Source organism: Populus trichocarpa, chromosome 6 (genome assembly GCF_000002775.5).
Source record: "Populus trichocarpa isolate Nisqually-1 chromosome 6, P.trichocarpa_v4.1, whole genome shotgun sequence".
Lineage (NCBI taxonomy): Eukaryota > Viridiplantae > Streptophyta > Magnoliopsida > Malpighiales > Salicaceae > Populus > Populus trichocarpa.
Genome location: NC_037290.2, coordinates 25,770,683 through 25,827,466, shown reverse-complemented (window position 1 = coordinate 25,827,466; position 56,784 = coordinate 25,770,683). Strand labels below are relative to the sequence as shown.

Here is a 56,784-nt window from a genome sequence, read left to right as displayed (position 1 = left end):
TTATATAAGCATGGTTTAACCTATGAATACTAGCACAGGTGGTAAATAAGAACCAAAGACATGATAAGTGTAAGATCATATTTTGGGTCAATCAAACCCAAGCCTAAAGTTCATCTCAAATCCAACCCAACTAACCTAGGCATTTAAAGAAAAGAGTTGCCGGAAAATTGTTTCTCTCTCTTTTTTTCTCCCTTACCATAACTTTCTCTCAAAATACTAAGGATTTCAATTTTAGCTTAAGTTTTTTGTTTAAGAAGGTTTGAAGAAACAAATAAGTGATTCCTTCAACTGTTATTTTCGATTAAGACATTGTTTGTGAAAGGATGAAGAAGAGTTTAGGGTTTTTATTTTGATTTGATGATGAAATGATTTAAGAGATTTAATTAATGTTTTAGAGTGTTAGTCTTGTTCAAAATCGTTGTTTGGATTATGGGTTTTTGAATAACATAATGCTTATTTTTGGGGATTTGTGGATTTGAGGACTAGCATATCAAGATTCTAGAAATCTCGATCAACTAGTCGACTGATTGGCTGAACCGGCTGACTGGTTGACAAGTTGCTGTAGATTGGCTTGTTATGAAGGTCGATTGGTTGGACATTTCAGTCGACCATTTGACCCAACAATAGATTTTTATCGGGTTTATTAGGTTCGATCAGTTCGAGTTATTTTCGGGATCAATCGGGTGATTCAATTTGGCTTTATAATTATCTTTGGCCTCTAAACTTAGAGTTTTAAATCGTTTATGTTACTTTGCTTGGAGTTGTTTTTTAGTGTTTTCCGTATATGTTATAGGTTCTGCTGACGTTTCTCCTAACTATCTTCAATAGTCTCCAGTTCTGCATTTTTTATCTTTTTTTTTTGTTTTTCGAGTGAGTGAGATAATCTTTAATATGCGAGTATCTACTAAAATTCATTATAATATGATTACATCTTGATATCGATATACTTACCAGTAACACAATGCTAACAAAGAGTAGTTAATCTATGTGTACATAATATTTTGTATACCTAGCCGGTAAGAGAGACATCAGCCTATGACGATTAATCCTCCCACAGTGGTCACATTTGAGTGTCATCTGGTCACCTTTGGGTTTCATTTTTAATATTATTTTAGGATCTTAGTTTTTGTTAGCAAGTGAACTTTGTTAAGTGTTCCTACTTCTTCAGTTTTAGTTGGTATGTCTTGTTTGTTCCGCGAAACTTTCCTTTTAGTTTTTGATTTGATGTCTTAGACGCTCCATCACTATATTATTTTAATTAAGTTTGGATTTTGATGATGTCTTATGGGTTTTTTTTCTGCTTTATCTGATGATGAGAATTTTTAAAGTGTTATTTGATTTTATTGGTTTTGAAGAATATAATATTTTGAAAGATATTGAAATGCTGCAAAATCTTTATATAATTTTTTTATGATATGTATGTTCTGAGACTTAGTGTAGGTAGGGTGTCTTTACGACACCACTCTTGCATTGCTGGTCATGGACTTGGGATTTGGGTCGTGACAAGAGTGGTATCAGAGCCAAATTTTGTTAAAACCCCTGTAATATATGGAGCTTAGGAACCATCTTGTCTTGTTGTCATTCCTCTTTAAATTCTTCAATCTTGTGTATAATATGTCTTATTTGAACTCTTTTTATCATTGTGTTGTCATACATGCATTCTTTTAAGAAAATACTGAGGGTAAGATGTGTAGTTAATATTGACCGTGTCAGTAATGATCAAGAGGACATTCTTATTGTTCAACTTAGGAATGAGAGGTGAAGAGGGGGGGTAAAACCTCTTCACCTTAGCCTATGGAGACGAAAGTTCAGGAGGATGATAAGTCTAAGGGAGCTAATAGTTTGGAAGTTGGTCAAGACTACGAGGAGAAATCCAACAAAAGGGTGTCTCATGCTGAGAGTGCTTTACATATGATTGGACATACCATGCAAACCCTAGCTAATCTTTTAGCTGAGAGAATGAAAAAGAAGGATAAGAATGCCTCTTCGACTTCCTATACTATGCATGGAGTGAAAGTGCATTTGTTAGAGTCTTTTAAGCTGGCACCTCTTCCAATAATTTCTGGATGCAGTGTGGCATATGTGTGATGCCACGAGATGCACGAATTATCATACAGTGACTTTAGCATCCTTCAGGTTAAAAGGTGGGGTGACTGTGAACTGGTATAAGTTTAAGAGAAGTGAAAAGGCAACTAATTCTCCATCGATGGAGTGGAAGGGGTTTTCTTAGAGGTTTTTGGAGCGTTTTTTGTCTGAAAATATGAGAGATACCGGAGCATATGAGTTTGAGAGATTGGTTCAAGGTGACTTGATTGTCAATAAAAAGGTTGAAATCAAGCATACAACTATTTGTACTTATTAAAATCTAGGTTGTAAATACTAGATATAAATAGGAAATTTACCTTATAAATAGGAAATCTAGGCTGTAAATGTTACATTAATAGCTCTCTAGATTTAGCTTATCATATATAGCTCCTTAGAATTGCTCTTTGTAATTACTGTGTACAAGATAACTTTTCCTATATAATGAAAGACTAGTCTCAGATGGGAGGCAAGTTAAACCATTTTGTTATGGTATCAGAGCTTTTCTCATAGAATTCTTAAGTCTTAGTTTTCTCAGTCATAGCTTTATGAAGAAGTCAGATAATATGTGTCAGATTTACTGGCAAAAATTATGCTGCTTGGGCATTTCAATTGGAGATCAATTTCGTCCTCCTCCACGCTCCAACAAAGCTTATTACACTGTTGTTACTACTGTTGGTTCCCTTGTTTCACATACTCTTGTTGGCTCACCTATCTCACAACCTCCATCAAATCTACTAACCCGAGAGATGATGCAAGAAATGATTGTGAGTGCTTTCTCCACACTTGGTCTTCAAGGTACTGATTCTTCAGCTTTTTCTTGGATCTTTGATTCAAGTGCTTCCAATCATATAACAAACTCTATGTGTGGCTTAAGTAATATTCGAGAATATTGTGGATCCTCACATATTCAAATAGCTAATGGTAGTGCTCTTCTCATTGTGGCTGTTGGTGATGTACCTTCTTTTTAAAGGATGTTTTTGTCTCACCTTAGCTCGCTATAAATTTAGCTTCTGTAGGTCAGTTTGTGGACAATAACTGTGATGTACACTTTTTTAATAGTGGTTGTATTGTACATGACCAGATGTCGGGACAACTAATAATGAAAGGGCCTAAGCACGAATATTGTTCGCATGGATCAAGTCATGCAATAATTATAGTTTTCTTTTTAATTTGTTTGTGTCAGTTATTTGTCGCTTCAATTAGCTTTTATATATATATGTATAGTAAGTCTTCTTCTTAATGTTTCTTTCATTAAGCATTAGGTTAGTTGTTGCTTAATGTAATTACAAGCTATATATTTCTTTATATTTTTTCTCCCCAAATCATCAGCAAGACTTTCAGCTAGATGACCAGCTAGGAAAACTAGAAAAATTTATCATAAATAGTTGGCCTTAGGATAGCTGATATAGTTTCCTTTGGGGAGATGGACTCATGCAAAGAGAGGGGGGTCCTTGGGTTACTTTGAAATTTGAAAATTACATGTTTCTGATCATAAGCTATACAGCAAATGCTGGGCCTGTATTTGGTGTTTTCTAAGTTGTTTTGTGAACCTTGTGCTGGGTTGCACTGACTATTGTCAACATCTAATAATTTAGTAAGGACCAAGGCTTTAGGAGTGAGGAAGGAAAGAATGGAGTGTTTGCAATTTGCCATGGACATAAGGAACAAGATGATGCCTCCACTGTCTAAAGGTTACAGTGGCAATGCTTATTTACTAATTTCTGTTGCTTTAACAGCCGGAGAATTAGAGGAAGGAAGCCATGAAGCTATAATAGAGAAGATAAAAGAAGCTACGAACTGTCAACAGTGACTATGTGACTGCATATATGGAAGCACTTGATGGGCCACAAGGCACTCTACCTCCTAAGGAGTAAACTATAGTTTCTGATTGGACAAGTATGCCCTTCCACAAGGTTGATTTTCTACATGGCGATGCAGCCTATGCTTCTCCATTGGTTACTCCAATCCCTCAGGTTGCATACTTGATGCAGAATCCAAATGGCTCTGCAGGCATTGATGTGAGGGTTGGCCTGCTTCCACAAGCCCTGGATGCCTTTTCTCATTACCTTCTCATGAATCTACAATAAACCTGAGGCATTGACCTTTCTATCTTTAGTAGCTTTCTTTTTTCTTTGGAGTGGGGGTGAGATCTAGGAGGTATCTGAAAAGATTATGAGGAAATGATTACTGATTATCATGGTAATGACAGGTCACAATGATGTGTTCTAGACATAGTTTTCTCAAATACATACAAGTAACATATGTGGAACTGTTGTTTGGTAAGAGACAATCAAGAACCATTTCTAGTCAATAATAACAGCGGGGGCACTTTTCTTGGTTGGAATAGTGGCTCTTTTCTTCAGTGTGGGGTCATGTGATAATCTCAATGCCATCAATAGTGCAGAAAACACTTGTTCTTCAGGGCCCAGGAACGAGGCATTTTCCTAGTTCAATTCAAAGAAGTTCTAGGAATTGTTATTAGATTACAATGCTTTGCTTAATCAACTAGATAAAAAGAAAAAAAATTTACTCTACTGAATATGAGAACAAAACAACTACTGCAATTAACATACAGTTCTCTAAAGAAAACAAGTGGAATACATAGATAAATGGAGTACCAATTACACTAGGAATAACTCAATCTGCATGAAGTGTAACGCTTCCGCAGATCCTTTTCTCTTGTGGGCTTTGGCAGCATAAATCTGCTTTATATGCATGTCCTAAGAGAATAACCACCACATCCAAAGTCTCCTTCTGGTAACTTCACCTTGTCTTGTTCCTGCATCATTGAATCCTTGTTATTAAATGCCAGGGCTAGAGTTGATGAAGAGATAGTGAACACAGCAAAATACTGATAAGGGATGTAAATCGAAAATGATTCATTGAGTAAGAAAACAATGACATGGAGATCCCAGACAGCAAAACATTTATCCTAATGACTTAAATGTGGTGAAGGATGAAAACTGCTAGAATTTTCGGCTCAAAATTCTCGGGGTAAGAAATGGGGATTTGTTTGCAGCATTACAGGCAAACATCCAAACTATTCTCCTTATCAACAAGATATATCCGGTACACAGAGAAACAGACAAGCATCCAGCCTATTCTCCTAACCAAGAATGTTTGGCCTCATAGGGCATGAAAAACATAATAAACAAACAGATTCAAAGATGACGTGATAAGAAACTCATTCAGAACAAAAACAAGAACTGGCATCAACTTGCAGGTTCTTATTGGGAACGCCATTTTTAAACCATGTTACAGTTGAAACATATATTTGATAATCAGAAGAAACAGTTAGATACAAAAAAACATGGATATAAGGGTAGTGCTGCTTGAGTGAGAGCCAAATGATAATAGAGGAAAATAAAAACTTTGTTTGCCTAGAAGATTCTCTTATTTGATGGTTAAGGCTCAGAATATCATGCAAATTTTATATGCAATATACGACAGGAAAAACAAAGGCATCTCCATAGGAATAGACAGGGATATGGGGGACTTGCCTGTTTCACCATTACACTCACCAAATCCTCCAAGGAGCCAAAATTATTCGAAACATAGCTGTCCTGCTGCTTCTGTTGACCTAGCAAATACCCATCCTTTGACCTCACTAATGTTTCCATTGCTGAACTTTCAACCTCATTATGCTTCATCAGTGAGGTGTCAACAAAATTTGACTGTCCTGCTGAACTGAAGCTTCTTGTTCTCTGAAAAATCATGTTATTTGGATCCAAACTCTGGCCAACGAGACTCCCATTACCATTAATAGGAATTGCAGAGTTTATTGAGTTAGATATGCCATTTGCGTGGTAAGGATCATCCTGTCTATGGTCATCCCACCCTAGCTGGCCATTATTGATTATTTGTCCAGCATCACTGCTCATGGTAGCCACTTGGCATTGTAGATCTGCTTTGGAGTCCTGTAAATGAATGGGTAGAGTAGAGATAGAAGAAACATCACAGTGATTATTCCTACTTTGCAAGGCCATTGTTGACATGCTGTCTCTGATGGAACTGGGATGCAGAGTAGATTGCTTAAAACAGTCATTTAAGGTAAAAGAACTTGATTGGACCCCATTTGACTGAACAGCATTGGACCAGTTGTCATTACATCTACCATGATCCGGGAAATGGGAAGAATATCCTGGATCTAAGGAACCTGCTGCGAGAGAAGATTGATTTCCAAATTTTTGGCCATCTTGGAGCCCTTGACCATGTCCTTCCAGCATCAAAGGTTTGCCTGAAACACCAACAAAAGGGCTGTTTGAGCTCCCAGCAATTATTTTCATATCTGTGGAACCACTGGATACAGGGAAACTGGCTGTATCATCAAGATGAGTAGGAAGTTCCCTAACATAGTTGACACCCTTGTTTGATTGTATTTGATCAAGTTCCAATGACATTGGCATCCCCTGAAGTATGTTCCCATTATTTCCAGGGTGTCCAACTGGTTGGAAGTGACTTAAACCATTAGCTGAGTGCGGTGCACTCTGTACATGACCTAATCGAATCACTCCAGGAGAAGGAAGACCACGAATGCCCAGAACAGCAGGAGAATTCAACCTACTAAGCATTCCACTAGAAGGGAGAGATCTGAAAGGGGTGTTGTGAAACTGCCCAGATCCAGCCAAGTTGTGCAATCCCATACCATTCATAGAATTCATTTGCAGATATGATGCATCTGAACTACCTAAAGCTGCCACCATATTAGCTTGCTGGTTTGCCACAGTGCTGATCCTTTTAAGGTAAAGCCTATATTTCTGCATCCAGGACAGTGTAGTTAGTTTCCCGGATGAAAATAATTATTCAATTTCAATTAAACCAGGAGAGGATAGAATATATGCCTGGAGATGGCTTGCCACATTTTCTCTTGTAAGCTTTTCAACATTCATCAAATCGAGAATCTTCTTTGGAACAGCCTCTGCATAAAAACAAAATGAATGAAAAGTAGAACAGAAATACCAAAACAAAAGGGTGGTTTCATTCATGAATGAGTTTGTTATGAATATAAAAGATCTATGAATTAATTAACCAATGAGATTGCTTTTGCTTAAAATAACAGGTAGAGAAAAAACAAGTTCAGGTACTAAAGAAAGGTCAAAAACCACATATTGTCTCCAATATTAGCAAGGAAAAATAGCAAGCATATGCATGTGCACAATGGCGCATGCATGCACACACGCTCACTAAATGAATAAATAAATATATAAAACCAGGGTTGTATACCCGAGAAAAACATCTTAAACACCTCTAGTATGATGATGAGTTAAATAACATACTGTCAATGCCCAATTGATTAACAGCTGCCACAAACTTGCGATGCAGCTCCACTGACCATACAACCCGGGGCTTCTTTTGGGTTGCTGGATCCTCATTTTCATGTTCATTCTCATCACGATCCTCATCCTCATCCTCATTCTGGTCTTTCCTTTTTTTATTAAGCTTCTGGTCAGGTATTGCTTCACTACTTCCTTGATTAGGCTTGTCTCGGTTATCCGAACTGTTTCTGTCTTTGTTATCATATTTCCTTCTCCTAATTACATGTTGCCAGATGTTCTTTAGCTCCTCAATTCGAACAGGCTTGAGCAAATAATCACAAGCTCCATGAGTGATCCCCTTCATCACAAGCTTTGGATCACCGTTCGCTGACAACACTGCAGTTCAACGTTATTCAATTAGAATCGAATCCTAATTGGACAACCACATACTGCAAAGATGTTACAATAACATGCTATGCAAGAAACAGTAAATTAAACGAACTTGTTAAACTGAACAGAACAATATCCTAATTTTCAGCTTTGGAATCAACCAACAAAATGAGTTTTAATCAGACTAATAGAGTGAACTCTAAACTTTTCAAAGATGTTGGAAATCTGGAAATGGCATGAAAATGATCATTTTCAAAATGTTTTTTGGAACTCCACGGGCCCATAAAGAATCTGCAACACGTTTTCCTTTAGATCAAAACTGAAACACGGAGAGCAAAAGACCATGTGTAGTGTTTTTGTCTTACTGATGACAGGTAGGTCCATCTCAAGCCCCACGAGCTCAAGCAATTTAAAACCGTCCATGTCTGGCATATGGACATCACTGATAACCAGGTCAAACTTGTTCTTGTTTTCTCTCAACATACTCAATGCCGTGATTGCTTGACTCGTCGTAGTAACTGCACAATCCACAACCCATATATTGTATAAGTCCAGATTGTGAAATTCCACAAAAATAGATCAGTTAAACCATAGAAAATCAATCATTAATCTAGATTTATCAGGTTAAAATATTCAGAATCAACCGAAACTCATAAAATCAATAATAAATTTAGATTTATTTTGAAAAGATCCAGAAGTGTGCCATGCCAATAAATCATAAGATTTCGGAAGCTTAAACTCAGAACAAATCTACAGAAATCTAACTCCAAAGAACTAATGACCCAAGAGTACAAATGCAATCAATTTAGAAGATCCAACAGTTCCAATCAGTATAACACACCAGTAGCCAAAACCTCAGAATGTCATTAGAGACAGTAAAGATTCAAAAGTGTAAACTTTAACCTACAAAATCTTGTTAAAGTGGATACATATCTAAGTGCCTATCACCCAAAAGTAACAAACCGGATCAAAGCAAGCAGAGAATATAGATTTCTTCTTTTCTCAAGAAACCAAGAAACAAGACAAGATACTTTAATTTAACTCAACAGTTTACACAAACATCATGTTTACAAAAACCAATTACATAAAACTTTTCAATCAACAAGGAGAATCAAAACCAAGAACAAAGATTATTCATGTCAATGGCTTATAACCACTCATATTTTACACAACTAACAACGTAAATCTGACAAACAACGAAAACATCAAAGCCTTAACAACAAAACATGAAAACAAAAACCCATGTCCAAAAAACATGAACAACTCAATGAAGCAATAAAAAAAGAGAGACAAACCAGTATACTGGCATCTACGAAGCAGAGTTTCCAGCAGTAAAAGACAAGTTGGGTCATCATCAACAGCCAAAACTCTCATACCAATAGGAAACTGGTCTATATTGCTATCTCCAATTCCCTGCTCTACAGTCATTTTCTTTTTCTCTTCAAAACAACTTGTCAAAGCAAAGAATGAAAGAAAGGGACTAATTTACCAAGTGGGGTGCTAGTATTTGCTTCAAAGATTGAAGCTTTAACTGGTTTTTGTTTCAAAGTTTAAAGCTCTTAACAAAAACCCATAAACCATAATAATGGCAGAGCTTGGCAATGAGTCAATTGAGAGAGAAAGTGGCAATAAAAAAAGAGAGTTGATTGGCTAAGTTGGAATATAGTATTTTAGGGATAGAGAAAGCTTTTAAAACATAAAAAAACATGACAACGAACCAGAAATTCTATTTTTATTTGGTCCCTCTACTTTGAATGTTCTTCTACTTTGATAGTTATATTATTTTTTATTCTAATATCATCCTTTGACTGTTGACTTTTTTTTCCTATAATCATTTGATTATTTTTTTCATGCACTCATATGCTCCTTCTATAAAGTACCTATCAAGTACCGTTAATAATCAATCACGAGAATATCATATTATATAGAGTGAAAAGTAAGGGATTCACATTAATACATAAAAAATATTAATTTTTTATAATAATAATAATAATTTAAAGTCTTCACAAAATGACATTCTAACCATTTTTAACTATTGACTTATGAGAATTATTATTAAGATTCACTCATTATATATACGAGATATTTCCAAAATTGAATTTGAGAATAATATTCCATAAAATGGGCTTTTTTTAAGAAAAATGTAAAGTATTTATACAAAAACATAAAAATAAAAATAAAAATAAAGCGAGATTTAACCACAAGATCTTTCGTAGAATCACTTCTGTGATGATAAATAGAATAAGGGGATGATAGCGAGAGGATCAAAGTAAATAAAAATTAAAATCTGAGGAACCAAATAAAATAATCAAGCCTACAGTTTACTGTGATGATAAAGAATATGAAATGTAAGGATATATTTGGACGGTGATGGAATTTGTGGACGGTGGTGAGTGAGAGATTAAAAAGATAAAAGCTTTTATTATCAAGATTTGTTTTACCATTGTTGGTTGCGCGTTCTCGCCACGCGCAACTATTCTGGATTGTAATTGATATTTTCCGTTTTGGTACAATTTTAGAATTATCTACTTTTCTTTTTCATTGTAAAGGAATAAATTGAAAGTAGTATTTTGCAATTTTCTACCCTGTCTAGATATTACTAGTTACATGCCCCGCGCGATGCCGCGGGTCAATTATTTTTGCATTTTAAAAATAGTCAAGATCTAAAAGTGTTAAGTTTTTTTGCAAAGTTATATCCAAGAATCTCAGGTTTGGTTGCAACGCCTGACCCAAGAGTAATGTTTATAATATTAATAATAACATTAAACTTGGGTTAACCCTTAGCATAAAAGTGTCTGGACTGCAATACCAGACCCAATAGCATTGGACGTGGGTCTGGCTGCAAGGTCATATCATAAAAGTGTGATAATTAAATAGATTAGTTAAAAAGAAAAAAAAAACCAACAGGAAGAAAAAAACTAATTAAAAAAAAGAAGAAGATGAATTAATTGGGTTAACCCTTCAAACCAGGTTAACTCGTCATACCTTGAATTCGCATCGTGAAATTTTGATAATTAAAAAGAAAAAAACAAATTAATGGGTTAACCCAGAATTAACTGGGCTAACTCGTCAAACCAGGTTAACCTGTCAAACCCGAAATCCGTGTAATGAAAGTTTGATAACTAAATAGAAAAAAATTTAACATCAATTTAAATTAAACGAAAAAAATTAATTAAAAAAAAAAGGCATCAGCCTTTTCACTGTGGACTGCACTGTGCAGTTCACAGTCAAAGGCATAAAAAAAAACTAAAAGCATCAGCCGAGAACTACTTAGAAAAAAATTTAATATTAGTAAACTAAATTAATTAAATAAATAAAATTAAAAAGAAAAAAAAAACCTCTAAGAAGAAAAAAAAACTAAATAGAAAGAAATTTAACATTAACAAACTAAACTAAACGAAAAAAATAATTAAAAAGAAAAAAAAAGGCAAAAAAAAAAAAATTCAGGTTAACTCGTCAAACCAAGTTAACCTGTTAAACCCGGGATCCGTGTCATGAATGTCTGGTAACTAAATAAAAAAAAGTGAACATTAATAAACTGAACTAAACAAAAAAAATTAATTAAAAAGAAAAAAAATCCGGGTTAACTCGTCAAACCATGTTAACCTGTTAAACTCAATATTTGTGTCATGAAAGTCTGATAACTAAATAAAAAAAAAATTAACATTAACAAACTAAATTAAACAAAAATATTTATGAAAATAATAATAATAAAAAAATTGACGGGTCAACCCAGAATTAACTGGGTTCACTCGTGAAACCAGGTTAACCCGTGAAACTCGGGATATGTGTCATGAAAGTCTAATAACTAAATAGAAAGAAATTTAACATTAACAAACTAAACTAAACGAAAAAAATTAATTAAAAAAAAACAAAGAAAGAAGCAAAAAAAAATCCCAAAAATCATTAAAAAACAGCTAAAAAAACTTAAACAACTTTAAAAAAAAAAAAAAACCTAAGGAATCAATGTTTTACTGTGGACTGCACAGTGCAGTCCACAGTAAAACACTTATTCCTTTTAGCTATTGTTACTAGTTACATGACCCGCGCGATGCCGCAGGTTTTTTTTTTTTGCATAAAAAATATATAAAAAACTAAGATTTAAAAGTGTTAGGTTTTTCTGCAAAACTATACCCAAGAATCTTGGATTTGGCTGCAACGCCTGACCTAAAAATAATATTTATAATATTAATAATAACATTAAACTTGCATGACCCAAGTTTAAGTAAGCTTGGCTGCAACACCGGACCCAAGAATATTGGATGTGGGTCTGGCTATAACGTCGTGTCATAAAAGTATGATAATTAATTAAAAAGAAAAAAACTAATGAAGAAAAAGAAAAAAAAATCTGAATTAATTGGGTTAACCTTTCAAATCAGATTAACCCGTAAAACCTGAGATTCGCGTCATGAAAATTTGATAACTAAATAGAAAAAAAAAATTGACGGGTTTACCCATAATTAACTGAGTTAACCCATCAAACCAAGTTAACTCGTCAAGCCCTGGATACGTGTCATGAAAGTCTGATAATTAAATAGAAAGAAATTTAACATTAACAAACTAAACTAAATAACAAAATTAATTAAAAAGAAAAAAATCCGAGTTAACTCGTCAAACCAGGTTAACTCATCAAACCCGGGATCCGTACCATGAAAATCTTCAAAAATTAATTATCAGATTTTATTAATTTTTTTTATCATATTAACAAATTAAATCAAACAAAAAAAATTCATTAAAAAAAACAAAAAAAAAACAGTTCTGTAATATAATATAATATAATAATTATAATAATATAATATATTAATAAGTGAAAGGCGTGGGGAAGCTACAGTAGTTTCCCCACGCCTTTTAGAGTGTTACTTACAGTTCTGTAATATAATATAATATAATAATTATAATAATATAATATATTAATAAGTGAAAGGTGTGGGGAAGCTACAGTAGTTTTCCCACGCCTTTTAGAGTATTACTTAATATTATTGGGAACAATGCTATTTTTACAAAATTTAGTTACAGGATTAGTTTTTTTTAGAAGATTAAAATACTATATATGAGTGGATTTCCTGTTTGATTATTATCTTGAAATATAAAAGATAAAAATAACAGTTTTTTTTATTTTAAAATAAAAAATATATTTTAAAAACATATTTATTTTGTATTACTGTTTTTATCTTTTCAACTATACATGCTTCCGTACCAGCCTTGTAAATATAAATTATGTGAATTTTTGTAAAATTATCATTATTATATCATTATTGTTCCTATTGGTTTTAAAAAATATCGGTATAATTGATTTTTTTTACTAAATTTGTAAGGGGTGGGATGACTAGTTAGTGTATTTGAATTTTTATTTGGGGAATTTTTAAAGCTTATTAAACATTCCTTTTTTTTCTTTCTTTCTTTTAATAACCATTGACAATCTTAATTAGAGTATCTCTTTTTTTTTTTTTGATCCATCTATTTTGGGAATATGATTAAAATTTTATTTTTTCTCCTCACCCATTTAATGGGTATAAACTTGCTAGGAAGATTTAGTAATTTGAATTTAAGCACATGGAAATTGAGAATTTTAAACCTTATTTCATTTTAGTTACGTTGTTTAAGTATTGGATCCTTGTGTATTTGTATGGTCTTCTTAATTCCTATAGGTTCATCATCTTCTTCACCTCTCCTTTCTACTTATATTAAAATGAATTTATATCAACATCCCAATAAAATCGATTTTTAAATTTTAATATTATATATCTCAATACTAATATAAATACATCATATCTAGTTTTATTTATATAAAAACTTATTAAATATAATTCATTTTATGACCCGTTCCATGATTTAAAATAATATGATTTTAATTTTTTTTTAAATTAAAATGATGTAACTTTAAAATTAATAAAAAGATCAAACTAAATTTTTATCGAGTAAATTAGTTTTTAATATCAATCTAGCTTGATCAAATTAGTAGATAACATGATTAACATATCAAGCTTAACAAACATCTATATTTATATATAATATAAGTTATGTCTAGTGATTATTTTTATTATCAAATAAAGATAACTCACATAAACAATATAAAGCGGAATGGTATTAAAACACTGAAAATGCAAGAAAAAAATCACAAAATTCGAAAAAAATAAAATAAAAGAGTGGGTGATACGGTGAAATGTTTAACCACAATGCTTGAAAGTGGGGACCACATTGGAAAAGGCCTTTGCAGTAAACGACAGACAGAAACTGCAAGAACTTTAGCCCGCGTGAGCATGCTTCGCGGGTCATGTAGGCGCAGACCGTGCTCGACATCAAATCCCTGCATTTAGTGTATTTGGTCAACTTTTATCTCCATCCACTTTCTACTTATCCAATTCTTAATTTCATCCTAAAAGCAAAATGTTATATCAATTTGATCTCTAATGTTTCAAAAATTTATCAATCAAGTCCTTTTGTCCATTTTTGTTCGCATTCCAAAGAAAGATATTGACGGAAACGCACACAAGGATTCAATCAAGACCGTATAAAATGTCAAGGATGCCATAAATAAATATTTTTATTTTGGAAAAAAAATGAAGACATGAGCAATGCATGGTATTTAATATTTTTTTAATAATAATGATAAGAAACACGAGTCCACAACACCATAGCTTATTGCTCGGGATATGTTTAACTATAATTTATAAAAAAAAATTTAACCGTAACCACAAAAACAATTGTAAAATCAAACATTTCCCAAGTCCCAAGGTGAGTAAATAGGTTTTTTGCTAGCAATAGTTAATCTTTGCAAGGAGAAACAAAGAGTGCAAATAATTGGTGCATGTTTCAAGCTGGGAGTGGCAGCTTAACCGATCCTTACAAGCTAGGAAAGAGGACAAGGTCACAAGAGGATGTGGCCTGCGGTGGTCCAGCATTCCATGCAGCATTAGCTCAGGACGCATGGAAAGGAAAAACAAAAGCCGCTCTCCCTGTGAGAGCGACAAGGGTGAAGTAGAGTGCTAGCTAGCTAGCTAGCTAGGGACTAGACCCGAGAACTGTGAATTCCCTTTACTTAGTTTTTGTACTTAGTTTATATCCTAGCTGTAATAATTGGCCGGTCTGGTTAGTTAACACAGTTCCCTGTCGATCTAGGCCTTTCTCTTTAGGTATAGCCAACGAAGATTCTTCAATTTCTTTTCAAATAATATGTATTTCAGACTTTTCTTAAAAATAAAAACTTAAATCTCATGTTATAGTAATGTGCTGAGCATTTAGTGTCGCTGACCTAGTTAATATTACTGGCACTAGTCGGACATAACCCAACAAACTACATCTGTTTTCATGGTATGATTAATGAAGAGTTGAGTTGATGCATGAGTTCTGCAACAAATCATTGTCTATGTCATATTGTCATTATTTATCATTCGATCTCAAATCCAATTACTAGACTTCAATTAATAGTTTTTTTAACTTGAACGATATTCCAATAATTAAGTTTTTTCTTTAAAAATAATCAGATGTCTCAGGACTCCTTTATCTTGTTCCTTGATGTATGTACACAAGGAGCATTTTCGTTGTTAATTCCGTGTTATTTTAATCGATCTTGGTCATCATTTTGATATTTTATTACTGGGTCCATGGAAGATTTCTGAAAAGATGTTAAAGTAGGAGGAAGAGATTATTCTCAACTTCATTAATTTGTCTTTAAGATTCAGAAAAAAAAAAGTAATTTCTTTACAATTAAAAAATGAAAAACTTAATCCAAAAATGAATTTTTTTTTTTTTGAACATATGGAAAAGGAGGTAGGCTTACCATGCAAGTCCACACAATATATAGAGGGCAGGGTTTTACTTTATCCACCAACTTTTTTTAAGTTGGTGGGAGAAAGGGTAATAATGAGTAATAGAGGCAATTAATTAAAGAAAAGCTAGCAAATCAGCATACACTAGAATGCCCACTATATATTTCGTGTGAGTGGATGAGACTATGGTGTGTGGGTTCCAGATAAGGAGAGGAATGCCATCTATGATTAGATGATGTGATGTATCTCTTCTAGATTAAGGGATTTTTATCGTTACTGGGGCCTTCATAGCTTGATTGAAAGTGCCTTTTAATCAAGTTTTGTATGCACAAAGCTAATTAATTAGACTATATCGATCTAATCTCAACTTTCTCCATCATCCCTTCTTTTTACTGCTATCAATAATGACTCAAGATGAAGAAAGTGTGAGTATATGCAGTGGCTGCCAGTATCCTGTCTTTGTGTTCTTGTACCCAAATAATCAACCTTAATTAAACATATATATTAATCTTCGCTCCATGATAAGTGCCTGGCGTTTGTGAACAAGGAAAGTGGCCAAACAGCAGCTTGGGACGGAGAAATATCATTATATATAGAGAGTTTAGTACCATGCACCCATACTCAAGTATGTTGTGGATTAATGCATTGTTCATGTAGACGGTGAATAGGGTTTTTTCGTTTAACTTATCGATTTCTTTTCGATGCAATTTTAAATTATATTAGTATAGTTTTACACGTTAAGATTTCTTTTTACTTATATATTTTAGTTAAGATAAAAGGTAAGATGCATTAAGATCGATGGAGAAGTAATTAAGCTATAATTAGTTATACTTAATATATACTTAACGTGTAATATGACATCTTAATTAAGAAGGAAATTTAGTATGCTTTGGTGAGAATATTCCATTAAACTAAAGGATTAGGTATAAAAATTAAATCTATTTCCCCAATCTGTTCAAGGATTAAATTACTCATGTCAATGTTAAGACTTATAAGAAATTTATTATCTAGAATCTGCAGGTCCTCGTTTAGTTAAATCTTGATGGATAACAAGCTTGGAAATTAAATACATTTTCCCAACTAGAAAGCCAATTAATCCCTTCATATTTTATAATCATAGAAGTACCCTTTTATTAATGGTTGATGATCATATCCTTTAGATAAGGTTTGGTCATTGTCTCTCGGGCTAAGAAAAGAAGGTGACATGTTTTCATATTTTTTTTGTTTTAAAAAATAAAAATTTATTCTAAAATTATCTCACGTATATATCTTTATCTTTACAACCAAATATATTTTTATTATTTTTATATCTTCATTTCAATCCTAAAACACTAATCATATAATGACAATGTACATAAACTATTTATGGTACGATGTTGTAAAGTTGAAATATACATTACAAAAATATAGCACAAAATCTTTAACATGAAGGATCGATGACATGTTTTCATATCTTTTTAATTTTAAAAACATTGAAATTTACTCTAAAATTATCTCAAGTATATATTTTTATATTTTTATTTCTTCAATCAAATATATTCTTATCATTTTTATATATATCTTCACTTCAATCCTAAAGTACACTAATCATATACAATCTTATAACATGCTTTTTAATTTGGGTAAAATGACAATTAATGTGCATAAACTATGTATTGTATGATGTTGTAAAGTTGAAGCATGCATTAAAAAAAAATAGCACAAAATCTTTAACCTGAAGGATCATTGAGATAAGTTATTAGTTTTCTAAATCTCGGTGTTGCTTCCTACCACATATTGAAGATCCTAGCTAGACCCACAAGGTGGATGGACGTCAGATCCCAATGAACTTGGTGATTATCCAAAGCACCAATAATCCTTTGACTCTAGCCCCATTAATATTCAAAAGGGTTGATGATCAGTTTAATTTGCATGATAACATGATTAACCCTAGCTTTCTCTACACAGCCAAAATATAATATTGTTCGTGCAATATAATATATTTTTCTAGAAGATTCATTTTGGGTGGCAAATCTTGAGATTCCTTAACTTTTTGGCAAGTCACATGACCTCAATTTTGTATGAATTCAGGCTGTAAGGGTATAGGGGGGAAGAACAGCGTACCTTAGCTGCATAAGATGCTGCTCAAAGTAATAGTATATATGCGTATGCTGAATTCTAGCTAATGTTGTCTCCCATGAGGGGAATATTTTTAAAAACTTTCTGAAATTTGTGCCACTTTTATGAAAAATGCATAGTTGGCTGCCTAATTTTTTTATGAAAATTGCTTGGCATATAGAGAGGAAGAATATGATTTGGTTGGTTAGTTGTTAGTACTAATATATGCATCAATTATTGGAAATCATGGATGGATGATGATATATTATATATTTAGTTACTAGTAAGTGTACCTTACCTAAATATGGTTTAACTCATAACCTGCTAAACATCTGGATTATGGTTTGATGGGTTAATCTTGATTGATCCGACTAAACTTGATCTCTAATTGTTTCCACGGCCCTTTCGAGAATAATTCTAAACCAATTAAATATAGTTTGAAGAGATCTCAAAGTAGGGTCAGCTAAGTTTGAAACTCATCTATGGATATGATCAATCCAAAATGATATATTTTGAATTTTTTTTTATAAAAAAAGGTCTAATAAAATTGTGACCGAGTCTACCGAGTCAAATCTCATCTAATTTAATTTGAAATTCAACTTGAATAAAAAATTGGGATGGTGAATCACCAAGTTGACACTCGAGGACAATTTTACCAACAATGAATCTTGTCAAAGAACCATCTCAACCCAATAGCTTAAACTATTAGGTGAGGTCTCAAGATATGATTTATATTATTATCTAACACACCCCCTCAAGTGAAAGCCTTTTGGGTTTGAAACTTGCACAAGCCCGTGCTTAATTTTTATCAAATAAATGAGGATGGTGAGATTTGAACTCGTGATCGCTTAGTCATCAAGGCCATACCATGTCAAATAACCATCTCAACCCAATAGCTTAAATTGTTAGGTGAGGTCCCAGTATATAATTTATATTATTCTCTAACAGATTTTAATCCTACCACTTTCCATTAAAATTGCAAAAAGAAAAAAGAAAAAAGAAAAATAGAGAGGGCGATTATAAATCTTATAGCTAGACTTAATCCACACAAAAATCTCATGTTCAAGGCCTAGTTCTAATTAAGTTGTACTGCCTATATATAATTTTTAGAAATTAGAGTTTTGATCCAAGCATTCTCATTCCATTAGACGAAAAACATGTCGTTATGATTGTCCTTGGTTAATGTTTCAATAAAAAAAAATAGATATAAAAGAAATATATATGTTTATTTAAATGTACAGTAATAAAAATATAAAATAAATTTATCTCTCCAATCATTTTAAAATGAATTTTTATCTTCTTAAAATATATATATATATATATATATATATATATATATATATATATATATATATATATATATATATATATATATAACATGTCTCGTTACCTCAAAATTTTCTATCTCAAAATAATAACAAAACATCATCATCAAAAGGATGCACGGGGAAATGGTGTGTGGCTACAAGGTTCTATGTCAAGTCGTCGGGGATTGTCATTGTACTACATCTTGATTTGGTTTAGAATGAAGAAGATTTGCATCTTGCCTGTAGCTGTTAGTTCGAAATAAATTGAAGCAGGAAAAAAAAACCCTAAAACGTGGATTGGGACTGTGATTGATTGGAGAAGCTGCACCTCCCAAAAGAGGTGGGCAGGTGAAAATTATTGTGATCCACGACTAAGACACTAGACGAGGAAGGTTTTCATTTTATATTTGGCAATGTGTTTGAAAAGCATTTTAAAAAATTTTGATTTTTTTTGTTTTAAATTAATATATTTTTGATGTTTTTAAATTATTTTTATGTGCTGATATCAAAAATAATTTTTAAAAAATAAAAAAATATTATTAGTATACTTTTCTGAATGAAAATCACTTTAAAAAGCAACCACAACCATACTTCTAAACACGTTTATTGAGCAAAAGAAAAATGAAGGGAATCTGTCTAATAGTTAAGGTTAAGGAAACATACTTAATTCTTAGTTATTAAGCTTTAAACCTTAAATTATGTTCAAAAACATGAAGATTTTCATGAATTTTATAGTTTTAATATGGATAACTTCCGATCGAATTGAGAGACCGAGTTCATGTACGTTTGAGTGGGTTATTGCCACATCACCCATGGAGGGGGTGTGTTTAATACGTTGTGAAATTAAAGATTTTTGCGTCAAGCTTGCTTTATATTTGATTTATAAATATATCTAATTCAATTTCTGATATTTTATAAAATATAAACCTGATTTATTTAATTATTTTTTACAACCGAGCTAGTTTGATAAATCTCTACATAATTTAAAATTTTTAATTTATTTGAAAAATATTATTACTATTAAGATATATTATTTTATTCTAACATACAGTGTTACGCGTATCAATAATCTATTTATCTCAATAATTTGTTTTATCATCAATCAATATCAATATTATTCTTAAAGCCGAGAACTAGCCAAAGAAAAAGAACAAATAGATCAGCATCAACTAGTCAAATATGGTTGGTGAGTTGATGACCGATGATGCTCCGTTTTTCTTTTCTTTTCTATATATATATATATATATATATATATATATATTGACGTCTTTCAATTTGAACAGAATGAAATAAAAAATTGTTGATTAATTAAAACTTCAAAGTTATTTCCACTCCCACGTCTTTGAAGCTGCTACTTTTCTCAGTGATCCCAAGAGTTCGAAGCTGCCAAACAAAAATAAAGAATAAATATAATCAGTTTTTATTTTTTAATAACTAAATAAAATTCAAATAAAAAGAAAAATAATAGAGTTAAATATAACTTAATCCATATAATTTGTCAAAATAAATTAATTACTTCACGTGGTACAGAAAAGAATTATATAGTGCTTTGATCAATGTTAGCAAAAAAAAAAAAACCATGCTTAATCTAGTAGTATTTTATTCAAGAAAATGCATTATTTTCCCGTCAAACTTTTAATCTTATTTTTTTTAGTTTTTTATTTCTTAAAATAAAAAATATTGGTAAAAAAAAACATATATTAGATGAAAACTATTAAATTATAAACGGTTTAAAAACACATGTATTGAATTCATAGCTTCCTTGACCATAATTTGTATTGAATTAACTAAAAAATTAGGCATCTTTACCTTGTTTTGAGATAATCCAATCCTTATCCTGGCCCAAAGCCCAGAAAAAGTATCCACCCAAGCCTCGAGACCTTGCAAACTGGACCTTCCAATCAATGGTTATGGAGTCATCATACCCAACCCAGAAGCCGCCAGCATAAGAGTAGTAGGACACAGTTTGTCCATCAAAATTGACTATAGCATTGTTCTCCTTGTTAAATTCAAGAACCTGATAATAATCCAAGATCCCGTCTTCAGGTCCTTTCCCTACAGCTCGTGCTCCAATTCCATTAACATTCGGATCCAAGAGCTTCCACGTCCGGCCGTATAACGGGAGGCCCATCACTAGCTTTTTCGGCGAAACACCGGCTTGGATCCATGATCCAATGCCAGAACTTGTGCTAACATTGCTCTTTGGGTCATATAATGCTGCATTTGGTCCTGTGAAATTCTCCCATGTACCATGGTAATCATAGCACATTGGATTGATCCAATCAACATATTTATTGATAGAATCAGCAGGGTAGGATCTGGGCAGACCATATGTAGTGAATTGCGAAGAGTAATAGACCGCAGCAGTTAGTAACAAACGTGGTTTGCCACTGGCGCTAGCTTCATGGACCAATGCTTCGTGCCATTCTTTAACTAACAAAGCAAGGTTGATCATTTCCTGATCATTAGCAGGATATTCCCAGTCCAGGTCCAGACCATCAAATCCGTATGTTCGAGCCACTTCGATGGTTGAATCGATGAAAACTTTCCGTGTTTCTTGGGCACCGGATAGGTTTGCGAATATGAGTGCAATAGCATCACTCCCCCCACCCATGGATAGTAGGGTTTTTACGGGCGGATTTCGGGTACGTAGGTTTTGAATGAAGCCGGGTATTTTTTGTTGGTCGAATGGCGTGACATTAAGCTTGAATGTCACGGGGTCAGGCAAGAGGAACGCATAGAAAATGTGGGTGAAATATGAAGTGTCAATGGAGGAGGCTTCAAATCCATCAAACGAAGGCCAATATGCTCCTTTAATTCCTTTATGATCCGGTGGTGAAGGGTATGGTTCTGGTGGTGCAGGAACTGGGGGGTAGGAAACAGGACTCGCGGCGGGTGTAGGTAATGGAGGAGAAGAAGCAGGTACTCCCGGATAAGTAGGCACTGCTGAGGGACTTGGAACCGAGTAGGAAGGTGCGGCGGGGATGGGCAGATAATAAGCAGGACTTGGGGCGGGCTTCATAGGATGAGCAGTCTGGGGAGGATAAGAAGGCGTGGCGGGTACTGTCAATGGAGGAGGCTTCAAATCCATCAAACGAAGGCCAATATGCTCCTTTATATTAAAAGATAATCTAAAATAGTTGTATCGCATCAGAACTCTTTCATAACTTAGAATTCCTTAAACCAGAGGTTCTACTGCTATCAAGTGGACCGAGCTGCAACTCTGGAAGTCATTGGTTCACATCCAATCATTTCCCTTTGTCATAATCCAATTCTTACCCCTTCCAAAAACAAAAGAATTTGCATCAAAATATTTTAGACACAAAAGTTGATTAGATTCTTAAAAGAAAGATAGTTGTTCCCAAATGAAAAAATAAAATAAAAAGAAGAACACAAATATTAAGGATTAAATCAAACAAATAATGAATTCTCAAAAAGCCAGGAACGGGCAGAGCAGTTACAAAAATTAGGGATAATTTTCGATCGAAAAGAAGAGCGCTTCCCAATCACAGCATCAAACACCCCTCTGCTTGCTCAAGGAGGATGTATAAAATGATTTTCCCTGCATACATTTATACATGGGAGCCATAAGGTGGAAACTTCCTTGTGCAGGAATTTATTTGTCTTGGTCATGATCGAAGATTTCTTACGTTAATGGACACGTACAAAGAAGATAGACAGTTGCGTCTGAAGAGGTGTAGAATACCATGGTCTTAATTTGGGTTTCAGCTATGGCGATGCTTCCCATGATATTTGGAACAACATTCATGTTTTTTTCTTAATTTTGTTACATCCTTCTTCCGTCTCTTATCAATCAACAGAATTGGAATGATATTTAGACAGTCGTTTGCTGTTGGTTAGAAAGGAGATTAGGAGCATTCTTGGCACTTCTTTGAACTGATTTTATTTTGTTTGTGGAAATTTATTTCTCTCTATTAAGCTCTGTTCAACATGATCAGTGGAAAATAGTAGTAATTCTAAATCAATTTATAAAAATCATGCCAAAAAGAATTATAATCTTTCTGTTGGGATTTGCCGTGAGTAATTTTGTATATATTTTAATGTATTTTTAAATAAAAAATATTTTAAAAAACAACCTAAATCTAGTGGGTTTTTTTTTTTGCATATTGACTAGAAAATTTGTATATATTTACTTACGTAGTACAAAGAAGATGATGGAATATTGCATAAAATTGTGTAACTTTTTATTCTATTTATTTAAGTATTTAAAATTTGATTTTAATGTTTTATTTTTTGAAGGATTGAGATTGAAAAATATTGATGTGATCAAGATGCATTGACACGTGGTAAAATAATCCCATAAAAAAATTAATTTTTTTATAAAAAATAGTTGCCAGGAATTATAAAAAAAAAAAAAAAAAACAAAGTAAACTAATCACACCAAAGTTTTGCTGATCCCATGAATTTATTTTTGCAAATCTTGTACTATTAAAAATCCTATGAAAATTTTTATGGTGCTTGATAAAATCTTATATGCTTGTAATTTTTTATGTGTTGATATTTCTTGTTCTTTGTATATTCTTGAGACTTCAAGGTGCTTGATAAAAACAATTAAATTAGAGACTAATTTGATTAAAATTTAAATTTGTACCGTAAAAAACAATTAAAAGAAGCACCAAAATAGGAGCCAACCTTTTTAACAGGCTCCATCTACGGTGGATTAAATGTTATGTTCAACTTTCAATGGATTGGTTTGTTAGATATGCTCATGTTGAATCTGGACAGTCATAATTAAACAGTCATCTTCTTTCTTTCTTTGTACTTTAATTTGTACAAACCAAGTTAGCCTGAAAAATAATAAGATAAAAGTGTGGAAAATATTTGTTTTTATTAATTAAATTTTGTGTGTGTACACCGTAAATTCTTTACCAAATAATACTTGAAGACTTGAATCGTCATGAGTAAGAGATTTGGTGCTTTGCAAGAACATGTAGGTGAAGACCTGACATGTTTTTGCAACGTGTAATTTAAAGATTTGTGCAATATTTGATGGCTTCTTTGATTTATCTTTGAAGTATTGAAGGTAAACCCTGCAGGATATCAGGCTTAATTCAATAGATCTTCGATATGATCAAAAGCAAGCTTGGAAGCTTTTCTGCATAGCTTCTGCACTTAAGGAGCTTGTCTTACTTATTTGTTTCTTTTTTAAGAGGGAAACCCTCTATAGACCCGGAGGAATAAATATGGAATTTCAACATGACAAATGACGTTATTTGATCTTTCAGGACGAGTTTGGTTTGAATATTGTGGAAATTTAATTTGTTCATCAATATTGTACGGTCTTTGTGTTGGCATTTGGATTGTTTATTACTCTCCAAAAAAACTATGTAGCATGAAGGTAATTGATACAAATGAAGGTAATAAATTGCATGATTCATGACATTCACCAAGTTCATCTAAATGAAGCTTTGGACGGAATATCTAACACAGACAATAACTCCTCTTGAGGGGAGGGGGACGCTATTGCCAGCTGAGCCATTGGCGATGACTTGACAAGTTGTTTTTCACAAGACGGCCAGGTATACTGTAAAAATTCAGCCAATATCATTTCTGTGAACCAGTATATCTTCCAATTCCATCGTGCTGAATAGCTTTGGCAATGGAGGCCAACGAGTTGTAAGCTCTGTAGAAACTTGTCGCATTGTTGGCCGATGATGGGGATCGGTCTGCAAGCAAGCAAATGCTAGTTTTGCAACATGTGCCACACCTTTCCCAGGTTTGATTTCAGGAGGCGGGAGGCGCTGGTCTAAGACATCCTTCAAGAGTGTGTTGTGACCGAATGGTGATGATGATGAGGAGGTGGAAGCAGATAACATCAGAGATGAGATGAAATCGCCAGGATGCTTTCCCATCATTACTTCCAATGTTACAACTCCAAAGCTATACACATCACATTTTTCATCCACTTTCATTGTGTATGCCAGCTCTGCAAACGAGACTGGTCATGCTATATTTGCAAAAATAATTTACTGCACCTATATGCAGTATTGCATTTCCTAATTGCGTTTGTGCTAAAATAAAAACCAGCTACCAGTATATGTTATGGCATTTTAGCTGGAAATCTAGTTAATATGAATCAAAAAGTACTTCAAAATTGCTATATAAATTGCGAAACTGAGGGTGCACTCAATTTTATTTACAACCTATGAATAGAGCCATACTTCGGGTTTCATTTCTAATCTAGAAAAGAACTTTAGAAAGATTACCGAAGCATTTCCAATATGCAAGCAATGTCAGCAGGCAAGAACAGAATCTGCTGACAAGGAAAACATATTTTACCTGCGGAGCATGTTGCAACTGATCATTTGTTTTCAAGTAATTTCGCTTTCAGCATAATGTTACAGAATTAGCATAACGACCTTAGGATCAGTTTCGGATTAATCAATCATAAATGCATATTCTTAGTGATTGGTTAAAATTTTTCAGAAAGTAAACTAACCTATTGTAGAAGGTGATATATATTGAATCTTAACTACGTACCTGGAGCTGTGTACCCAAAGGTGCCAGCAAATGATGTCCAATTGGATGAGTCAGGCATTAAGAGCCTAGCGGTGCCGAAGTCAGAGACATGAGCCTCATATTCTGAATCCAAAAGAACATTGTTGCTGGAAATGTCTCTATGAATAATCGGAGGAGAGCAGTCATGGTGCATGTAGGATAAAGCATTGGCAACGCCTTTGATAAGGTTTATCCTTTTATCCCAATCCATGTTTGCTGCTTGGTCCTCGTCGTTCAATACCTTTCTTAAACTTCCCCTTTCCACAAATTCATATACCAAAAATGAGTGTTTGGCATGCGAGCAGAAACCATACAGCTTCACAATATTTCGATGCCGTATACACATTAAGACATCAATCTCGCTTCTAAAAGCTTTCAAGGTGGTCATCTCAACTTCTGCTGTTTGGTGAAACTTCTTCACGGCAAGGACTTGTTCTGATGGAAGTACAGCTTTGTAAACTACCCCATACCCTCCTGTACCAATGCAATATTTGGAGTTGAATTCCTCAGTAGCCTCAATGATGTCCTCGTAGCGCAGTTCCCCACCAAGGCACCATCTCGCGGGAACATCTCTTTGTGGTGTTTCCATTAACCTTTTCTTTCTTCTTCTTTGGAAAAAGATAAGAAAACCTACCATCAGGCCCAACAAACCACCCAGCAGAGAAAATACAGTAAAAAAGACAACTTTGGGGCCCTTCTTGTGCACAGTTTTGTTTTTCTTGAGAGCTGCACAAGCCTCCAAACCAGTAGCATTGCCACACAGGTTGGTGTTGTTACGAATTGCTTCAAATGGTGCCTCACGAAAGGCTTTGGTGTCAGGAATGGGACCCTCTAACTTGTTATAGGATACATCCACTTTAGTGAGGCTTTGCAGTTTACTAAAACTGGTTGGAATGAGACCAGACAGCATATTATGGGAGAGGTTTAAAACCTCTAGCCGCTGCAGCTGTCCAAGCTCTGGCGCTATATCTCCCATCAGGGAATTCCAACTGAGATCAAGACTTTGAAGAGAGTATTGTAAAGACCCCGTCTCAGCAGGAATAATCCCTGTGAATCTATTCTTGCTCATATTCAAGAATATCAGTTTTGAGCACTTGCTAAGCTGTTTAAGAATCGTTGCACTAAAATTGTTCGCGGCCAGGCCAAGCCTTTCGAGATCAGATAGCGATGCGACATCGAATGGAATATCACCTGAAAGTTTGTTATCGTTGAGTTCTAGTTTAATCAACTTTAAATTTCCCAATTCTTTTGGAATTCTCCCAACTAGTTGATTTGATGAAAGGTCAAGAGCTTGTAGACGAGTTGCCTTTCCAAGAGCAGCTGGTATTTCTCCAGATATTTTGTTTCCAGAAATTCTGAAAGTTGTCAGATTGTTAAACTGCTCCCATTTCCATGAAAGTTCACCATGCAATTCATTATCACTCAAATCCATGTAGTACAAATGGGGATGTGTGCCAAAAGCTTCAGATATGTTTCCATTAAGTTGGTTTCTCTCAAGTCTGAGTCTCACCAAACGGCTGCAATTTTTCAAGCTTTTCGGGATAGGTCCCGTGAAATAATTGTCCATCGCACCAAAATATGAAAGCAATCCACCAAGGCACACATCTTGTGGTAGATTTCCAGACAATCTATTAGAACCTATTTGTAGAAAAGACAAATGTGTAAGATTGTTCATTTCTGGAGGAACGGGACCAGAAAGATTGTTCTTCCCAAGGGAAAGTGCAGATAAGTTTCTTAAATTGCCTAGAGATGCTGGTATTGCCCCAGTTAGATAATTAGATGCCAAATCTAAACTAGTGAGAGATTTCATATTTCCTATGGAAGCAGGGATTGGACCTTCAAAATTATTATCGGCCAAATGAAGGGTAGATAGATGTTCAAGCATTCCTACTTCCCTAGGTATGAAACCAGAGAGTTTGTTTTCGTAAAGGTAAAGAAAAGACAAGTTGCTTAAGTTTCCTATGGACGTAGGAAGAACACCACTAAGGTTGTTTTTTGAAAAATCAAGCAAATAAAGAGATACCAATTTTCCAACTTCTGGTGGTATGTTGCCAGAAATGCTATTTAAAGACAAATCAAGGATGATGAGGTTGGAAAGGTTACCTATATGGGAAGGAACTGACCCGTAGAGCGAGTTGTTGCGAAGGATAAGCTTAATCAAGTTAGGAAAGGAAGAGAATCTGAGACTATTAAGCGTACCTCTCAACCTATAATGAGACAGACTTATGTTGGTGACAATACCAGACGTGTCGCAACGGATTCCTACCCAGTTGCAAGGCCTGTCTCCGTCCCATGAAGACAGGAGAGACTGGCTTTGGTTGTAAAGACTGGCTTTCCATTTTAGAAGAGCTTCTGCTTGTTTCCTTCCATTTGCTACTTCAGCTCCAGTACCTGAGTAAGCAAAAGAAGTAAAGAAGGAAGCATAAGCAAGTAAGGAAATAAACAACAAAGGTATGGATAAAAGCAAGATTTGGGAAGCCATGGCCTTGGTGGTTTAATTTCTTATGGAGGATATATATAAAATGATTTTCCCTGCATGTGTATATATATGGGAGCTGCTGGGGGATGTATATAATTTCCTTTGGGAATTCATTTGTTTGAAGAGGTGTACTCTTTTGCCTGTCATTCATGTGATGTTTCCATGAAATTTCAAATGCGGATCTTCATTCACATGTAAGACTCATCTTTGGTCCCATTAGACCCAAGCCAAAAATTCAGTTCAAACCCAACTTACCTAATCTAGACATTTATATATAGAAAAGGTCGCGGAGCATTGTTGTCTCTCTTTTCTTTTTTTCCTTCTCTTACCATGACTTTTCTATCAAAATACCAAAGAATTCAGATCTCTTTAGACTTAAGCTTTTGAATTTTAAAGAGGGTTGAAGACGCAAGTATTTACGACTACCTTACATGTTAATTATTTTTTATTGGGGATTTGATAATTGATGGATTAAAGGAATGTTTTAGTGCTTTACAATGTTTAATATATTGATTTGATATATTAATGATTTAAGAGTTTTTAATTTATATTTTAGGGTGTTAGTTTAATTGAAACAAATTGGGTTAATGTCCGGATTATAAATTTATTGAAGAATAAAATGGTTATTATTTTTTGATTATGCAGATTTTTGATTGGCAAGTCGGGATTTTAAAAATCTCAATTAATTAATTGATCGGTTCAATTGCTGCTACCAGATAACCAATTGGTCTAATGATTTTTTATCCTTCTTTATACTCATCATTTGTTGTTTGATATGAACATGGTTTATATAACCTTTATGTTTGATCCGATATGACCATGCTTGCATTGTAAATTAATGTTATTGAACCATGAACCCTTTGCATATGATATTTGTTTGTTTGGAAACCTATGTTTCTTGTTATCTTATTAGGCCGCTGTCAGAAACTCCAGACTAACAAGAAATAGTTAATTATTTCATACTAACAGAGAGTAGTTAACCTATATACACATAGTATTTTGTTTCCTAACTCACAAGTAGGGTGTCAATATTGTGCAAATTGACCTCCCACATTTTTATATATATATATATATATATATATATATATATGTTTTGTTTTGTACTTGATTTATGTAACAATACTGACATATTTTAAAATGTATATTAGCATTTATTATAGTTATTATCTCTCCTTGAGTATTTGGACTAACCCTACAATTTATATTTTTCAGGTTTTTAGTTCAGTTAAGATAGCAGGATCTTTTGGTTGTGTTCTTTCTTCTTCTTTTTTGAGTTGGTATGCCTTGTTTATTTCTCGAGGCCATTAATTTATATTTTATTTGTTATTTATAGATACTCTACATAATAATTTTAATTATGTTTTAAATTCATTTTGGATTATTTATGAAACAGTTGGATTTTAATTTATTTATTGAAATCCTTAATTTTATGATATTTTAATTTATATTGAATTATTTTATAGTTTTTATGATATCAAACATATAAATTCTGAGGTTTAGCGTAAGCAGGACACCTTAAAATGTTATGTTTGTGTTACCGGTCATGAGATAGTTAAGGTTAAGGAAATATACTTCATTCTTAGTTATTAAGATTTAGACCTTAAATTATGTTAAAAAAAACATTAAGATTTTCATGAATTGTATAGTTTTAATATGGATAACTTCCATTTTAATATCGAATTGAGAGAGCGGGTTCATGTTTGAGTGGGTGCCACATCACCCATGGAGGGGTGTGTTTGGGCCTTGCGTAATACGTTGTGAAATTAAAGATTTTTGTGTTAAGTTCGCTAGATCCTTGGGGTGTGAGACCACGTAATATATAAGAGTTTTAAGTTTTATTATTCCACAAGAAGATTTAACAAAAATCATGTTAAAATGATTTAAAATTAATAAAAAAAAAAGACAAGTATCCTTAAATAGGAGGGAGTGTTGGTGGATATAACTAGTGGATTTGAATTCATAAGTGTATGATATTCTATAAAATATAAGCTCAATTCATTTAAAAATATTTTATGAGGTGATTGTATCAAACTCTATAATTCTATATAGTTTTTTAAAAAAATTCTACTAAAAATTATTAGCACTATATATATATATATATATATATATATATATATATATATATATATATATATATATATATATATATATATATTCTAACATGCAGCTTTAATTAATTACGCGGATGAATAATCTATTTATCTCAATAATTTTTTTTATCATCAATCAGTGTCAATATATATTATTCTTAAATTAAGCCGAGAAGTAGCCAAAGAAAAAGAAGAAATAGATCAGCATCAACTAGTCAAATATGGTTGGTGAGTTCATGACTGATGATGCTCCGTTTTTCTTTTCTTTTCTATATATATATATATATATATATATATATATATATATTGACGTCTTTCAATTTGAACAGAATGAAATAAAAAATGGTTGATTAATTAAAACTTCAAAGTTATTTCCACTCCCACGTCTTTGAAGCTGCTACTTTTCTCAGCGATCCCAAGAGTTCGAAGCTGCCAAACAAAAATAAAGAATAAATATAATCTGTTTTTATTTTTTTAATAACTAAATAAAATTCAATTAAAAAGAAAAATAATAGAGTTAAATATAAATTAATCCATATAATTTGTCAAAATAAATTAATTACTTCACGTGGTACAGAAAAGAATTATATAGTGCTTTGATAAATGTTAGCCAAAAAAAAAAACCACGCTTAATTTAGTAGTGTTTTTTTCCAGAAAATGCATTATTTTCTCGTCGAACTTTTAATCTTATTTTTTTTAGTTTTCTATTTCTTAAAATAAAAGATATTGGTAAAACAAAACATAGATTAGATGAAAAATATTAAGTTAAAAACGGTTTAAAAACACATGAATTGAATTAATAGTTTCCTTCACCATAATTTGTATTGAATTAACTAAAAAATTAGGCATCTTTACCTTGTTTTGAGATAATCCAGTCCTTATCCTGGCCCAAAGCCCAGAAAAAGTATCCACCCAAGCCTCGAGACCTTGCAAACTGGACCTTCCAATCAATGGTTATGGAGTCATCATACCCAACCCAGAAGCCTCCAGCATAAGAGTAGTAGGACACAGTTTGTCCATCAAAATTGACTATTGCATTGTTCTCCTTGTTAAATTCAAGAACCTGATAATAATCCAAGATCCCGTCTTCAGGTCCTTTCCCTACAGCTCGTGCTCCAATTCCATTAACATTCGGATCCAAGAGCTTCCACGTCCGGCCGTATAACGGGAGGCCCATCACTAGCTTTTTCGGCGAAACACCGGCTTGGATCCATGATCCAATGCCAAAACTTGTGCTAACATTGCTCTTTGGGTCATATAATGCTGCATTTGGTCCTGTGAAATTCTCCCATGTACCATGGTAATCATAGCACATTGGATTGATCCAATCAACATATTTATTGATAGAATCAGCAGGGTAGGATCTCGGCAGACCAAATGTAGTGAATTGCGAAGAGTAATAGACCGCAGCAGTCAGTAGCAAACGTGGTTTGCCACTGGCGCTAGCTTCATGGACCAATGCTTCGTGCCATTCTTTAACTAACAAAGCAAGGTTGATCATTTCCTGATCATTAGCAGGATATTCCCAGTCCAGGTCCAGACCATCAAATCCGTATGTTCGAGCCACTTCGATGGTTGAATCGATGAAAACTTTTCGTGTTTCTTGGGCACCGGATAGGTTTGCGAATATGAGTGCAATAGCATCACTCCCCCCACCCCCCATGGATAGTAGGGTTTTTACGGGCGGATTTCGGGTACGTAGGTTTTGAATGAAGCCGGGTATTTTTTGTTGGTCGAATGGCGTGACATTAAGCTTGAATGTCACGGGGTCAGGCAAGAGGAACGCATAGAAAATGTGGGTGAAATATGAAGTGTCAATGGAGGAGGCTTCAAATCCATCAAACGAAGGCCAATATGCTCCTTTAATTCCTTTATGATCCGGTGGTGAAGGGTATGGTTCTGGTGGTGCAGGAACTGGGGGGTAGGAAACAGGACTCGCGGCGGGTGTAGGTAATGGAGGAGAAGAAGCAGGTACTCCCGGATAAGCAGGCACTGCCGAGGGACTTGGGGCGGGCTTCATAGGATGAGCAGTCTGGGGAGGATAAGAAGGCGTGGCGGGTACTGCCGGATAGGAAGGGGTTACTGGTTCGGGTAGAAAATAGGCAGGGCTTGGGGATGGCGAAACAGGTTCATTATTATCCGGGGGAGGATAAGCTGGATAAGAAGAAGGTGGAGTCGGATGGGAGTAAGAAGGAAACAGTACTGATGGAAAATTGGACTCACAACTGCTAACGATAGAGCAGATGATTGCAAGAATCAAGGGGGCCAGAGTCTCTGGGCTAGCCATGGTGGGATGATATCGAGGTGAAATCAAGAGAATGGTATCCTCATGGAGCTACGAATCCATGTCGAATGAGATAGATATATAGACCACACAGTCCATGATAAAATCGAAGCACGATTTCACATTGTTGCATTTCTTGTTGGGATATCCATTTGGAGGGTTGTGTTGATATTTTCCTGGTGGATGTCATCAAACCAAATAAAGAGAGACAAAATCCAGGAGGATCAAACATGTGGAGACAAATGTAGGAATGGACAAGGCATAAGAAAGCATCGGAAGTCCCAATCTAACCTAAAATTAAGAACCTTGCTAGGGGGAAGCTACATGTGTCTTTAGATGCCTTCTATGTTAAAGAAGAAGGGAGTCATAGCTTACAAGAATTGTTTCTTTATTCTTCCATCCTTGTCTTTACTTTCAAAAAATGGGAGACCACGAACACAATGGCAGCCACTAATATCAAGTCAGTGTTTGGGAATTGTTTTTAAATGCGTTTTATTTAAGAAAATATTAAATCGAGTTTTTTTTATAATTTTAATGTATTGATATAAAATAAAAATATTCTGTGCCAATATCGTAACTATAGGTTAAAATGAATTAATTGAATAGCAAGAAAAGAAAAGAAGAGAAAAGAATGCAGGCCTTTATTTTGGGGGCGACTGATTCGTCCAAAAAGGAAAAAGACAATTCGAACCCAGATTAAATAAAATAAAAAATGCATCAACTAGATCCAAATCTTAATAGGCCTGGACTGACCTGATAATGTTGGTATTTGGGCCAACCTTGCCTTTTAAACTTCAGTCCAGAGTGTTTGGGCCTTTTTGGGCCCAATTACATTAATCAGCCGCATGTAAACAACCTTTTGTTTGGTATAGAATGAGTGTGCAGATGGCTCGCAGTAATTGAGCTCGGCCTGGCCGGGAGTTTACACTGAAAATTCATGATGTAGAACCTGATCTATACCGGGTTTTCATTTAAGGTGACTAGGCAAGTTAATTTCTGATTGATATAATTAAATTTGATTTAAATTTAATTATGTTAATTTTAAGAGATATTTTAATAAAAATAAAATAAAATTGTTTTGATTATAATTGTAAAACCCGACCCCTTAATTTTTTTAAAAAATAATTAAAACAATTTTGTTTTTTTATTGAGCCAGTGAGTTAACCTTACTTTTTGATTGGGTCAATGAGTTAATCTTATTTTTTTACTGGGTCAATCGAGGTTTTTTCTTCTTTAATATTCTTCAATCTGGACAAGTTCATATTCTGGGTCGACCTATTAAACTAATTTAGATTTTATAACTATAATTTTGAAAAAAGATTATTAATTTGGATTGATTCAACAACCCAATAAACCAAGTGCTTTTCTAGGTCAGACCTTGGGTTGACTATATTTTCGGTGTTTGATAAAGAGCATTCAGCGGAAAAAAAATTACATATGATTCAAAAAAGAAAAGGAAAAAAGCCATCAGCAGCAGTTTAAATCCTTTGAACCCAATATGGTAAGATTAATCGCTAATTTCATCCAATCCAACAAAAGAAATTACTATTTTTATCACAAAAAATCTTTTTTACGAAATGATTACAATCATTAATTAAAATTTAAGGGACCTATCGGTCGTACCCACTACTTATGTCAATTAAGAGAATTTTTTTTCATAGATAGATTAACAATTCAAGTTGAGTTAAACAATGCTTACCTTTCTTTTTCTTTTTCTTTTTCTTTTTCCTTTTCTTTTTAGAGATAGAAGGAATAACATTGTTTAATCGCTGCTTTTACTTTGTTTTTTTGTTTTTGTTTTTCTTAAAAGGACGTTGTTTGCATTAGTAGTGTGATTAGGAAAGATTCCTAACATTTACTATACTACATTGACAATTGTATTTAAAATAATAATTTTAAAATCCGACTTAAGTTGAGATTCATAACAAGGCTTATATCATAAATAACTAGAGTTAACAAAAAAAAAATTAAAACAATATTATTTTGATAAAAAAAAATCTAAATAAAAAAGTCGATAAGTTTTAACCAAATCAGACCCTAATAATGAGTTAACTCAAGTCTTTGACAAGATCATCTGAGTTTTTTTGTTTTTTTAATCTAGATCGGTTTAGGTCTCAAGTCAATTCATCCAACCTATCCGGATTTGAGAACAATGCTTGAGACTCTTGCACATTTCTTTTGTGACCTAATACAGTTAATTTGCACAGAATTACTTCAGTAAACAATATTGGGAAAGATAAAGATTTAAATAAAGGAATGTTAAAGATGAAGTGCACGTTTAGATGTTGTTATGTGATTAGGAACTTGGTTCGGTGTGCATATTATTCGGTTCGAGCTGGAAAACAGAACTGCCATAACTTTCACTGCCTTGAATTTGGCCGTGCTAGATCATATGCTAGTCAAGGGCAGAATTAGAGCTAAGAATATCTCTTTAAAGTTTAAAATGATCCCTGAGATTTCATGACCATTGGCATTCCATATAATTTTTACCTTTTTTTTATAAAAAAAAACGATTTCTTTTAGTTAAGAAAATTTATATTTCAGTCCAAGATTTTCAACTATCATATTCGTTTTTTTTTATTATTATTATTTGTGTGTTTCAATATGATCTCAAAATAAAAGGAGTCAGCATTAGTCAATGAAAAAATAAGAGATAAACTTCATCGTCAAGAGGAAAACAACTTGAATTACGTACTAGTTAAGGCCCTGAAATCACTGCTTGGTGATAAAAAAAAAAAAAAAAAAAAAAAACAAGAACGCACATGTAACAAGAAGGTTTATCTAAAAATAACCTATAGTATGTAATTATAGCTTACCAATCGAGGGATATTGTATACAAAAATAAAAGAAGTTAAGTGATTTGTTGAAGATGTGTGGTGTAAAATATGCATTAGTAAGGTAGCGTCCCGCTCTTCCAGTCTCGATTTCCTAGCTAGCTCCACCTTTGATGTTAGTATTCGAGTTATTAAAAATGCATCTACTTATGTTAAAAAAAATGAGACATGGATCCAAGTTTCAAAGAATCATCTCAACCCAATAGCTTAAGCTGTTAGGTGGTGTTCCATGATATGATTTATATTATTCTCCAACACACTCCCTCAAGTGAAAGCCCTTTGGGCTTGAAACTTGCACAGGCTCACATTACCTTGTGTTTAATTTTTATCAAATCAATAGGGATGGTGAGATTCGAACTCGTGACCGCTTGGTCATCAAGGCTCTGATACCATGTCAAATAACCATTTCAACCCAATAGCTTAAGCTGTTAGGTAGTGTCCCATGATATGATTTATATTATTCTCCAACACCAAGAAACTTATAAACATCAAGTTGTTCAAGAACAATACAAGTTGTCCAAGAACAATACTTTGAGTAAGAAAAAACCTAATTACATCCTAAATCAAGTCCTAACCTAGCTAGCTAGTGCTAATATTATTATTATAGGGCTATATATATATATATCCTGTGGAACAAGTCATGACAAGAGATATGCTTGAAAACCTACGTGCATAATGGATTTGTGGGGAGTGAAAAGAAACCTTTTTGCTGTTAACTTTGAAGTATCCAACTCTCGTTTACGTGTCCCGTATACATCTCCTCCTCTTTCTTTAGGGTTTCAAGTGTTTGGATTTAATATTTTTGGACAGACAAGAGATCTCAAAAGGAGATTTGGTTCCATTTGATTAGATGAGAGAATTGGTAATTATAGGATCATATGGCGTGCTTGTAATGTGGAAGCTAAGCCAAAGAGAGTCAAATGCCAAAACCCCACTACCTTTCTTCCTTTTTCCTTCTCTTGCTTGTGGGGTTCGGAAGAAGCTGGCTAAATGCCATATGCTTTTCATAATATATATATATATATATATATATATATATATATATATATACACACAATTATATAAAGTACCAAAGCTAAAAATCATGCTTAATTATCTCCAAGTTAATTTCTTTAGGATGCATGCATCTCATTATCGTCGTTACTGTTTTAAGATAGAAAAAATAATAGTGTATTTTATTGAGATAAAAATATATAATAAATTTATATATTTTTAAAATAAAATATGTATAAAAACACATATTTTTTTTTCTTGTCTTGTTATGGCTTTTCAAGACCGTAACCAAACGGTTAAACCAATAATACGTAAACACCACAAGATACCAACCACTAGCAAGTCTATCATAGCTTATTTGAGCCTACATGGCTCCACCTCAGCTTCCCCATTTCTTTGTCGGCCATTCGTCCATGTCCCACCACCATTCATGGCACATAAGGCCAAACTAAATCCTACTCATTCTCCTTCTCCTTCTCCTTCTTCTTTAAATAAACATACTCTATGGTATTCATTTTAAAATGATACATACTATATAATAAACTTACACCAAACTAATAAAAGTTTGCACTATAAAAGCCTTTAGCTTGTGCTATGAATAGGTCCATTCTTTAAAAAATATATGAGAATAGCCGATTCTAGGAGATGGGTTAGCTAGATACCAAGTTTACATTACAAGAACTTGTCAAATTAGGTTAGTGTGTGTTTAATATTATGGTATATGGTTTTTTTAAAAAAATATTTTTGAATTGAAAATGTATTAAAATAATTTTTTTATTTTTCAAATGAGCTCGTAAAAATTATTAAAAAACACTAAAAAAAACATCAATTTAATTCCTAAATATATTATTAAAACACAATAAAAAAAAACAGTTTAAGATGCAAAAATAAACTATGTGCAGTAAAAGTGATGGGAATAGGGTTACTCTTTACTTCAAATTTACTTCAAAGGGAGGTGAAACACACACCCTGAGTGAATCAATTAATGCTTGACAAGTGCTTGACATGACTTGACCTTTACATGTGAGTATGAGACTGAACTTTCAATTTGATCGATCAATTTACATCTGCTACAAGTGAAATATTATGTCATACAGCTAAGAATTTAAGAACTGGTGCCTCAAGTTCAAATCCCTCAACTCCAAACTACAAAAAATAATTGAACACGATGTCTCAAGTGATCATTGTCCCAACCTTGCAGGGTCCAATCAGTAGCTATCCTGGTGTTTGTTTACAATGTTAATATATGATCACCACCAGAAACATCCATGAAAAGCAGTGCCCCCACAAAAAGAAAAGAGAAAAAAGAAAGCACTTGAAGAACTAACATGTAACAGTGTGACATAGTACCCCCATGCTGATGGACCTAAAAGTACACGAGAGGGTTCTGTGATGCCTAGACAAGAAGGTCAGGTTGTCTCCCCATGATTGAGGCAAAGCACTCGAACACTCGAACACATCATAGCTTAACTCCAAACGTCTGATTGTTTGTGCATAGTTAGTATCTCAGGAATTTGTGCCTTGTGCATTAGGGTATGTGGGCAATGAGCATGCAGTCACATTGATGTGTAGGGATACTGCACAGTTGCCTCCTATAATGGGCAGACAAATGGATATAGGTACATGGTGGATTTCCTAAGGAAAGGCAAATTCTACAAGTGTGTGACAACAAGCAAACCTAATAATCTCTAATATTTTATATTGTTCAAATCTATGTAGGAAGCACTACATCCTTCCATATATGTAGCACATAGCAGTTTACTCCTGTCAAAAAAGATTTTATCCCTTTTTTGGTTTCCATACTCTACCAGCAAAGACTAGTTGAGGCTCAGAAAGGTTTCTTTCCTATGGAATCACTGGTTAGGAAAGAGTCGAGTTTCTCTGAAGCTTCAAGCATTTCAGCATCAGAGGGTCCTCCACTGAAGAGGTGGTCAAGTGAGAATGAGCAAGGAGTTGTAGAAGGAGTGAGAGATCACCAAGAAGAAGCTAGGCCAACTCTCCAAACAGATCCAGAGCTAACTGCAAGTGATTCAAATCAGTGGTTCAATCGAGAGCTCAACCTTATTGGCAGCTTCAGCAGCATGGATTCATCTAAAACTTCACCAGAAACTCCTCAAGGTACTGATGCGGAGCAAAGGGTTTTCTCATGCAATTATTGCCAAAGAAAATTTTATAGCTCACAAGCGCTTGGAGGACACCAAAATGCCCATAAAAGAGAAAGGACTCTAGCTAAAAGAGGGCATAGATTAATAGGGAGTCAATTAGCTGCTTCAATTGCAGCCTATGGACACCCTTATTTCCACCACCATCATCATTCAAGCATGGCTTCTCTTCCTCTCCATGGTAGATCTCTTGGAATTCAAGTACACTCAATGATCCATAAGCCTTCTCACCTATCATCTTCTATTGGATTCGGAAACATGTATGGACATGGCAGCTGGTCTAGGCCCCCAATGGATCAACAACCAGGTATAGGAAAATTATCAATGGAGAATTATTACATGAATATTGCAACAGCATCATCGCGTGCCGGTGTGGGTAGGTTCAACTTAGAGAGGACTAGTACTGTAGGTTCTCCAGCAGACTCTGGAACTGGTAGGTGGATAGGCAGTGGTCATTTGAAGACTAATCAAGATGATCATATTCAGAAGCTTGACTTGTCCCTCAAGCTCTAAAATGTATTTTCTTTCTCTTTTGTTCACACTTGATTTTATCAACACGTGTCTATGTAAATTTTGGTTATAGAAGTGCTATATGATTGTTGTTTTTTTCTTTAGGATCTGTTTCCTTCATCCTTCTTTGATTGCAGTAGTTCATGTTGTTCTGTGCCTCAATCTCGTGAGAGCATAGTGGCTAGTATTTTGTTTGTCAAGCTCGAACTCGAGCCTTTTTAAGATTAGACTATGGATGCGATTCGATCCAGAAGACACACAAGTTTGTACTTATTCTTGAGCATCTCTTTCTCTCCCTCTACCTCAGCCCTAGCAACGTACAGTATCAGTTGTGTGCATAAAGTCTCCAAGCAATCAGTCAATTAAGAGTATTTTATGCTTTCTCATGAATCATGTGGTGTTTTTAATCTAGGGTTATTCACTCCTAGCATTTTCTGATAAGTTAAGACACAGACACTTGAAACCCACTTCAGGGTCACATCTACAATATCCAGTGGAAGAGAATTCAACCAGACTAGATTGGACAAGACTATCCCATGAGCCGTGATGACTCAGAAAAATCTGACTAATGGGACTAAACAAAAGCAAAAGCTTTTGTTTTTCTTGCTCCATATGCTCACCAAATATCAATACAACGGAAATTACCATATCCAATCTAGTTCAGTCTAGTGTATCCAAAGTTGCCTCAGAGATGCAAAACATGGTTGAATACATTGGTTAATGTTTAGTTAATGCCTCGAGACAGAAAAGATAAAAATAGTGGAGATCAGTATTTTCAATAAACATATGAAAACTCATTCTAAAACTTTCACAAAAACAAATTTATTTTATATTTATATTTCGTCTTTTTAAATTAACACGTTTCTATCTCTCTCTTCTTCTTCTTTTGTTATGGGACATTAAGCAAATGCAACCGGCAACGCTATCACATGACTACAGTAGTATAGTTATCATGGATTTCATCCTGCCTCAATAGAAAGTAAGCACAAAATCTTGCATATGGTGACAACCAAGACTTGGAAGATCTGACATTGCTTACAAGAAATGATATCAAATTAGGCATTATAGGAAAGCAAGCTTATGAGTAGGATAAATTGTATTTATATGCATTTTTTAGTAGAGGGTTAAGCTTTTTCTTTGTCATTTACAGTTTTTGATCGAGACTTTCTCCATTAGCTAAGAACCCTAAACAGACTGTATGTTTGTCCTTTTCCAATTACCGTGTAAGATGTCTCTTTCACAAACTGATCACTAAATCTAGAGAAGATTTGATTGTACGTTAATATAACCTATAGTCAGCTCACATTGCATCACATTGAACACAGTTTCCTTCGAAGAATAATGCATGCCCTGTTTTAAGGGCATAACAAGCTGAAACAGGCAGCACCATGCAATGAAGTTTTTTTTTGGTTTCTTCTAAAATCAAGTCAACTGGTTGGCAGGCATTACCTTTCAAGTTTCCAATTTATTACATGGAGTTTAGATCATCCATCTCTTAAAAAAGTCAGCGATCTAGAAACTAGATTAAAACCGTTTCATGCAGAAACAAGAAATCAGGTCTTGCCTGCTTGGTTCAGCTACCACCATTCTTACAAGATTAAAAGTTTCGAATATCATATTGAGCAAGAAGTGTGGAGAAGAATCAAAGGCCATCATGTTTCCTTGAGTTTCCTACCAAAATTAGGTGCAAACAAGAAGGGATCATGAAATTGATACTCGGGCTTGTTTCTCCTGCCCTTTTTTCACCAAGAAGTTGGGCAACTGGCACCAACTTTCAATCTGAACTCAGAAGAACCATTCATACCTCGTCGGGTCGGGCAATCACCCAAAATAGATGGTGTTGATCTAGGCAGTTTTGGTTGCTTCGAAATTATCAAGGCTAACCAGTGACAAATAAAGATCTAAAACACTACAGCCACCCTCTACCCTTAATTTGAGCACACAATCATAGAACAGTTTGTTCAATTAAGAGCAAGACTTACTATGTAAACCCAATTCATCACCATCTCAACATTGCTTACTGTTCTCAACTTTATATCACAATCAAATTCATTTTACCTGATTCTGCCACAAGACCGTAATATGACAACTACCTAACATCAATATTTTCTGGACAAATTAACAGCAGTACCATTTTGCTTCTTTCAAAACAAGCAAATATAGCAACCTATCCTGTTAGAAAATTAGCAAGAGAAGAAAAGGTGGCCGGCATGATGTTATGGAAACCTGCCTGTGAATTACTAGATATTACCAAAATAAAATTTGACAAAAGCAATATCAGTCTTCAATTTCACTTGTCAGTATTCAATTTCACTTGTCACCTAATCACCAACTTGATAATAAAAATAAAAAAATGTTTGAGCATGTTCAAGTACAATAATTCACCACAATGTGCCAAGAGCAACACAAATTTGAATACAGCTTTTATCCCATCACTATGTTAGGCTTAACAAGCCCAACATCCATATTCATCGTGGCCTCGTGTCTTGCTACAAAAATCAAACATTTTTATTGAAAACCAAATCTCAGTTGTGTCCCTCTTGTGGGCACTTCAAAGGTTGTAGAGGGACTGTTCCTTGAAAGTATATCAGGACTGGAAGCAAAAAGTAAAGGATTAGAGGAAAAAATACAAAATGAGCAGATAAAAGGAAGCGTGTCAACTGGGAATTGAGTCAAGCACATTGTTCGGCCAAGCAATTGAAACATTGGCGATTGGCGTCGCTGTAACTCAAGTCCAATACGGTTGTTCAGAAATGAAGAGAGTGTCATTGATTCTAACCATAAGATGTGAAAGAACATTGGTTAGCACCAAACTGTAAACCTTTTGCTCAACATGCATCTAAGATGAAGAAAAATGATGCAAGGAAATCATAGTTTAGGTCCTAAAAAGAACCAAGACTACAGCTATTAAATTGTTATCTCTAGTTCCCATCTACTTATCTCTGCTCTCTAATAGTTCCATCTTTCAACTTGTCTCGCCAAGTCATCATAATGGCATGAATATTGCAATGAACCCTCCCTAAGGAATCCTTTGATTTCCTGAGTTTTATTTCCTTCATCTCTGAATCTTTGATTACCACCGTTAACAACAATTTTCAAGCCTTTTGAGTTCAGTCAAAAAACCATAAGTTGAGTCCATAATGCGTGGGAAATTTTACACCACGAGACCCTCCAAGGTGATGGTGCTCTGTAATGAATCTCTATAATAATGCTGGTCAGCCAGTCATTAAACATGCTAATTTGAAAAGGTGAAAAAAATCAAGCAGTTCTTGATTCCAAGCTCACCAGCTCACAGCGAAAAATCAAAATTCTCATTTGTTGGGTTTGAGCTACCCTCAGTTATGGTTATTACAGAAGTTATTTCCCCATTTCCATGTCCAACAATAAAGACTCCATAACCTAAGTATCACACTGCCCATAATGTCCTCTGTTATGTAGACACTTTCTGCAAGTAGAGTTCAGAAGTTCATGTTTCCACACTTCTACTGGCAAGAAAGAGAGAGAAGGAGATGCATAGTGGCTATGTAATAAGAAGGAAAGTATTTCCTGCAGCTTTTCAGCAGTATGACTCTCAGCAGTATGACTCTATCATAAGAAGCTTACCTATCAGAACACCTTAAAGAGTCATTGGTCAGGAATCCTAGAATAGAATTTCATTTTCATGCTACTGCATACTGAATAACAGTCTCCTGAGTTTTTCAAAAAAATGAACAAACCTGTCTCATAAAGAGCACCATGAAAAACAACCCTCTGTTTTTCTACAAAAGATTTGACCTTTCCAAACCACTGAATAAGTTCAATCCTATGCTTATTCAGCATATATTCATGCAAGAAGAAAGAAAGCTCATCATTTACCCCCCCTTGCCTCCAAGTACTCACGAAGAGTCTTCTGAAGCTCTCTCTTCAACTTCCAGAAAAAACAAAGCATTTAATCCAAACTCAAGCCAGCTAGCCAAACCCTGATTGTAAAACAAACACAAGCACCACAATCATCAGGAAAAAAAATATCATACCTGAAATCAGGTCCCATAAAAGGCCTACCCAACATCTTCTATGCCCAAGCAAGTAAACTTTCTGAATCTCCAAATGATCAGGCCACGCTGAGCACAAAAACTCCAACTTTTCACCACCATCCCCTCTGGAAATATCAACAATCACACTGATGTGAAGACGCAAATCTTCATCAGAGGCAACATCTCCAAGTTTTGGAACAGTTACATATCCATCAAACATTGAAGCTTCAAGTTTAATATCTTCATTATCATCCACTGCTCTCCTGATCGATCTTCCACCGTAAATGAATGAAACCTCGTCTCTGGCTACATAATCCAAATAATAAAACCAATCACCATCAACACAACAAGTCACATGATTACACAACTATAAAGTTCACTACTTTTTTGCTTCAACGTGAGAAATTAAACATCTAAATAATAATCACACCCATAAACAACACTCCACCATGAACCCATCTTTTAATTTCAATGGAGGATCAAAAAAGATAACTACTTCACTATCAATATAACAATTCCACTTACATAAATTACACAACTAAAGCTCATTACTGTCATGCCTCAATTCTTTAAGAAAAAACTTAATCTTCTAGATAAATTACAAGAGTAAATAAAGAATTATTATGAACCAATTTTTCGTTTAAACTTGAAGATCCAAACAAGCAACAATTTAACAATTCAAGTCTAGTCTTTCCATTTTCATTTCTTCATCTCCTCGGAAACCAAACGGAACCCAACAAGCATTCATTAACAAACAGTTATAATAATAACAACAAAAGAGAGATTTAAAGATGGTAGGTACCTGATGAGGAGGGGCATATTCAGACTGGTAATTGATTTCCTTACTGAAGATTCTGAGAATGTTAGCTTCGAAATACGATATGTATGGTAATTTTGTTGTCAGTTGAGTAAGGTATGGAGGATTAGAAGAGAAAGGAAGATGTGATGGCATTTCTTGATTGGTGGAGAAGTTATGAAGCAGAAGAAGAAAGAAGTGTTCTTGCTGCTGGCCGAATTAAGCGAGCCATCGAGGGGAAGTTTTCGCAAATGGAGAATTCGTGGGGTTTAAGGAGTGGGTTTTTAGAGGGAGTGAGCGGCATTTTTTTATTTTTTATTTTTTATTTTGTTTTTACATTTCTTCACGTTTTCTTTCGATGACTGGGAATTATGGGCTGGGCCTATATCGTTGATGGGTTTTTTTCATTTTACCCCATCTGTCCATCACTCCATTTTTTAGTAAGCCCATCTCATGTAGATGTCTACTTGGAAAAGAGCATGGATCATTGGGTCGATTAATTCATTTCATGCTTAATAAAATATAAGACATATTTTTTATTTTATTTTTATTTTTATTCGAGTATTTTCATATTTTTTTAAAGAGTGAGACTAATCACATTCGGGGTTTGTAGCTGGCCCTTTTAATAAGTGCACTTTTTAAAAATCAAACTTGTGTTCTCATTCTTGTAAGGATATAGCGGTGTTTTAACTGTTAAACCAACACTTTATTGGTAAAATATAAAAGATATGATTAAAGTAATGTTTGATTATTGTTTTGAAATAAAACAATTGATGGAAATATGTCTCTTTATATTTTTTTATTTTAAAAGTTATATAAATTTACTTTAAAATTATAAATATATTTATTTTATATCTTTGTTATTTTAACCGAATATGTTTGTCATCAATGCATCCTACGTTTCTATTTAAATACAAAAACCAAACCGTATAAATAATCTTTCGAAGCATTATCATGGAGCACCGCTCTAGCTTTCAAACATGAAAAATAACAATGATTTATCGCCCTGAAACTTTGAAAATTTAGAATAATTAAATTATTTATTTTCTTTTTAAAATTGGGTGTTGCTATCAATAGTCTATTCAACATGCTATCAATTTCTGCGGACTCTATTCCTCGGTGCGTTAGATATTTTTATTTTTTATATAAAAAAAATTATATATGTATATTTTTAATGCATTTTTGCAATTCAAAAAATTTAAGTTCAAATAAAAACATTTATGTATATATATAATTAAATAAATTGAGAATTATGCGTACGAAAAAATAAATAATTAATTAATTAATTATTAACGATATTTAAAAATAAAACTTGAAAAATCAAAAGACAAGTGCAGATCAAGATATTTAATTTTGAAAGACGAGATATTTACCCGGTTATGTTTGTTAAATTTATTTATTAAAATAATTTTTTTATTCAAGCAAATAATAATAAAAATAGAGACACAAATTAAATTGATCGAGTAAAATAAAATGAGAAAGAAACACCATATAAAACTGCACATATTAGAAATATTATTTGAAAATAAATTTTTTTATTTTCAAAAATAAAGTTCATGCATACAAAAGTAAAAAAAAAATTATAGATGAATCAAAAAAACTCTTTAAATTTAAATATATAACTAAAAAAATAATTATCATTTAAAATAAACTCTCCAAATAAATGAAAGAAAGAAGGGGTACCGGTTTAAATATAAATTAAAAAATAATAGATAAAAAAACCATAAAAATAATCGATTTAAAAAATGAATTAGAAAAGGAAAGTCAGGCGATGTTGAGCCTGGCTGATTTTGTCAGGGCCCCCTCGCGGCCCTTCCCTGACAAGCCCATGCAACTAGGCCCTTAAGTTTTTTTTTTTTTTTTGTAAAATATTCAAATGACGTGTCATGTGGTTTACCCAGATTCTGACCACTATGGTGACCGGAAACTTAGGACTTAAGTTTTTTTTATTCAAAAACTTGTTGTGACTCGAAACATCTATAAAACACTGTAAAAATCGTGCTTAATCTATATGTGACCTTAAAAAACCAAATTCAACATGAGTTTGTATCTGTTTTTTCACGAGTTTTAAAGATAAAAAAACATCTAATATGAACTCCCCTCATCAAATGAAACAATTTGATACAAATATTATCTGTTTTGATGACTTAAATCGATGTCAGCGATACTTCTCTCTTTTTATAACCGAAATCCGGGGACCTCTCTCTCTCTACTCCCTCAACCAATGACTAAAAAATAAAAAATAAAAAACTTTTGTATAAAATTTAAATTGGAACTGCATTGAGGTATAGAAATTGAATAATTAATTTGCATGATTTTTAAAGTGCATGATTTTTGCAAAACTTATGATACACCACTTATATTTGATGTCTTTTTTATTTTGGTCTTTTTTCTTTTTTAATCCCACCATTCCATATGAAATTAAAATAAATTGATTTTTAATTAGGACTAAATTGATGAGACAAAAAGATTTGATGATAAATTAAAAAAAAAAATTGCACAATTCATCTATATAGGATACGAGAGGATGAATAGTAGAAACTTGAAAAACACACTCCTTTTGAAGTAATACTTAATTGTCAAAACCCTTATATACATTAATTAACTTGACATGGCTCTGGGCATCTGTATAATTCTTTAATAGTAATCAATTATATGATATAATTCTTTACTATCGGTGATCAATTATGTGATGTCCTCAACTGTAATAAACACAATTTAATAGTTTAGCTCAAATTAATTTTTTTTAAAAAAAATTAAGATAGAATTTTACTCGATCAAACTTGTAGATAACCCGATAAATAAACTGACAACCCCATCAAAATTTAGTTTTATTTTTTTAAAAAAAAAAAACGGTGTGTACATGGTACGATGCCAAGCCACTGTTTGATACATGGTAATTAAGCTTTCTGTAGTGTGGAGTGTGGACCTCAGCCCACCCGACAATATGCAGTGTCTGCAAGGCTGCAATAATTTATGGTTGTCTCCAGATTGGTTCCAAAACATGATGATCTTCTCAGTTTCCCTTCCTTTTCTTGTTTTTAGTGGTTGTAATATATTCAGACCTCAATATAATACCACATGGTTATTTCGCCTTGGAAAAACACTGAATATTAAATGTGATTTAATACTAATAGTAATAATATCGTGGTGATGGTAATAGTTTTTTTATGATATTAATATTTGCAATGATAGTAATAATTTTGATAATAATAATAATAATAATTATTATTATTATTATTGTGATAGTAATAGTTTTATTTTATGACAGCTTGCACGAAGGATTTCTTTTCTGGAAAATTCTTTTTTGCCCTTTATAATTCCACTACAAACCATAGAGATAAGGATGGCAATTAAAAAAAAAACACAAAAATAAAAGTTAATCTGAATATTGAAAACTCATGACATTTACTTTTAATAAAAATACATTTGTCTTAAGAAAAAAAACATAATCTCTGCCTGATATGTGTGCGGAGTGAGTCAACCAGTCTGTAAATTATTGTTTCATGACAAGAAATGAAAAAAAGAAAGAAAGAAAAACTTGAGCATTGTCGATTCAATTTAATTTTTCATGTAAGGACTAACAATTTGTTTATGCGTTACGCATGTTAACCCGCTACAAATCAGTACATAAATAATCACCTTTTTATTATTAATGTTTATGAAATATTTTACATAAATATTAAATTTAGCATGCTAAACGGATTAACTTGAAAAACTTACTATTCATAACTTAATCCGAGTTTAGTTTTAATTTAAATTGAAAAATACATTAACTTTATCAAACTCAGTTAAATAATAGGTTTATACATAACCAAGTTTAACTTGTACAAACTTAATTAAATTAGCGTATTTTTTTTAAAATAATTTGTTTACCGGTAACCCAATTACCTAAGTCTTTTTTCAGAAAATTCCAAGATCGAGTCGGACAAGAATGCTAAATTTGATAGAAAAGGTCAATAGCAGTCCTGTGATGTCTCAAATTTTCCATGTCCAGTTAGCAAGAGAGAGAGAGAAAAAGAAGACGTGTAGCGTGGACTGATCTGTGTTCCTTGATCCAGAAGCAAAAGACAATGGCTCGTGGAGAAGCTGATGGTGCGGCGGCTGTTGACTGCCGGTGGAACCTATGTCCAAAACTTCAGATTCTTCCACTCGTCTTTTACTTCATAAACTATTCATTGGAATATTCACAAAGAAATTTAGAATTTCCTCTGGTTTCTGAAAGTCTTTCACGTTATTGTATCAAGTCATCCTACCAAGCATGGCTTGATGAATATACTCTTCTCAGCAAGGTATCGCGAGGAAGAAATTTCTCATGAACAAGGCAATTGGGTTCCCACACAATTCTTAGATGTGATAGTGGACCTACTTGTAACCTAGTTGATCGAAAAAAGACTTTAATTCAATTAAAGTCATGTTTTCTTTTTCACAAATGGGCAATGTGTTTGTTTTTACGGTGGTATCATGTTTTTTAAAAACTTTATTTTTTAAAAAAATATTTTTTTGTGTTTTTAAATTGTTTGATGCGCTAATATTAAAAATAAATTTTTTAAAAATAAAAAAATATTATTTTGATAAATTTCTAGATAAAAAAACACTTTAAAAAACAACCGCTATTACAATGTCAAACATTACTATAATCCCATCAGGAAATCAACTTTGTCAGCATACATAAAAGTATAAATAATTGTTAAACACGACTCAACTAATGGATTAATTTAAATAATTTACGACTTGAAACTTGATCTGAATATAATTTTAAATCGAACTAGAAAAGAACATTGAGTTGGTGTGATTCAATTGATTCATGACTAGGTTAATCCAATCAAACCCGATCTAGACTTGATTGAATCAAACACTAAAAAAATTTTAAAAATAAAATTGATATAATAACCCACGAGTTACCCAAACACTTTTTAGATAAGTATTATATCGAGTTACATAACTTTGTAAAAAAGTTGAAAATTTCACTTAGATAACTTTGCAGAAAAGTTGAAAATTTCAGAGTGTTGTTTCATAAAATAACATATAAATGCATGACTTTAGCGGGAGGTGAAAATACCTATTAATATTATCTGTTTGTAAATAATTTATCTAAAATTTTTTAGAATGAATTAATTAGATTTCAATGAGTGAAAATTAATTGATGGAAAAAGTAAAAAAAAAAACATAAAAACAAACCAAAGAGTTTTTGTTGTTATTGCTAGTTGAATGGCTTGGATTTGTGGTAATGTGCCGATTAAGTGATGCCAAAGAGTGATGTGAAAGGGAAGCAAATCATGGGTTTACTTTGGAAGCGTTTGGGAACGCGGTTTAACCCGCGTTCTCAAAAAATTTGAATTTTTTTTTATGCTAAAATTCAATATGATTTGTATGTTTTGGATCGTTTTGATGTGCTAATGTCAAAAATAATTTTTAAAAAATAAAAAAATATCATTGACATGTATTTTAACACGAAAAGTTATTTGAAAAGCACTGCAATCACACTGCCAAACACGCTCTTTATCTCCCTTTCTCTGTGCCAATGGAAATTTATTTTGGTGAGCTCATCGAGCATGATGCACAGTAAGTGCCATAACATGAAAGATCTTTTTGTAAGTTTGTTCATTAACATTATCGAAAAGGTAACATAATAAAATAAACCTATTAATTCTAAAATAAAAAAATAAAAAAATCTCTTTCAATAACTTATTCACATTATTGGGATATTAATTTAATTAAAACTTGATGAAAATTAATCTAAACCAATATAAATGTGTGAGTTTTTTTAAGTAGTTATCTTATTTAATGGATAACAAATAAAAAATAAATATTATTAAACTCGATTAAAAAAGCTGATTAAAACCCAACCCAACATTTATACTTTAAAAAATAATATATAAACATTATTAATTTATTTTATATTAAATAATAAACCATGTTTAAAACAACAAGATATAAATATCTAAAGTTTTTAATCAATATGGTATGGATATATTTTTACTTAGAAATATCCACTGTCATCACAATGAACACACACAACTAAAATATTTATGAAAAAAAAAATTCTTTTATCTATTCTCATTACTCACAAAAAGAAATTTCCCTTAAAAGTGAAATCTTAATATTAACATAGTTAGCAAATTCATCTACAATTTCCAGTGTATTTATCTAATATAATTAGTTAATGTTTGATATTGTGGTGTAGATGTTTTTTTTTAATGTATTAAAATAATTTTTAATTTTTTTTTAAATTTTTTTGATATTAATACATTAAAAAATATTAATTTAATATTTTTTTCAAACCACATGCACTCATACATAATTCTAAATGCAAAAATAAATTTGTGCCTAATAAAAAAAAATACAATAGTTTTTTTATAGCCATATAAAATTTAGAATATATTATATAAATCTATTTTCATTCAAAATATATTTATTATTTTTAAAACTAGGGAAGATTTTATTCCAAAACCTTTGGATGATCCTAAAATTTCAGAATATCTAAAACAAGTATTATTATAATTATCCCCCACCCCAATAAAAGCAAACTTCTCTTCTCACTTCTCACCCCATATTTTAGTAAATTAATAAATAAACTTCTCGGTTCCCAAGTTAGCCCCTAAATTCCTCGAATTTCCTTGATCCCCACAAATATTGCCCTTCTCTTTGCTTTCTATATCCATCATCACCACCACCACCAACATTTCTATCTTTATTTTCTTTCCCTTTAAATAAAAAGGAAGAAAGAAAGAAATGTTGTGCAGAATGGTGATGTTGAACCGGAAAAAGAAAACAGGGACAGTTCCGGTTTACTTAAATGTTTATGATTTGACAACTGTTAATGGTTACGCTTACTGGGTTGGTCTCGGGGTCTATCATTCTGGTGTACAAGGTTAGTTGTAACTCTTAAAGTTTTGATTTTTTCATGGTTTGTGTTTCTGGGTTCTTTTGTTTTTCCATGTTTCAGTTTTTGGTTTCGATTTTAACGATGTTTTTGTTAGGGAAATGGTGGGTTTGTTTTTTTTAACCGTTTAGATCCAAGGAGGGAAAAAGAACATCTTTTAGTATAGTTTGGTTGCTGAGAAAGTGGAAGGAAAAGAAAGGAAAGAGGGTAATATTATTTATGGAATTAATATATAATATTCCATTTTTTGTCAGGTTTTTCTAGTTTTCTTTATGTTATTTTTCTGGTGAGTGAGGAAAGAAATTTTTTTTGCAGTAGTGAAATGCTATCCAATCACTATAAAAATGAAATCTTGGTGTTGAAAGGAGAGTTTACTAATCTATTTATTTATAGTGATCTCATGTTAGTCAAACAAGTAAAACTTAGTCTGGTTTGTTGAGATTTGGTGGTAGAAAAAAATGAATTTGGGCCATTGACTATTAAGAGTGTTTTTAATTAGTTCTGACATGAGCTAAATTTTTAACTTTTTTTTTTGGTTGTAATGTAGTTCACGGTGTTGAATATAGTTTTGGAGCACATGATCATGAGACAACGGGGATTTTTGAGGTTGAGCCGAAGCAATGCCCGGGATTTATGTTTAGGAAATCTATATTGATTGGAAGAACCGATTTGGGTCCTAAAGAAGTTCGGGCCTTCATGGAGAAATTAGCTCAGGAGTATCCTGGGAATACTTACCATCTTATTACTAAGAACTGCAATCACTTCTGTAATGATGTGTGTTTCAAGCTGACTGGGAAAACAATTCCACAATGGGTTAATCGTCTTGCTCGTTTAGGTAAGGAGTCCCATTTAAATTGGTTTAGACCTTGTTTCTACTTTCAGATTGTTTTATGCTTACAAAGACAGGAAACGTGTGGTTCGGGTGTTCATGCAACTTCTGCTTGTGCTTTATCATGAATTCCACCATCTTCGTTCTGGCTGTCATGTTTATAAGTCACACATCTAGTTTTATAAACTGGTTTAGTGGTTAAGAGTATGTTTCTGAAAGCTGACAGCCTTGTTTATCATTAAAGATTCATATTATAGTAACTGTAAACAATGAAGTGTTGTGTTAGGGTCTTTGTTTGTTAAAGTTTCTTTTTCCAGTCATTCTCACCCTAAAAATGCCAGATCTTTTAGTTAGCCAAGATGTTGAAGATGTTTGTCTTTTCTGTCGCAATTTAGCTCAGGTTTCTATTTCGCCCCTCCAACATGATGTCTGGGAAGTCATTCTCTTTCTCCGTTCATTTATTGGATATCTTTTGGTGGTGGAGAAGGAAAACTGGTTGTTATTTCTCTTTCAAAATTTTCTTTAGTGGTTAGGAAAGGAAATGGATATATGATATTCGAGAGCCTGTAGTTCAGATTGTAAAGCGATAGCCTGTAGTTCAGATTGTAAAATATCTCCTATCACTAGTTTGGATCAACCCAATGCATGCCTTCAGAAGCCTTGTCTTAACGTTAGAGGTATCTTCCTTAACTGGGAAGTTATACAACTCTACTTTGCTGTGAATTCCTTCAACACCACTTCAAACATTTTTGTTTTCTATTGAACACCCATATGCAAGTTGATTATTTTCACTCTTACCTTTCCTTCGCCAGCAAACCAGGCATAAATTTAACGTTGGTGTTGTTTCTGGTGAATTTTTAGGTTTTCTTTGCAATTGTGTTCTTCCAGCAGAGTTGAATCAAACAAAAATTCGCCAAGTTAGATCAGAAGAAAGTGCACGAGAGGGAGAGAAGAAGAAATTGAGGAGCCGGTCGACTAGGTTCATTTCTTCTTCTAACCCTGTAAATACTTCCCCTTCATTGACATCTTACCCTTCAAGTTCTGAAAGCAGAAGTGGTAGACAGAAACGATCCATTCCTGTGTCTCCAAGATCTTTTGTTCACGATGAATCTTCATCATCGACATGGAGCTTGAAGGCTTAATGAAGGCGTTAGGTTTTGAAACTTTCTAGGGTTTTAGAATTTAAAGAAGTCAACTACAGATGGGCAAAACTGCAAAACTTGTATTCTGCCCCATTTTATCTGGTTCCAGTGGTTGCAGAAACATCTGCTTCAAAGTTGCTGCAGTGTCTCTGTTTTCTGTAAAGATTTCTGTTTTTAACGAATGGAAGTCATGTGATTTTCTGTAAAATCCCGTCTGGTTCACAAGCAGAGGTGCCTAGTCTTTGAAATTGTTCATGGTCGATGTGAATGATGAAGCAACTGTCATGTACTACCAGCAGGTGATGTCTGTGTTGCGGGGCCTGGTTGCTTTCTGTCACCATGGATAGAGTGTATAGCTTTGCATTAATAATCTGCTTAAGGTTCGTTCAAAGAGTTGTGGTCCTGTGATGATAATGATGGTGGTCCAACTAATGAAGATGTTTTTAGAAGTCTTAACTATAATAGATTAATACTAGAAGCTGATGATTATGAATTTTAGGTAGTCCCAGCTCTCATTCTAGGTCAATGTCCTCAACACTTGGGCTCACAGGCCTTATACGAAGGGTTCCAATACATCTTCCATTTAGCTAAGTTCAGTTCTCTGTGCCCAAGTGATGGGAATTGGTAGATTCAATCAACTGATCTCATATGTATCGCTTATCTCCTGCTATGAAAAATCATATTATTTTGTGAATAATTGCACGGATATTGCAGCAATCTTTCGTGCACTGTTATGCAAAAAAATTGAGTCCAGATGTTTTATTATATAGTGGGATTCAGACTTCAATGAAGAGAGATGCTTGATGGTTCAACATCAATAAAGGGTTCGGCAGAGCTAAACCTTCTCCAAAATCCAGTAAAAATTGGTTTTGAATGATTTGCACGGGGTCCAACTTCAATGAAGAGACATGCTTCAAGGTGCGATATCGCATGGCTTTGCGGTTCCAGAAAACAATCCAAACTTCATCTAGTCTTTCACATCTCCTAAAACCATTGATCAAAGAGCTGTAAATACCGACAAGATGCTACACACACACACACACACACACACACACACACACACACACATACTTGATCCATATTCTTTTTGATGATTGTCATGGCTTCCTTCGATTGAATTGAATCACACCATGCATGACATCCAGTGTTGTTTGGGATGTCAGGTTCTATGCCCATTTGAACCATTAGCTCCGACATGGCAAAATGCATCCAACAAAATGCTGAAATCAGCATCCACCATATCGTTGAATGTTGTAAACTCCGGTGGAATTCCATAGCCTAAGACTATGATGTGTTTAGTAATACAGTTGAATGAAACCATCACAAAAAAATCCAAAAAATCATAATTTTTATATTTTTTTTATCCAAAAACACTTCAAACCGCAATAAATAACAAAGGGTGTCTGTGAATGAGAGAATCCTAAAAGAAGACAGATCCCTGCATCCTTTTCATCTTAAAACAGGCTCGAAGCCTCGTCTAGGCGTCCCTCCTTGGATACATTTCCAATGGCAAGTTGGCAACACCAGAAGTCACTGCATCTGGTTTAGGGCATCCTCTTTCAATCATTTCTTTAAATTATACTCCTCTGGTGAGCGCTCCTTCCATTCTAAAGTCTCCACCCTTGCCAAGCCCACATTGGAACTCTAATTAGCAATTGACCCAACATAAAATGACGAATTGGGTATTATCTTCACATGGGCTATAAACTTAAACTCTGAACTACTCCCTAATTGTTGATTAAACCTGGCTTGGCCATGAGTTAATTAGGTGGCTTGTATATTTAGCATGAGTTGGAATTGTGAAATTTAATTATATCGACTAGGTAAAAATTCAGTTTGATTTTTTTAAAAAGCAACATCATTTTATTTTTATTTTTATTTTTAAATTAAAATGAAATTGTTTTTTATTAATATAAATCAATCTAGGTTAATATACTAAATCTAAATTAATGTATCAAACCCATGATTTAATAACTTTTGTAGTTGTATGCTAAACATCTCTCTTCATTCCTCGTTCTTATTCGATATAGGATTAGAAGGCACCACTGGAAACGATATTAGGATTGTTTTCTGCAAAATCCATCGAAAAAGTTTATGCATGGAGACAACGGCGATAAACGATATTTAAGGTTGTTTTCAGCTAAATTGACCAGTGTCCTTAATCCATACAAATTTCGATAAAATTCTTGCGAATCAAGAAAACGAAAAGCCCCCTCGACTCATCAACCTTAAATATTTCTGGTTGACGCTTGTTTCTAATCAAATTCTTAGGATCATGGATGGTTTTGGTGTGGTAAAAACCATCAGTATCGATACTAGTGGAATAGGAAGCAACAGACACAAACAGAATGTTTTGTTTAAGCCTCTATTCACCCGAAGCCGAATCCAATTCTTATCAAAATCTCATCTATGGCAGCATCAGTCTCTTGACCACCATTGTTGCTATCATCTAAACTTGACCCTTCAAAGGGACGAAAAACAAAGGGACGAAAAAAAAATAAAAATCAAAGGATGAAAAAAAAAACAAACAGTGAGTCCACAATTATTGAAACAGTAAGATACCTAGCCAAATTACCCTCCCCCTAATTTCTAATATAGTGCTGCACCAAATCACTTAATATTTCACACGTACACTTCTCAATCCAGTCCTTTATGCAATAAACGATGAAAATCCAATGAAAAAAATAACAAATATATCGACAGGAGGATCAAATTGTTAGGCATGTGAAACATTACAAACCTAATTGTTTTGATTTAGTTTGGGGTGACATTGAAATTGAATAATATGAGAAGCTAAATAGAGATTTCTCCTTAAAAATATGTTAGAAAGTTAACTATTGTCCCTTCCCCTTGCTACACTGGAGATTAGCATAATAACATGCCTTCTCTTTCCTTGAACTTTCAGAAAACTAGATTCCTATTAGAGCCGGTTTAAGTTCATCTGGGCAATGATTCAAGTTCTTCACTAAATAAAAAATTTCAAGATTAAATAAGTTATATTTATCAATTATGATTTATGAAATGAAAATTACCCCCACTTAACAATAAATCCCCAAGTACTAAATGAAAATTATTCAAGATCCCATTTATCAGATATAATTTTGCTTAAGCCCCTATTCACCTGAAGCCGAATCCAATTCTTATCAAAATCTCATCAATGGCAGCATACGTCTCTTGACCACCATTGTTGCTATCATCTAAACTTGACCCTTCAACACAATTCAAATGCTAACCTAACCTACAATTTTGTTATTTAATGATCCCACAAATTTATCTTCACTACCAAAACCCCAACATATGATATGGGTTTGGTAAATTACATTAATAATATTGAGGTTGTCAATTTTAGACAACTATTGAGCTGGTTTAGTCTTTGTTTCTACTTCTACGTGTAACTTCCTAGTTGCACATTAGTAATCGTCATGCCCCATGGATCTTTTTTAAAGTTATACACAGTGCCCATCTATTAAGACATTGTTCAGATTTTTTTTCTTCAAGAAAATGACTGGAACCATGCTCAACATAGAAGGACCTACTAGCCACTTCCATATTGTCGCTCGAAAGCAAAGTTATAGCCAATTCCATAATGGCACACGAAAGCGAAGTTATTGCAACTCATCCGTCTGATCAATGATTTGGTTAAAGTTCCTATACATGGCCCGCTATGCCTGCAAGGCCAAACTCAATCAAATCCAAATAGATTTTATTTTTTTTAAATTCAGCATGTACCAAGTGCCATGCCAAGTTTAATAATCGATCAGTGTATATCAAAGATATTTTTCTTGAGAATAGTGTTATAAAATATTAATTTGGTGATGGATATGTATCATAATTTAATGTTAAATCTTGTGCTTTTCAAAGATTAATTAAGCAAATAAAACCAGCTAGGGTGGCAAAAAGTTGAGTTTCAGCTGAGCTTAACTAGTCAAAAGTCATGTTTGTCAGCTGAAATGTAAATTCTATCCAAATCTACAGGATATATATGAACCCTAAAAGGCCAAAATCTATGAAGCAAGCACATAGCCAAGTGCATGCCCTTTACTTTGTTCCGCAATCCAAAGTCGATATGTTGTTAGACAAATACAAAACTACCTCAACCATTTATCTGCTAGATGCACACCTCATTTTTTACATGGTAATTAACTTGTGGCAGAATTGACTTCTGTAATTATGGATGCAGGTAATTAATGTGCCTGTCTCCCTTCAATGTACGCTTGACCAAATGCAATTAGGTATCTTAATTTGCTGTTTCTTCCTGTGATTGATTCAAATTGAAGCTTTGAATTTAGATACTCCATGTGTTTATTGATACTCTTTAAGACTCGAATAAATACCTTCTATTAT

The 56,784-nt window shown here is 33.4% G+C and overlaps 6 protein-coding genes and 1 long non-coding RNA gene across 12 annotated transcripts; 2 read left to right on the top strand and 5 right to left on the bottom strand.

The window, feature by feature from the left end:
* Nucleotides 1–3,743: 3,743 nt before the first annotated feature.
* Nucleotides 3,744–9,394, bottom strand: LOC7489144 (two-component response regulator ARR12). Of its 4 annotated transcripts, none has more exons than XR_008059450.1 (7): nt 9,026–9,394; nt 8,096–8,248; nt 7,362–7,736; nt 6,927–7,003; nt 5,586–6,842; nt 4,704–4,864; nt 3,744–4,246 (listed from the first exon to the last, which is right to left on the bottom strand). XR_008059450.1 is itself a non-coding variant. In XM_024604082.2 (6 exons), the coding sequence occupies exons 1-6, from the start codon at nt 9,156–9,158 to the stop codon at nt 4,793–4,795; spliced, it is 2,067 nt and encodes a 688-aa protein (XP_024459850.1). In that variant the 5' UTR covers nt 9,159–9,394; the 3' UTR covers nt 4,482–4,792. The 4 variants fall into 4 exon arrangements, 2 of the variants coding, with proteins under 2 accessions (XP_024459850.1, XP_024459851.1); XR_002982563.2 differs by lacking the exon at nt 3,744–4,246 and adding an exon at nt 4,482–4,529; XM_024604082.2 differs by lacking the exon at nt 3,744–4,246 and having other exon boundaries at nt 4,482–4,864.
* Nucleotides 9,395–20,089: 10,695 nt separating this feature from the next.
* On the bottom strand, nt 20,090–21,994 carry LOC112327829 (class V chitinase CHIT5a-like). Its single transcript, XM_052453771.1, has 2 exons — nt 20,713–21,994; nt 20,090–20,286 (listed from the first exon to the last, which is right to left on the bottom strand). Exons 1-2 carry the CDS (start codon nt 21,992–21,994, stop codon nt 20,264–20,266), a joined length of 1,305 nt encoding a protein of 434 aa, XP_052309731.1. The 3' UTR covers nt 20,090–20,263.
* Nucleotides 21,995–24,206: 2,212 nt separating this feature from the next.
* Nucleotides 24,207–28,115, bottom strand: LOC7489142 (MDIS1-interacting receptor like kinase 2). Of its 2 annotated transcripts, XM_024603392.2 has the most exons (3): nt 27,622–28,114; nt 25,405–27,060; nt 24,207–24,850 (listed from the first exon to the last, which is right to left on the bottom strand). In XM_024603392.2, the coding sequence occupies exons 1-3, from the start codon at nt 27,902–27,904 to the stop codon at nt 24,459–24,461; spliced, it is 2,331 nt and encodes a 776-aa protein (XP_024459160.1). In that variant the 5' UTR covers nt 27,905–28,114; the 3' UTR covers nt 24,207–24,458. The 2 variants fall into 2 exon arrangements, with proteins under 2 accessions (XP_024459160.1, XP_002308696.3); XM_002308660.4 differs by having other exon boundaries at nt 25,405–28,115.
* A 2,168-nt stretch (nt 28,116–30,283) lies between these two features.
* Nucleotides 30,284–32,478, bottom strand: LOC7468675 (class V chitinase CHIT5a). The gene is made up of 2 exons (XM_024603661.2): nt 30,847–32,478; nt 30,284–30,420 (listed from the first exon to the last, which is right to left on the bottom strand). The coding sequence occupies exons 1-2, from the start codon at nt 32,276–32,278 to the stop codon at nt 30,398–30,400; spliced, it is 1,455 nt and encodes a 484-aa protein (XP_024459429.1). The 5' UTR covers nt 32,279–32,478; the 3' UTR covers nt 30,284–30,397.
* A 4,992-nt stretch (nt 32,479–37,470) lies between these two features.
* Nucleotides 37,471–38,878, top strand: LOC7489141 (zinc finger protein 1). Its single transcript, XM_024603320.2, has one exon. It carries the CDS (start codon nt 37,950–37,952, stop codon nt 38,775–38,777), a length of 828 nt encoding a protein of 275 aa, XP_024459088.1. The 5' UTR covers nt 37,471–37,949; the 3' UTR covers nt 38,778–38,878.
* Nucleotides 38,879–41,035: 2,157 nt separating this feature from the next.
* Nucleotides 41,036–43,879, bottom strand: LOC18100703 (uncharacterized). Of its 2 annotated transcripts, XR_002982445.2 has the most exons (3): nt 43,590–43,879; nt 42,788–43,093; nt 41,036–42,681 (listed from the first exon to the last, which is right to left on the bottom strand). It is a non-coding gene; the product is annotated as an uncharacterized LOC18100703 (long non-coding RNA). The 2 variants fall into 2 exon arrangements; XR_002982444.2 differs by having other exon boundaries at nt 41,036–43,093.
* A 6,254-nt stretch (nt 43,880–50,133) lies between these two features.
* LOC7489140 (deSI-like protein At4g17486) lies at nt 50,134–52,648 on the top strand. The gene is made up of 3 exons (XM_002309627.4): nt 50,134–50,457; nt 51,017–51,304; nt 52,160–52,648. The coding sequence occupies exons 1-3, from the start codon at nt 50,319–50,321 to the stop codon at nt 52,438–52,440; spliced, it is 708 nt and encodes a 235-aa protein (XP_002309663.2). The 5' UTR covers nt 50,134–50,318; the 3' UTR covers nt 52,441–52,648.
* Nucleotides 52,649–56,784: the final 4,136 nt, after the last annotated feature.

Coding starts and splice junctions, on each gene's coding strand:
- LOC7489140 (XM_002309627.4), top strand. CDS start 50,319: ATGTTGTGCAGAATGGTGATGTTGAACCGGAAAAAGAAAACAGGGACA. Junction 50,458..51,016: donor CTATCATTCTGGTGTACAAG/GTTAGTTGTAAC, acceptor GTTGTAATGTAG/TTCACGGTGTTGAATATAGT. Junction 51,305..52,159: donor TAATCGTCTTGCTCGTTTAG/GTAAGGAGTCCC, acceptor GTGAATTTTTAG/GTTTTCTTTGCAATTGTGTT.
- LOC7468675 (XM_024603661.2), bottom strand. CDS start 32,278: ATGGCTAGCCCAGAGACTCTGGCCCCCTTGATTCTTGCAATCATCTGC. Junction 30,421..30,846: donor CTGGATTATCTCAAAACAAG/GTAAAGATGCCT, acceptor TTTGTTTGGCAG/CTTCGAACTCTTGGGATCGC.
- LOC7489142 (XM_002308660.4), bottom strand. CDS start 27,904: ATGGCTTCCCAAATCTTGCTTTTATCCATACCTTTGTTGTTTATTTCC. Junction 24,851..25,404: donor CTTTGGGTACACAGCTCCAG/GTACGTAGTTAA, acceptor TCTCGTTTGCAG/AGCTGGCATACACAATGAAA.
- LOC7489144 (XM_024604082.2), bottom strand. CDS start 9,158: ATGACTGTAGAGCAGGGAATTGGAGATAGCAATATAGACCAGTTTCCT. Junction 8,249..9,025: donor TCGTAGATGCCAGTATACTG/GTTTGTCTCTCT, acceptor TGGATTGTGCAG/TTACTACGACGAGTCAAGCA. Junction 7,737..8,095: donor GATGGACCTACCTGTCATCA/GTAAGACAAAAA, acceptor GTTGAACTGCAG/TGTTGTCAGCGAACGGTGAT.
- LOC7489141 (XM_024603320.2), top strand. CDS start 37,950: ATGGAATCACTGGTTAGGAAAGAGTCGAGTTTCTCTGAAGCTTCAAGC.
- LOC112327829 (XM_052453771.1), bottom strand. CDS start 21,994: ATGGATTTGAAGCCTCCTCCATTGACAGTACCCGCCACGCCTTCTTAT. Junction 20,287..20,712: donor TTGGATTATCTCAAAACAAG/GTAAAGATGCCT, acceptor TTTGTTTGGCAG/CTTCGAACTCTTGGGATCAC.